General features: G+C 40.0%; 2 protein-coding genes and 1 long non-coding RNA gene across 3 annotated transcripts; 1 reads left to right on the top strand and 2 right to left on the bottom strand.

Annotated features, from left to right (window-relative positions):
* The first annotated feature begins 635 nt into the window (after window positions 1-635).
* Window positions 636-7,348, top strand: zgc:101810 (uncharacterized protein LOC493612 homolog). The gene is made up of 9 exons (XM_044097328.1): window positions 636-823; window positions 1,629-1,739; window positions 2,455-2,613; window positions 2,695-2,824; window positions 2,950-3,086; window positions 3,168-3,317; window positions 6,357-6,502; window positions 6,584-6,716; window positions 7,009-7,348. Exons 1-9 carry the CDS (start codon window positions 776-778, stop codon window positions 7,177-7,179), a joined length of 1,185 nt encoding a protein of 394 aa, XP_043953263.1. The 5' UTR covers window positions 636-775; the 3' UTR covers window positions 7,180-7,348.
* Window positions 7,349-11,091: 3,743 nt separating this feature from the next.
* On the bottom strand, window positions 11,092-48,819 carry rin1b (Ras and Rab interactor 1b). Its single transcript, XM_044097327.1, has 12 exons — window positions 48,663-48,819; window positions 30,407-30,550; window positions 29,917-30,031; window positions 28,587-28,659; window positions 27,031-27,122; window positions 21,064-21,245; window positions 20,670-20,951; window positions 20,024-20,561; window positions 16,757-17,065; window positions 16,361-16,492; window positions 14,652-14,821; window positions 11,092-11,724 (listed from the first exon to the last, which is right to left on the bottom strand). Exons 2-12 carry the CDS (start codon window positions 30,548-30,550, stop codon window positions 11,401-11,403), a joined length of 2,361 nt encoding a protein of 786 aa, XP_043953262.1. The 5' UTR covers window positions 48,663-48,819; the 3' UTR covers window positions 11,092-11,400.
* Window positions 48,820-54,406: 5,587 nt separating this feature from the next.
* On the bottom strand, window positions 54,407-56,644 carry LOC122820142. The gene is made up of 3 exons (XR_006368735.1): window positions 56,478-56,644; window positions 54,882-55,034; window positions 54,407-54,725 (listed from the first exon to the last, which is right to left on the bottom strand). It is a non-coding gene; the product is annotated as an uncharacterized LOC122820142 (long non-coding RNA).
* Between the last annotated feature and the right edge of the window lie 263 nt (window positions 56,645-56,907).

Raw genomic sequence — 56,907 nt, 5'->3', positions numbered from 1 at the left:
ATAAATAACAATGAAATAATAATAAAAGCGAATTATTTAACTCATTTATTGATTTACATTTTTGTTGCACCTCCTCTGGATTTCACGGTAAACTAGAATTTTAATTGAACTGGGTCAAATATTATTATTTTATTTAGTGCCGTCATTGTCATTCTCCCAAAGCAGCAGATAAATTACTACTGCAAGATGAGCCTTTTCTTCCACAATTCTTGTTTTAATTTTCAGCTATGATCAGCTATTTTCTGGTCACATCTGTTTTTCCTGAATAAAGGTTTTAAAATCTTCTGACGACTTCAGCTCCAGCAGGAAGTCAAAAATGGACTAATAAAGCGTCAACAGTTCCAATGTTCACATGCTGATTTACTGTGGAGGTAATAATGTAATAATGTATGACCAAATATTGTAGCTTATGTTCAGATTCGATATCAAAGTTGTTGAGGATCAACACACCTGTACAAATGGTAAATAATAATAATCTACGCAGAGTCTGCACAGTGGACCACAAAATGCTGAACTGATCCAAAAGGTCATTTGTGGAAGTTCAAAATCTTTCCTGCATCAACAAAAAAATTTAAAACTCCACCCTTCCCCATCCTCCTTCGCCATAAAATGGGTGTTTTTACATTGTGCAACCCCACCCACGCTTCAAGAGCAGACTTCTGCCTGTACCTGTCAGCTGTGATCCCAGCTAAACTCATGCATGTTTACCTTAAATATTAAGCTTAATCAGGCTCTCGTCAGACAGGTGGGAGCATCTTGAACTGTTAGCGAAAGCATGGACAGCCAAGGGAGGAAGGTGGTGGTTTGTGACAATGGGACAGGGGTGAGTAAGAGCTTCAAACTCTTTCACACAGTAATCCTCATAACATCACAGATTTTTTTTTGTTTTTTCTTTTTGGCTTGATGCTATATAGCCTTCATATTTACACGTTATCCCAACATTTGTGATATTGTCACTCAAATCAGGTGTGCTGCATCTCCAGCAGCGTTTTGATTTCTGGGTTTTCAGTCAAACAGATGCAGAAATCCTGCAGGGCGTGAAACCCGCATACTGCAGCCTTGTTGCATGAGTCTGGACTTGTCACTCCTGCTTTTACAAACATCCATAAATGGTTGTGGTGGTTTGAAGGTTTCATGCAGTTGGATGAAAAGCAGGAAAAAGTCTGAGGTGTTAAAATGTTCGAAGGGGCACCCTGATATAACATTATAGGATTTGCATGTTTATTTCTAAGAATACTGGCAAATAAAATTCATACCAAGCTGTTGATCTACGTTTATTTTTCTTATTTATTGATTTTATTTTGGGTTTTTTATAGGAATGTGTTGCGTCGCTTCAGGCTAAGGAATGTGTGTTTGACCGAACAGACATGTTGAGACAGTAAAGTGAGAGGTTTAATCTTGATAGACCCTGGGGTTGATTTCAGAGCATTTAAACACTCTGTGACTATTTATCTAAATGCCTTCATAGAGACACCTTTCCAATTGTGTGATTAAAAGAAATCAATTAATCTGAGTCCTGTACTCGCAGCACAAAGTCTGAGTTTCGGTTGTTGAGGAGAAATGTGAGCTTCATTTGCACACACACCCGAAACGTACTTCATGTTTCTTTTTCCACTTCCCCTGCACAGTTTGTCAAGTGTGGCTTTGCTGGGTCCAACTTCCCCGAGCACATTTTCCCAGCCATGGTGGGACGGCCAATGATACGGTCAGCCACCAAAGTGGGCAGCATTGAGATTAAGGTGAGTTTAATTAAATTTTTTTTTAAAAAAGCTGTGATTTCATATTTAATCACATCATAACCTTCAGTGTATTTTATTGGGATTTTGTGAAATTTTGTGAAAAGAATACAAGTTTGCGCCATTTTTAGCAATTAAAATTCTAAGTTTAAAAAAAAAATTATTATTTAATCCTTTTTTCTGTGAAAACCCTAAATAACTATGATCATAATGTGCCAAAATGTAAAAAATAAAAATAAACTTTTGCGTAATTACACACAGATAAAGAGGCACTCATTTTTAGTAATTAATTTCCTGACCCTTTGCTAATCCAGCTCTGAAATGTTTGATGGTTGAAACAATGCACACAGTTCATTTTATACACTAAGGTAACCTGTGACTGTGCAAATCATTAAAGCCTTTAAGCATCCTGATCCTGTCGGGACTGCAAAGGGAATAAATAGATCAAACTGAAGGGCAGATTACGTGTTTGCTTGACACGTCTTCTGGTTTTACGCATTAAATTATATTTTGTGGATGTGAAATTACTCCCTATAGGACAATTGGAATCTATATTAAGAAAAACATCTCTTTAAATAATCCTATCTCCTAATACATCAGTAAAAAAAAGAAAGAAACTGAAACTTTTACATTTTTTTGCAAGGAATACAGTCATCCCTTTACACTAGACAAAAGACATTTCGAGTCTTACTGTCATGACTCTGACCTCTGACCCCAGGACCTGATGGTTGGGGATGAAGCCAGCGAGTGCCGCTCCATGCTGGAGGTGTCCTACCCCATGGAGAACGGTAAGGTGCGATGCTGGGAAGACATGCTGCACCTGTGGGACCACACCTTTGGCCCAGAGCGTCTCAACATCAGCCCATCAGAATGCAAGGTGATGACTACACACAGAGGGCTGGTTACGGTTTTCACAGGACTTCTTTGAGCACGGTTAACGTCATTTGTTGTTTTGAAGATCTTGCTGACTGAGCCACCCATGAATCCCACCAAGAACCGAGAGAAAATCGCCGAGGTCATGTTTGAAAAGTACCAGTTTCATGGGATCTATGTGGCGATTCAGGCTGTGCTCACGCTCTACGCCCAGGGTACGTTTTCATCAAGTTCGCGCTTTTAAGGCCGCATTATAAATCACTATTACCTGAATACTTTATGTTTGGACTCATCCACCAGTGGACAGATTTTCAAGATTTGACACATTGTGTTTGTGCAGGTTTGCTTACTGGGGTGGTTGTAGACTCGGGAGACGGCGTCACCCACATCTGTCCGGTTTACGAAGGCTACTCTCTACCCCACCTCACACGCAGGCTGGACATTGCAGGACGCGACATCACGCGCTACCTCATTAAGGTGAGACAATCAGAAAAGTGTAATTCTTTCTATAGTGCCATTAGTTTTGCTGTTACAAGTGGTGCTTTATCATTCCTTCAGCTCCTGCTGCTGCGTGGCTATGCCTTCAATCACACGGCTGACTTTGAGACGGTGCGGATGTTGAAGGAGAAGCTCTGCTACGTTGGATACGACATTGAACAGGAGCAGCGCCTGGCCCTGGAGACCACCTTCCTGGTAGAGTCCTATATGGTACGTTTTAGGAGCCACAGACAAGAAGACATACTTTCAGGTTTTATGTTAATTGATAAAAATTAGGGTTTCCCCAAGTTTTCTTTTCCCCAAGAAAACTTGCTGAGCCCAGTGTTAAGGATACTACGGCGCTCAATCAGTGGCCAACCCTGTTTTTGAGTTTAAAAAATATTTAAAGTTGACAGAGCATTTGAAAATATCACTATGTAGCTACGTGATACTGGAAGACGTTATGAACAGTGCATAAACACCATCTATAAAGTCTTAAAAAAAAGGCAAACATAAAAAGATACAATTGAAATACATAGAAATTCTTTGTATTTCACCATAATTAATGTGGCCAGAAATTTTTTGACCCTTTATCCAAGGCTTTTCACTTTATTCACTGAAGTTCAGGGCCGTGCAGAGACCTTTGGAGGGGCGGGGGCTCAAAGTTAAAAGGGGCCACATTGAGCAAGATCTTAATACAAAACATAGCAACAACCCATATTAATCAATAATCTAATTGGATCCTACTGTATCATTGCCATCATGAGGGGAAATGCAAATCAAATAAAGTCTATATTTTCCCCAACAGGTATAAAGTTTCTGTTTCTGCTGCTGACAGTCCTGGAGGTCTGAGTTGATCTGAGACTGTAGATGTTAAACAGACCAGAGGAGAAAAGGTCAAAGGTTATAAAGTTATGAAATAAGCTAATTTGCTGCCATTTTACTAGTTAAGCCCTAATAATATCTATTTAACCTCTAGAACAACCTGGATGCAGAATGATTTATAGATCCAAAAAGCTCATAGGGGTTAACTCTTTATAATAGTTTGATGTTAAACCTCTAGATCTAGAATTATAGGACTGGAATAACAAGGCAACGAAAACTCAGTAGCTGCTGGTAGGGGCCATTCAGGGGCCTCCAGACACTCAGGGGCCCCTAGAAATGGTTTAATTGTAACACAGGCCATAGATCTAAACTTGTAGCATCATTTATAGAGAATGACAATGTTACTATATTTTATTTAATGGATTCAGCTGAGAAAAATAAATAGTACATTTAGGATTTAATTAGAACGTTTACTTTGTAAAAGTTTAAAGAATCATCTTGATAGTTTGATGGTTGTGTTACCATGGCTACAATATGATGTAATCTTTGTGCTTGAATTGGGTTTGTTCACAAATACATCACAGCAAATAACCAATAAGAGGCTGGTCCCGACTCAGATCCCGGTCCTGGCTCAACATCTGGTCGACTCTTAAAGCGTTCTTGAGTCTGAACGTCTGAATCGTCTCCTCAGCAGACAGCATGTTGAATCCACTTCCATGCCTTTCTGAGATAATCTTTCTGAAGATTAATTTTCCTAGGACATGCCAGGGTTCTTCTGAAACACAGTGTGAGCTTGTAAAAACAATTGGGTTGTCACTTTTGATCATCTTAAACAGCAATTCTCTAACAACATCGTCATTGCCACAGAGAAGTTGAAAGATGTCTCTGCAGAGTTTTCTTTCCATCTCCTCAAAAAAGACAAAATCTCTGTCCTTTACTCCTTCCCAGATGCAGAGTTGGTCCGTCCGCCACTTTTTCAATGACTTGCCAAAGACGTTCACTGAGAAAATTTCTCTTCCTGTAATCTGGGGTTGTTTGACCAGGATGGACTTTGTTTGAACAAGTCTTCTTTACCTTTTTCCAAAAAGAGACCATAGATCTCTCATAAACTTCACTCTGGGAGCTTTCGTCACTCATCTTTACCGAGTTATCCAAAATGTCCAAATGAATTTTGTGTTAACTGGCCGGAGAATTAACTGTTCAGTTGGTGATGTCATGGACTTTATGGCATCACAAAGGCATCCTTATAAGGGCCTCATGACACAAACATCATCTGATGTCATGCTGATAACAATCATTGTCAGCAGCATGGCAACTGTTGCATGCACTATGAAAAAAAACCCAATCTATGGCACTAAATACATTTTTCCCACAAGTCCGAACTGGAAATGATCTGCACAGCTTCGCCGGAACAGGTTGGGCCAGGGAACCATCGGTCCCTCCACTAGCTGTTCCTCTGTTATTGATTATTTCATACACAAACATCTGTTAAGTACATAAAATACTGATTAGAAAACAAATTCTCCACATCGTTTTTGCGCCCCCTCTAATGCAGCGCCCCCATGCGTTGCATACGGCGCATATCCACTTTTTGCGCCACTGCCTGTAGTGAACCGGGCTTTTAGCAGAATGATTAAGTTAAAGTCAGAAGTTTTCTCCGCAGCTGAAGCATTTCTGTGTTTAGGGGTGAGGCAGGTTTTGTCCCGCTATTGCAAGGACAATTATGAAAATATAAATAGAAACAGTTTTTTCTAACGTCAACATCAGACCTACGTTTTTATTCATGAACCAATGTATAAAAAAATATTCTTGCCCATAATTTGATAGTTAGAGGACACAGATCCGCCCCCTCCTCCTCACCATGGACTCGGTGTGTGAACAACATGGAAGCTCTGAGAGTCATTATTAGACTGAGGGCAGCCAGACTAGTTTATTTTGCTAACTTATATTTAGCTAAATATTATTGCTGAGGGGCACAAACAGGCTTTCTGACATACAGATAAAAAAACAAAAAATTTATTTATTTATTTATTTAGTTGGAAAAAAACAAACAAAAAATCTCAAAAGGGCACTAGGGCATCAAGAATAAAATGGGCAGGGGCTCAAGCCCCCTTTGCCCCCCACTCTCTGCACGTGCCTGCTGAAGTTGTTAACATGCTGGCTGGTAAAGACAGACTATGGTTACTAAAATACATCTGAAACCTCAACCAGACACCTCGGCCTCCCTACATGCTCACATACTGACGATACTGTGTCGCTATTATGTTTCCAACCATTTCACCAAACAGACTCTGTGCCATCACTGTTACTGGTGTGTAAAAAAAGTATAATAAATAAACATAGCGCTTTATAAGCCTGGTGGGCCGCCAGGCTTATAATGCGCTGGGGGAAACCCGGAACGTTTCCCGGCTGTTTAAGTTCTATTGGTCCGTGTGTTTGCTGCAGCTCCCCGATGGCCGGCAGATAAATGTAGGTGGAGAGCGATTTGGGGCTCCAGAAGCTCTTTTCCAGCCTCACCTTATCGACGTGGAAGGAGCTGGCGTGGCTGAGCTGCTCTTCAACACCATCCAGGCTGCAGACATTGATCTCAGGTCTGAGTCTCCCCTCTACAGCTGCCTTTGACAAACTAAAGAACTGATACTGACACATTTCCACTGTGCTTTGCTGGGCAGGGCTGACTTCTACAAGCACATCGTCCTGTCAGGAGGGACCACCATGTATCCCGGCCTTCCCTCCAGGCTGGAAAGAGAGATCAAGCAACTCTATCTGGAGAGGGTGCTTGATGGAGACACCGAGAAGCTATCAGTAAGAATCCGAAGGGTATTAATGGCTGTAGAAAACCGGCGGACATCTTTCTTGAATAATGTAACAAATACCCAGTGGTGCTGGTAGTCAAACTCATTTTCATTTAGGGGCCACATCACGATCAAGAACGTGAAATTCACAAAACTTCCTAACAAACGGCTGAAATATTAATAAATGTCTGTTTCTGCATTCAATAAGTACTTTTTAAAATACTTAAACAAACAGACACCCTGTGTTTTCATGCCCATACCCTGACAGATACCTTTCTTCATTCTACTTTGCCCCTCTGCAGAAATTCAAGATCCGAATCGAGGACCCGCCCAGACGCAAGCACATGGTGTTCCTGGGCGGCGCTGTGCTGGCCAACATCATGAAAGACAAGGACTCCTTCTGGCTCAGCCTGGAGGAGTACAGGGAGAAGGGCGTGGGCGTGCTGCAAAAGCTGGGAGGAGGAATTCGTTGAAACAATTACAACACAAAAGATAGAGAGAAACCAATGTGTGAGCTCATGCTAAATTTGTTATTTCATCAATAAGATTGCCCCATTATTGCCTTTTCCTCTCCTCTGTTCAGAAAAAACAGTGAGCTTTATTCTACTGCTTCTTTTACCATAAACGCTGTAAAGCAAGCAACCAACCGGATTTTGTAAGTTTTATTACTAACACAGACATTTTTGTTTTCTTGGTTTACACAGTATCTTCTATATTTATTGGTCCCCTGTTTTTTGGCCTATTTATAAATGTACAAACAAAAAGTTAAATATGAAAACAGGTATCTTCCTGTAGAGGATAAAAATAACTGGTAAAATCATCACAAACATAAATTTATATGGAAATGAACCAAACGGATTGACTCAGTTACAATGGCCTCCCATTTTTCTGGGACCACTTACCCCATAAAAACAAATAACTGAGTCTGAATTGTGATTCACACATTTTCACTTGTTCTTTGCAAACACTTTGGAAAAATGATGTATTTGTATTGGGAAGTGGATGCCTTCCATGGCCATAAGATGACAAAATGAATAAAAAAAATAAATATTTTTCACATTTCTAAGATGTTAACAGTGATAAAGCCAACTTTGTTTGCCAAAGAGAAATCCAAGATGAATGATTTGGAAAAGATACTCATTTGAAAAAATAATATAAAATATTAAATAATATACAAGGGTTCATTTTAACTTTTTTTTTTCTTCAAAACATCTGCATACAGCTATTTGTTTTAGTGTTATCGCTTCAGCCTCAGCAGCTAGTGTTTTAATGAGATGCTACAAAACAAATTCTATAGGACAAAAATTACATGATGATCTATTAAATTGTTTAATGTAAATTCTCCAAAAGGAAAAAAAAATCCCCCCTAAGATTAGAATAATTAAGGATGAGGTTAAAAGACTGCTGTGACAGACTGGCGACCTGTCCAGGGTGAACCCCGCCTCTCGCCCGGGACGCAGCTGGAGATAGACACCAGCAGCCCTCCCGACCCCATTAGGGACGAAGGGTGTAAAGAAAATGGATGGATGGATGGGTTAAAAGACTGATTGGATTTTGCTGCCACCTAGTGGTGATTGAGATTATTCAAGACAAAATCCTTCCTGGAAGCACATGGCGCTGGTACAGATATTGCAATCTTTATTGCGATACTGCGTTACCTGACAAAATACAGTCATGTGTGTGTTGTTGTTGTTTGTTTTTTTTTTACATCGAAAAGAATCGGTGAGCTCCCACAGTAAACACATGCTTCAAACACACACACACACACACACACACACACGCCCACCCACGCATACACACATAGATCAATCTTCACGTTGAATGAGAAAGCATGCAACAATGTTCACATCGTAGCTCTCAAAAACAAACCTTCTCAGTTGGATTAAAAACTCCAGATGTGTTGAAAATCTTCACTTTCATATCCACACAACAAACTGAACCATTTCAATTTAGCTTTAAATTCACAATATGATAGATAGATATATATATATATTTTTGAAAGTGACACTGAGTCAAACAGTCTGTTGGCATTGATGACTTGCAGCAGGAGTCCCAGAAGCTGGTGACGAGGACGTTTACATTCTTCCAGTCCTCATGAGGTCCTGATTTGTTTGTCAGAACACAATACTTCATCTTACACTTAGGCCAAGAGAAACAACGCAACTCAGAGCAGATTTAAACAAACAAACAAACAAATAATAAATGGAATCAATGCAGGAAAAATATTATTTAATACATTCACAAATAAATTGATCAATTTGTTGCAGGTTGGGGCTTTTTTTCTCCCTGATCAAATTTTGGCCCCAGCTGCATTTACCATTTTCTAACCCATTAACAATGTTGCAATGTCAAGATTGCACCAGCAGGGGGCAGTCATGTTGAAGTAATTATTTGAAAAATCAAAAGGAGATCCTGCGCATGGCTAAAGAAGTGCTAGGCTAAAGGTCTCCGTAAGTGAGACATGATTTATTTGTTCACTTCATAGATTTAGAAAGAAAAATAACAATGTTTACATTTCGTACTTCACAAGACACTGATGTGCAGAAGTCAAGTGTAGTGACTACTGTAAATTTCTGACCAATAGTTGTCTGTCACCAAAGTAGCAAACAAAATTCTGCTCCAATGATTGAGAACAAGCTGTAGGAACTCCAGGGCTGCAGAGAAATAATTGAATTATTGATTTCCTGAAACCCTTGGAGAGGGAACACATTTCTCTGAGCATGTTCAGGCTTTAAGGCTTCTTCTCTAAATTTAGCACTTGGCCAGAAATTTGAAATGGGCATTTTTAATGCAAAGCAACACTTCTGCTGGTGTTGACTCATCAGGTAGTTTGATGAGGATGCAATTTCCAGACCAGAAAGAAAGTTGTTCTTGATCCTGCCATCTTGGGTAAAATTATTTATTTGTTTCCTGTGAAGCGCGACAGAACCCAGAAGTGGCTTCTATCATTTTCCCCCAAAGACTTCAACTGCAGAAGTCCACACTTGGGAGAAGTAGACACATTTACATTTGTCCTTTTCCCAATTAATCATACCCACTTTGAATTTCTGACCAATCACTTAATTGCTATCAGACATTATATGAGACAAGACGTTCGGCCTAGATGATGTGTCAAGAAGAAACTGAGAGCAAAAGAAAGAAGTCCCCTTTTTTGTCTGTGGGAGAGAGAACAAATCTCTTGCCTTTAAGGGTCTCTCAGAAACTATTCCACTGGTTTTAAGCACAGATACCCAAATAGGGACGTGTGCAAAGTGGGCTTCATACACCAGTACACATAGACCAGTTTCTAAAACTCTGCACTTTGATGAGTCACGTTCAAATGCTCTGTTGTTTTCCCAAAATACGATGGGACTAGAAAGGGCTGTTGTCGTGTTTGTTCATTGGTATCAAAGGGAAAAATATATCATGTTGAGAATTGTGATTTAAAACAATGAATGCCAATGTTGGCATACCTCAAAAAGAGACGTGTGCTTCGGATTTCTAACTTTTGCAAGACCACACTTTTCATTGTTGGTTGCATGAGTGTTGATAAATGACAAAACATTAAAATAAATAAATAAATCGTTTAACTCAAGCACTGTGTGGTATTTAATTGCATTGTTGCTTCACTACCCACTGGTGCACTGAATTGGGCAAAAAGCCTGTCAGGAATGTTTAAATGTTTTTAAACTACTTTTATCATCATTGCAGCAATTTTAAGAAATTGTTGCAAAAGATTAGGTCCATATTACCTTTCCCTAGCGAAGAGATGCAAAGGAAGAAGACGAAATATTAGTTTGGCAAAAATATCCAGGAGAGGAGAGGATCTTAAAAAAACAAACAAAAAAAAATAACTGAAGCTTTTCTGCCACCTTCCTCCCACTTTCTTGTTATTCCACCAGCAAAAAACCCATGTGAGAAACTGAAAACAAGGAGGGGAGTCTGTGCCTTCGCTCCAACAGGCAAGCCATAAAGCCACCTCTGTGGGAGACTCTTCTACACAGCTGATTTCAAATCTCATTTCTTTCAAAAACCCTGATGATGCACGTTCTGTCACTTTGGTACTGCAGTTCGGTCTTGGCCGCAGCACGTCTCACTGTTTTATTTCAGGGAACCGCAGAGAAGGTCGCGTCCCCCACCCAAACATCTGTAGGTTTTTGCACAGAAAGTGAAGCAATAATACATCCAAGTGTCTTTAAGACTCAGCCCAGACTTGCAACGTGAAAGGGTTACATCACCACGGTGGACAATTTGCCTCCCTACGTGCGTACAGGAAGTGTTTTTTTGTTTCCAGGCAACAGCAGTCTCACAGAATTTGTGTTCTTTGGATTCGAGCCTCGGCGTCTCTTAATGATGTAATCCCTTCATGGTACAACTCTGGGTTCATGTTGCAGAAAAAAAAACAAAAAAACAATCAAATCCATTTATTACACATTTTCCTTGTCACAAAATAGCACACTCCTTTTAACACAAGCGGCCTCAATGCGTGGCACAACTTTCAGCAAGTTGTCTCTGCTTTTTGCTCTGGTCCGTTCAGGATCAGGACGGAGGATCAGGACCGTCGTTTTTCACGACCCGTGACGAGGCACAGTGCGCCGCGGGAGAGAGGAGACACACAGAGAGAGTAAGAGACAGAGAAAAACACCAACCACCCATCCATCTCCCCCAACCCTTCCTCCTCCTCCTCCTCCTGCTGCTTCCTCTGTGCCTCCCACTCACTCCTCGCACACCGACTCGCTCAGGTCCACGGCACCACCTCTGGTGAGCCGCCGCATCTTGCTGAAGTCGTGGTCGGTCCTCAGGTAGGAGAGCGAGGGCCCCCCCTCGCTGTGGCTGGCCAGGTCCTGGGGCTGGGCCTGGGGCGGCAGGGCCCTCATCTCGCCGCCGCTGCGCCAGAACAGTGTGTATTGCTGCGGGTCGGACACTCCGAAGGTGGAGGCGCACAGCTGCGCCAGGGCCTGGCTGGTCTCGCCGGCTCTCCACTGCAACGTCCGCACGGCGCTCCGCTCCCCGTCCTGGAACAGTATCCGAACGCACCTCTGCAGGTGGAGGGGGGGAGAAGGAGAGGAGAGATGGACAGATAGAGAAAGAGAGAGAGAGAGAGAAACACAAGTGAACGCGTTTTGTGCGTTGATGACAAACAGAGGTCAAGAGGCTTATGGAGCGAGGGCAAAAGAGGGGGAGGAGTGAGGGATGAGAACGGCGAAAGCTGCAGGAAACGAGACGAAATGAGGCTCATAAAAGAAACAACCTCTAAAACAAAGCTCCTGCTTCCCACACACAGTCAGCCGGGTCGAAAAGCTTTATATAAACTTCATCTTTCGTGGAGCTGCTCTTTTACCCGCCGCTAACTCACGCGCATTAATCCTACAAGAGTGCCATCCCAACTTTCCCAAAGTTTCCCTCCGATCCAAACCAATCAAGGCAATCAAAGCACGAAACTAAACAAGCTTCTGCGCAGACAATTGCCACTCATCGAAAAACGCACTTTAGCCATTATATAATGTCCGATACAGCCACCTACAGACGCCCTCACACCTCTCTGAACAGAAGCCCGCACACAAAAGACGTGGCACATAATCCCCTCACCAAACAGCCCAATGTCGAGGAACCAGAGCAAATCCTCTTCTGCTCCACAAACACGCCGACAATCCTGCAAACACTTCCAGGCACGAGAAAACACAAACGCACAAGTGGCTCCAAAAGACAACCCCCCCCCAAAACAGAACCAGGAGAAAACACAGTCAGGAATCGACAGTCAACAGGTCTTTCCGTCATCAAAACTCACAGAGTCACTGAGCTCCTCGCTGTCCGTGTGCATATTGTGTTTGCCTGCTTCGACGGGTAGATGCAGCTCGATAAATTTCATGTTATCTGACCGCCCACCTCTTCATAGCACTTGGCTCACTGATCCTCGCCTGTGTCAGTGGAAAATCTGGCTGCCGGGTGAGTTAGATGGGCTATTTGAAGCCAGGAGAAGCACCACGTGACGAGATCGAAACGTGGATGACAATGAATTCCTTTTTCTTTTTTTTTTCTTCTTCTTTTTCAAATGGCTTCTGGCGGACCTGTTACACCGACAAGAAGAGGTGAAAAAAGGGAGAAGAGGCAAAAAAAAAAAAAAAAAAACGTCAGCAAGAGAGTGCTATAGCTTTAGGGGAAGTCCAGTCGTAAGCTGGCGGCTTCAGATCAAAGGGATTACCTCTGGAAAAAAAATTACATTTCAAAATCTGAAAATCCTGTCTTACTTTTGAAAACCTTCAGGCGTCCGTAAAAATAATTACAACTTGATATAAAATGTCCGTCAAACGTGTGTGACTGCTTCCCTCCCGGCTGCCACCGTCACAGATGTAGGACACTGAGATGATGCCGCCATCAGTGTAATTAATCACTGTGAAGTCTGTGGATGGATTATCTTTTGTTTTTTTTCCTGATGTTGTCCTTTGACCATTCAAAAGATGGCAGAACAGATTTGAAATCGTACGCAATCTCTCTAAGGTTTTCTGTTCATAAAAAGGACACCTGGTTCAAAGGACACCTTCTTCTTTTCTTACAGAGTAAAGGATTCTTGACTGGAGCCACTGGAAGAACTACTGCTACCATTAACTTTCTCTGTTTTTCTGCTTCTGTCATAGAAAGCACAGGATGGAGGATATCACTTCCATTAAATCTGCATTCATTCTCTGTTTCCCCTTCCATAGAAAGTGACACCTGACTCTGTGCTGGTGTGTTTATGTGTGTGTTTGTCTGGATGGACTCAATGATGTCAATGATGTTCTGCTGTTGCTCCTGTTAACTTTTGTGCTGCTTTTTCAAAGAAAGTAGCCCAGGAGGTTCACTGCTGTTGTGTTTTACTAAAAGTCAGTGAAGGTATTAACTTTGCTTTTTATTTTTTATTTTTTATTGAAATAAAATATTTAGCCATGCTTTAGTTTCTGGATGGAGTTGCTGACCTGGCTGTCGATAGAATTAACTTTATGCACTTTCTTTCTCAGCTTTTCTCTTCATCTGCTGTGTTCACCTTTACGGGACGGGTTTGTTCACTGCCATTGAAAATAATCCTGGCTCAGCGACTCGGCGCTAAGCTATATTTATTTTTTATGGTCTGAGTCACTAAAGAAAATCATTATTTTTTGTTTCCATGGCAAAGACATCTCAGACCAGTGCTTCTGTGTGTTTTTTATTCTGTCCCCTTACTGTCCTCCGCCTGTCAATCATGGCAGACGACGGCTCACACTTAACCTAGTTCTTCTGGAGGTTTTCTCCCTGGTTTTTCAGAGTCTTTCCCTCCCACTGCCACCACGTGCTTCCTCAGCTGAAGGATTGCTGCAAAGTCACCGGCTGGCTGCAATCAGTTGTGCTTAATTAGATTAATAACTTTCAATAAACTGGTGGCTGAAAGTTATCGATTCAACTCAACACGCTCTAACTGAATCTGAATTTGAACTTAAAGGAAAGAATTGAATGCATTCTTTCCAACTTAATCAATCGATCAATTTTAGGAGTTATTTGCTTATAAAACTGATGAAAGCTCAAACTAAGACTTGTAGTAATATTAGAGTATGTGGTTTCTGTTTTGGATGCCATCCATCAGTAGCATTAAGAAACACAACCACATAAAGCAAATGAACTTGCTTTTGTTCTGTCTTTATATGGTGATTTTGAGATGTTCTTTTCTTAAATCAACTTAGAATCTGAAGAAGCTGGAAAAAAAATAGCAAGTGCAATTACTAGATGAAATAATTTGGAAACATGATACATAATAGAAACATGTATTAAAGAGAGACAAACCTAAACTGAGAGGCTAGCATCCACACCTTTACTCAAGAACGAGTAAACGCACGTTGCTCTACGAGAGTGGTAAATGGCAGCAGGACAAAGTGTGAAATGGAAGCATGGTGTAATGATAGTAGAAGAAATCCCTCCGCAGCAAATCCACTACAATGAGAAGAGAGCCTGTGCCTACTTGGCTCTGCTGGGTTTCCTTTTGTTTCTGGGCCTCCAGGGTCCGTCTGCAGCTCCACTCCTTCAGAGCTTCCTGCACTTGTGGCGTCAGGCAGCCGGAGAACGGTTGATCCTGCTCCAGGCTCTGGATCAGACACAAGCTAGCATAGACGCTGGTCAGGTAGTACCCACCTGGAGGCAGGAAAAAACAAAAACAAAAAAAAAACAAAACAAAAAAAACAGGTGGTGGGAGGAAGGAAAAGTATTTAGTGTGTATTGCAAGTAAAACAATGACTTTGACGATCAGCTGCAACAGAGCTAAGTTATGACAGGGGTAATTATTCAGTAGCTAATGGTGCAGCAGCTGAAACCAGAAATGTGTGTGCACTGAATAAAAAGACACATCCACCTTCTTATTCTTCAGTCTGAAGTCAAATCAGTCTAAACTTCTCCTGTTTTGGGTTGATATGAATCACCAAAATTACTGTTTATTTACTAAATATCACAAAAATGAAGGAGAAGAGATTTATTTATTAATGTTTACATGCATTTCCTCAGCATTATTTAGTAGCATTGCCTTTGAACTGTTGACTTGGGTCAAACCTTTTTGGTAATGGTTCATTTTCCTTCTGTTTTTTTTCATTTATTATGTTTAGGTTATTATTTTCTTTCTTTTTGTTTAGCCTCTGTTCTGATTGTGCATTGTTGCTTATTCTCCATGTTAGGCTTGTTTATTTAATCTCAGTTTATGTTCTCTGTGTTAATTAGTTCTCCTGCTTAGCATTCCCCCTTCACAGCTGTTCCACATCCCCCTGACTAAGCTCCTTTTAATCCAGTGTTATTCTCTACTATTAGGTGAGAAAATACTTTCTTTTATTCTTTTTAAATATTTTTGGAAATTTAAAGCCTTTTTGACAGTGACTGCGTCAGTCTATAAACTCACTATGTTCCTATCCTCATGCTGTCTGTGCTCCATACTGTGATGTCCTTGGCCACTTTCGGGATTTTTATTTTTTACTTATTTCCTTTATTCAACCTCTGCATACTCAGGAGTAGCCTTCATCTGCATTTTTGTCCTCCTAATTCCCAAAACTTAACAAACGCAACCTCATTTTCCTCAGTTTTAGATCGCTGTTCCTGATTCAGCTACTGTTAAGATCCAAAGCACATCCATGGGAGGGATGTGTTTTGGAAAAATCACAGCTGACCAAAAACAAAATAAAGGTCCATCTCATATTTTGAAAAAGACATCTTGATGATCTCCACGCACGAAAAAACGCAGAACCTTTTGGAACCTTTTGGAACGTGTGCATCCTGTTGCATCTGCCATAAAACTGACCCAATATTTAAGAAAAGGCCCATCGTATCGAGACGAGCGTCTCAGTGTGGTGATACGATCGCTGACGTAACAAACTTACAAATCATGACGTTTTTGTTAGCAGGGAGAAGTTAAATGATTGAATAATTAAATTATTCCATCAAGCACTAAAAACAGAATTTCAGAAAAACAATCACCTTGTAAACGCGATCATTTTAAAGCTTTGTGTAGCGTGACATAGCTAAAATACTGGCCCGAAAAGCCATATTTTATTAAAAGAAAGCTCAGAGGATACATTGCTTAGGGAAAATATGCTCAGTGTTAGCAAAAATAATGTGTGGTTGTGTTTGCGTGTACATTTTATGTTGAGTATACTTTGGTGCCGCAGGTTTTGCTCAGGGTTTGGGTCGTACCTTCTCCACCGAGCCATGAGGGCTCCAGCAGCTCCATCATATACTCCACCTCTATCAGCAGGTGAGGCCTGTTGCATTCAACTATCACATAGGACAGAGCAGGGAGGAAATCATCCCAGCTGACATCCTGTCCTGTAAAACAGGGACATTTCATCAGATATTTACTATTTCAAACGAAATAATTGCGTTTAAATTATGAGTGGAATACAAGATTATTTTTATCAAACACAGCAACACTATCCAGTCACACACTAGTGCTACCTGGTTGGGACATATGAGGTGAATTTGGCGTAGCGGAAAAGTCGATAAAAAATCAGAATTTTGACATTGAAAAATAATATGTGCTACGGTTCACAAGGCTTCGCTGTGACCTCATCGGACGCGCGGCAGCCTCACCGTGTAACGTCCCCATCGCCTTGTGGACGAACTTGCACACTTGGAGCAGCAAGAGCACTTTATCGATGGGCGAGTGGGTCCGCTGCATCAGGATCAGCTTCTGCTTCACCCTCTCCACCTCTCGGGCGTCCGGGACCCCTGTCCGCACGCCGAGCCGCTCCATGGCGCCGTTCCCTCTCAGGCGGAGCAGGTTCTGAGTGAGGCGCTGGGTGGAGCCGTCGCGACTGTGGAAAGAGGTCAGGGCTTTCTGGAGGTGGCACTTCAAAGGCCTGAGGATGCAGGAGAACATGGACCGCTCCAACGCCAGGTCTGCGAAACGAGAAAGAGAGGAGGAAGGAAGCTGAGAATTGATTTGGCGCTGTCGTCTGAGTGGTTTATTTTGATAGAAAAAATACACAGGAACAGGCAATATGCCCAGAGGGATGCACTGACCAGTGATGGTAATTAATAAGAGTATCAACCATAATAATAAGAATAAAATAAACATGTTTTGACAATGCAAAATAAATCATTTATCATTCGTAGGAGCAGTCAACGACTGAAAGGATCTCGGTTTATTTTTGTAAGGAGGTACTGATCCATGCAGTCAGGATTTGGTCAATTACATTTCGGTCGACTTAAAGTCTCCCAGACGTCCATCTGCAGTTGCAGCATACGGGCTGTTTCAATTTTTACACGTCTTTCAGTTGCATGCAAAACACATGAACACACATAAATCTAACTGGCTGCAGATGTTATGAATGTTACATCCATAGTTCAGACATTCGACCTGATTGAACAAAACAAAGGCGATTTTTGGATTCAGCACATCAAAATGAAATCAGTTGGAAAACCCCAGACAATTTTCTTTAGATGTTGACCAGTGTTATAATCACTCCAAAAAAAAAAAAAAAAACCCTTAACTTACCCTTTAATAATTTTGTACATCTTTATCAGGAGTGCCGGAAACATAATACTGATTTGATTTTCACCTCAGGGTCTAATTCTCTCTCAAATATTTCATATTTGCCGCACTGTAGCTCTGAAGACAAATTGGTTTAGTTTAGTTTAGTTTTGTCAGAGAGAAAGCGCATGTGTCCGTAAAAGTAACGTTGTTGTTTTCGGCCTGGCAACAGTAATTAATAATATCCAGCCCCTCTCGGCGTAGTCAGTGGGCAGTCCTGACTCAATATTTTCAACTTCTCATCAATCTCTTTCCCTCCTGTACAATCCCACACATCTCTCCTCCATCCACCTTACTACACTAACCCCATCCCTGTGATCAATCACTCCTCTTCCTCGCTCCTCCCTCCAACACGTTACATGTAACGTGTTTACTGCTCCGTTACAGACGAGCAGCTTCGGCAGAAAGGTGAGTAGATTTTCTTTCTTTTTTTGTTGTTTTTTTTTTAAAGCTGTTACTCATAGACCTGCAACTGATTACACTTGCCAAGTAACCTGTCTATTTCTATGCCTCCCTCCCACCCTCCAGCGAATCGTGTAGCTTTTCAAGTGAGCGTGGGACTCTGATATCTTTTTATGATAAACGAGGGGGAAGAGGGAGAAAAAAAAAATAAAAAATGCAAATGCCTCCCACCGACGCAATGAGAGATAAATCAGAATCGCAGCGCAGAAAGGAAAGAAGGAAGGAAGGAAAGAAGGACGAGAGAATGGGCAGCCGTCATTCGTCATCACACACAAAATAAACACCTGTGAGGCACGTACAAAGAAGTCCAAAAAAAGGGAAAAATCCTACGCATAGTGCTGTGTCAACAGAACCAACCGCTTTCCTCCTGTAATGTCTTTGAATGGGAAGCTTGCGCGCATCAGGCAGGGCTCTTCCGACGCCGTTTGTTAAATATCAGAGACAACATGACCACCCCCTCCAACCAGCACTTTACTATTACACAGCACTGCTGTGTGTTGACGGCTCCTTTCTGCTCAGGCTGGCCAGCCCACCACGTCTGCTTCCACAAAACCTTCTGCCTCTGACACCGGCTGGCCTCAATGCGTTCTCATTTTTCTTTACAAAATTGTGTCTCGTTAATTGAGAGAATTCATTTGTTATTATTTGTTTTTCATAGCTGAGATGGATGAATTCAACCGTTTTAACATTACATTAAGAACAATGATGTCTCAATCCTAATTGAGTCATTGAGTTGTTCAAATACTGTAAAAACGTCCAAGTACAGACAAATCAGGATTTCTCTCAGTGTTTTACAAGCCTGGCGGGCCACCAGGCTGAGCATTGCTTATTTATTTATGTATTAAAAATGTTTGCATTTTTTTAAAGACTTTGTAGTTGGTGTTCTGGTATTAATCTTCCAATCTTTCAGTAATACATAATTACCAAGTGATATTTTCACATTTCCTGTCAACTTTAAACATTTTTAACTGGAAAACACGACGGGCCGCTGGATGAATGACTGGCCTAACAAACACCAAGCGTAGCAAGTTTTCTGGGGGAAACCTTGCGAATAATAGTGAATTTAAAAGGACAACAGTCCTTTTAAACTACACCTTTATAATATCACATATGGCTCACTATTTTCTTTTTTTAACAAAAATATACAACTTGTACAATAACACAGGATGTTAAAAAGAGTTCAACAAAAGACTGTTTTAAAATTAGTATATCCAATTGGGGAAAGCTCTGATTTACTCATTTATTTAAAAAAGAGCCTATAGATCTGTTCGACTGTGTGAGTGACAGAGCAGCCAGCGTTACGCAGCTCTGCAGCTAAAAAGGATCTCATCATTGTTTCCAATCAGACACCAGATTAAACGCATGTAACTTATGAGACTTACAAAATGTCCACTTTGCTCTTTATTCCTGCATCTAAATATGCTACGACACAGATGACATTTTGCTTTAAAGTGGGAGAACGTGCAGACAATGCATGAAAATTGAGAAAATTTGTAGTAACAGCACAACAACCAAAAGAAAAACATTAATAAAGAAGAGAGTAATTGCTAGATAGATACCTAAAATAGTACTGACCATTAAATTGAATTATTTCAACCGCTACTCCTTGTGCTTTCAACGTAGGGCAGGAACATGAGTACCAGAGGAAACTACGTTTTTTCCACATAATAAAATGAAATAATCATTTCAGTGATTATTGCAGAGGAATGAATGTAAAACACTAGAGAATGACTTTCAAGAGGAATTCCTGGTCCTTTTGTACGTTTTGGTGCCTGAATTAAGTTAAACGATGCTAACAAAATGATGTGTACAAAACCCAAACCAAACAAACAATGTCTTTGGTGCATTTCTGGTAGGTTTACCTTTCTCGTTTTCTGGCACGAGGGTTTCAATGGGAGGCTCGAGTTCTCTGCTGTCCAGCAAGCAACACTTTGCCTGCGACAGGAAGAGGCGCAGACTTTGCAGAAGCTGCACCGAAGTTACGGCGAGAGACGGCGAAGCGGAGCTCAGCGTTTTCAGCATCTTCCTCTGTTCCTGGAGGAAGTCCTGAACGATGCCCCCGAACACCGAGCGTCTGTCTCGGGCCAGTTCCTCCACCAGCCGGGTAAGGCGCTTGTCGGGCGCGAAAAAGCACACGAAAGCTTCGCTCATGCGATGCATCCCGCCGCGGCCTCGCGAGCGGACGAGCGGCGGGCGGTGCAAGGTGTTTGTCTGGACCTGGACCAAGCTTTCGGGTTCTGAATCTGAGTCGTGTTCGTCGTCCATACTGCTGAAGGAGCTGCAGCTGTCAAGTTCAGCCAAGGACGGAGCCGGACGGCGCTCCAAGCCCAGAACCGTTCCTTCGATTCCCGCCTCTTGCTGGAACGTGGGTGTCTCGTCAGCAGCAGCAGCAGCAGATGTCTTGAACAGGAAAGAAGTCAGTGGAAATGTTTTCAAAAGCATGTAGAAACTTTAAAACCCAAGAAGGAGGAATCTCCAGTGGACTTGAAGTTGAACCTCAAGACTGACCTGTGGCACATATATGGCCATCATGTCGTCTTCCTCTGCTGAGCCAGGCGACACGGCAGGGGTTCTCCTCAGGACTCCAGCCCCTGCGTGAACTCGTCTCTGTGGATTTGGGCTGGCTTTCTGCAGACCCTCCGATGCTCCGGGCTGCTCTAGTGATGGGGGCGGCGAGTAGGAGCCGACGCCTTCGAGGGACAGGTTCATGGAGGACTCTGAGAGCCGGAGACGCATGCTGCGCTTGAAGCGGTGCCGCTTGTTGGAGGCGCTGTGGTTCGTGTGCTGCGGCTGTTTGGAGTTTGGATAGATTAGATTCAAAGCTAGACGTCATGAAATTCAATTTGTAGTCGTAGTAGGTAGTAGAATTTTTTATTCGTATTTTTTCAGCTTTGAAACTAACCTTGCAAACCTCCAGCTGAAGAAACAGGGGGTTGATGAAGCAGACCTTGCCTTGTTTGCCTCGCGTGAACAGGGAACATCGGTCTTGAGTTCCCGCCATTTGGGCATTGGCGCCGCTGGTGGATGCAACAGACCCCAAAGGACCATTTTGGATGTCAACGGTGCTTGGTGCACTCCAGAAATCTAATGGAAAACAATCCAAGAAGTTCGCATTTAAGGAATTAGTACATAGCTAGATAGAAACTAATGAAGCGCTAACTGTTGGAGCTATTTATTCTTTGTCTCTCTATCCATTTGAATTTTGTTAGGTAATTCTTAAATTGATATTTTTTGTATCATTTACAGATTTTATTTGCAGGTTAATTGTTGATTAAATTTATTTTTTGTTTAATTCATCCATCCATCCATTATCTGAACACCCTTCTTCCCTAATGGGGTCAGGAGGGTTGCTGGTGCCCATCTCCAGCTGCGTCCCGGGCGAGAGGCGGTGTACACCTTGGACAGGTCGCCAGTCTGTCGCAGGGCAACACAAACACATACAAGACAAACAACCATTCACACACACTCACACCTAGGGAGAATTTAGAGAAACCAATTAACCTGACAGTCATGTTTTTGGACTGTGGGAGGAAGCCGGAGAACCCGGAGAGAACCCACGCCTGCACAGGGAGAACATGCAAACTCCATGCAGAAAGACCCCGGGCCAGGAATCGAACCCAGGACCTTCTTGCTGCAAGGCAACAGCTCTACCAACTGCGCCACTGTGCAGCCCCTTTTTGTTTAATTATTTTTCTTATTTTTTTAGTAAAACAGGAAGTATTGTGGGTCAGTCCACTTTCTATAAGTGTAACTACACTTATAGAAAGTGGGTCAGTCCACTTTCTATAAATGTAACTACAAGTAGTGTAGTTACATTGTAGTTACAGTGTAGTTACAACTACTTAGTACACTAAGTAGTGTAGTTACACTACTTAGTGTAACTAAGTAGTGGACTTTCTATAAGTGGACTTATAGAAAGTCCACTTTCTATAAGTGGACTTTTATAGTTCTTTTTTTATAGTTCTTTCTATAAGTCCACTTATAGAAAGTGGACTGACACACTTTCTATAAGTGTGGTTACACTTATAGAAAGTGGACTGACCCACTTTCTATAAGTGTGGTTACACTTATAGAAAGTGGGTCAGTCCACTTTCATAAGTGTAGTTACACTTATAGAAAGTGGACTGACCCACTTTCTATAAGTGTGGTTACACTTATAGAAAGTGGACTGACCCACTTTCTATAAGTGTGGTTACACTTATAGAAAGTGGACTGACCCACTTTCTATAAGTGTGGTTACACTTATAGAAAGTGGACTGACCCACTTTCTATAAGTGTGGTTACACTTATAGAAAGTGGACTGACCCACTTTCTATAAGTGTGGTTACACTTATAGAAAGTGGACTCACTAGAACTCACTAGACCCTCTTCAGAAGGAAATGAATCTGACTATAATGAATCATGTTATCTCAACATGATTAAATTTCATAAACGTGAAGTTGTTGAATTGTTTATCCCACATGATTTTATCACGTTTTCGTTTCAAACATAAAATTATTTAGTTAAAAGTACATGATATTCTTTTGTTAATGTAATCACAGGCAAAGTTAATTTTTTTCAGTGTAGAGATGCATTCCACTTCCCTTCTGCACTGAACTTAATTGCACTTCTTGATTACCCAGAAGGATTCAGTTATTGTGAAAAAATTCAAACGTCACCTGGAGAATCCTGTTCCCCAAGGAAAATGTTTGCCTCTACAAAAAGAAAGATCAGAAAGACTTTTTTTCCTAATGAGGACATGTATTCAGATGAAAATTGCCTGAGTGAGGATTATACTCAGGCAGACATGGATCTTGAACAATTTTTGAGGGACGTGAACAAGATGGGTTTCAAACGTGGAACTGAAGATAAAAGGAGAGACATGGTGGAAAAAATTATTTCGCAATTGATTTATAAATTTAGTCATAGATCTAGATATGCCGCTTACAAAACAAAGCACACCGACCCTGTCCATAAAAAGCTTGCCCCTAAACTCTGGGAATTCTTTTTTGGCGAGATGGAAAGAAAAATCTGCAGACATCTTTCAACTCCTCTGTGGCAATGATGATGTTGTTAGAGAATTGCTGTTTAAGATGATCGAAAGTGACAACCCAGTTGTTTTTTACAAGCTCACACAGTGTTTCAGAAGAACCCTGGCATGTCCTAGGAAAATTAATCTTCAGAAAGCTGCACTAGAGGGGGCGCAAAAACGATGTGGGGAATTTTCTTTCTAATCAGCATTTTATGTACTTAACAGATGTTTGTGTATGAAAGGATCAATAACAGTGGAACAGCACTGATTAGACGCCCCTCCCCTTCTACCAACACCTCTCCCCTCCCATACAAGTAGTTTGGGTAGCGGCCCTTCGAGAACTCGCTGAGGCGCGTTTTTTTCTTTTATATTTGAATTGTAGTACAGTTGTGTTCGAAATAATAGCAGTGCCTCAACAGCAGCAAGAAAATCACTGGTTTTATTAACATTTCAAACTCTATACCCCAGATAAGTTTCTGGGGGGTAAAATAAAGGTATAGAAAACCAACAAACCCAACAGGACAGCCATGCATACTGTGGATTCTGTGAAATTGAATGATTAACTGAAAAGGGTGTGTTCAAAAAAATAGCAGTGGTGAGTTCAATTAGAGAGGGCATCAATTAGGGAGGGTATTCTGGGAAAAAAGGGTGTTAACAGGTGATCCGTATTTAAGGATCAAGACAACTGGCATGCTGGCTGTGCATTTCTCCTGAAAAAACAATGAAAATGGGTCGTTCAAGACACTGTTCTGAAGATGAGCGTTTCCTAATAAAAAAATTGATTAAAGAAGGGAAAACATACAAAGAGGTGCAGAAAATCATTGGCTGTTCAGCTAAAATGATCTCAAATGCCCTGAAATGGGAGCAAAAACTGAAAACGAGGAAGAAAAAGAAAGACAACCCTCGAATGGACAGAAGAATAGCCAAACTGGCGAAGACTCAGCCAATGATGGGATCCAAGAGGATCAAGCAAGACCTTCAGTTGACAGTGAGTACTGTGACAATCAGAAGACGCCTTACTGAGGTTAACCTTCCAGCAAGAAGCCCCGAAAGTCCCACTGCTGAGAAAAAGACATGTGCAGAAGCGTTTACAATTTGCCAAAGAGCACATTGACTGGCCTGAAAAGAAATGGCATAATATCTTGTGGACAGATGAAAGCAAGATTGTTCTTTTGGGTCTAAGGGTCACAGGCAGTATGTCAGACGCCCTGCAAACACAGAATTCAAGCCACAGTACTCACTGAAGACCATTAAGCATGGTGGTGCAAGCATCATGATATGGGGATGTTTTTCATACTAAGGTGTTGGTCCGATTCACATACAAGGGATCATGGATCAGTTCCAGTACATCAGGATCCTGGAAGAGGTCATGCTGCCATATGCTGAGGAGGAAATGCCTTTGAGGTGGACCTTTCAACAGGATAATGACCCCAAACACACCAGCAAGCGAGCAAAAGCATGGTTCCAGATGAACAAGATTCAACTGATGGAGTGGCCAGCACAATCCCCGGACCTTAATCCCATTGAAAACTTGTGGGCTGACATAAAAAGTGCAGTGCATGAGGCAAAACCAAGAAACGCTGAGGAATTGTGGAATACAGTGCAATTATCCTGGGCTGCAATACCTGTGGAACGATGCCAGAAGTTGGTTGACTCCATGCACCACAGATGTGAAGCAGTCATCGGAAACCGTGGTTTTGCAACAAAATATTAGTTTAGGATACTCAGCTAGGTTCACTTATCAAGAATTTCTTTGTTTGTACAGTACATTTTTGAGTTTCCAAGGAAAGATGGCAACACTGCTATTCTTTTGAACATGCCATTTCTTACTTTATTTGAAATATTATTATTATTATTTAAGTTTTGATGACTTTGCGCAATTGTTTTGCTTTGGAATAGAATGTACTGTGTCCCCAATGTATCTGTGTTCATTAAAGTACAATTTCTTTGAAGAATTTTGACATTTACTCATTTTTCTAAAGGCACTGCTATTATTTCGAACACAACTGTATAATTCAATAGGAGGAGGGATGAAGATGTTGGAGAGACGAAGAAAAGCTTTTCAAAGTGGTTGAAAGACAGTAGGTAAGTAATGTCAGTGTATCAACAAGAGAGTTGTAAATATTCAGGTTAGCTTAAGCTAGCCTAAAATGACAGGTGGTTGTTGTTGTCTCCGCCCCGTATTGAACCAATACGTAGTGCTATAAATTTCTGATAGACACACCGATCACACACATCTTAACAATAAGTGTAATAATAATGACCAAAACAAAACACGGGAAATATTAAGGTCATATAAATTGTTGCTGCGGGAACTAAATTGGTTTGGCAAACAATCACCACTACAGCTAACAATGTATAACAGGCTGAAATTCAATACTATAACCAGTTATAAAAGCTCGAATGTTGCTCTGTCATTAATGCTTTATGGTGTGGATGCTGTTACTGAATGAAGAAGCAAATGTCAGAGTAAGACATGACTCGTAAGAAGCTAATGTAATTGAACACCATTTCTCCTATGTCAAGTTCTGATGTATCCGAGATGCTTTGCCTTTTAAAAATTCTCACAATTAATGAAACTACATTCTAATCTTTGTTATGAAATAAATACAAATATTGCTGCTTCTGTAACACCAGCCAAAAATGATCAACTGCTCTTTCACACACCCAGTGTGACGTTGACTCCGGTCCTAGAATAATAATAAAAGACAAAGCTGGCAAGGCTGCAAAAAGATTGGTGTTCTTATATATTCTTATGTTATAGTTCTTAAAAGAAAATCAGATTCAAGTAAAATCAGCAATTTTGCAAAATTTTGATTAGTTTATTTTTCAGGTTTAATGAAATGTTTCTCCACAATACTTAAAAAGAAGGACATTCATATTTTACAGTGCTCATTTCTGGTTTTACAACCCAGAACGATGGCAAAAACTGGTCGGTTCAGTTTTCTAAGTTCTTGGGCATAACTTACAGTATCTATTGCTGCATGTTTGAATTCAATGCTTCAGTTAGAAATTGGTCAACATTAAAGCAACAGCAACAGCTGAATATTTGCTCCTTACGTTCATTACGCGGTGTTTATGCAAAATCAGTTTGGATTTAGGCTTCAGCTAGTCAGCCAATCAGCTTTTCTCATTGTAAATTTTTTCTATTAAATCCCGTCTGAAGTTAAAAAACCCCCAAAAAAACCCTTTACACTAAAGTTATTCAAAGCAGTCTGGTATTTCTGTTTAATTTCAGTTTTATCTGAGGTTTTGCTCATATTAAAAAGGAATATCCAACTAAACAGCATTATATAGCCTGATATACAAACGCAAACTCGCTGACTGGCTCCTTTTAAAAATGTTCTCATGCTTTGATGAAATCCAGGAAGGAAGAACTGAAACAGAAATGATTTCCACATACACAAACTCGTTTTGCAGAGCTACGCTATTCGAGAATCTGCTTATCACTTTCGGCCATCATGAAGTCGCACCTCGCTCTTTGCTGCTGCAGCACAACAGCACATGTTTGTGTTAAAATAGATTCAAACTGGCAGTCACTTCTTCACACAGTTGACTTTCTCACAACTAATATGCAGACATTCCTCACTCTGTTAGCCGTAGTGACAAGGGGAATCTGTCAGATTAAGCCAGCGAGCCGTGAAAACAAACAGTAGCACCGAAAGTGCAGCGCAGTTTACTTGCCTTTGATTTAGAGATGAGGAATGCGTGACTCATTATTTTCTGTTACATGTCATTCTTGTAAACGTACAAGAGCATGTTGCATATTTAACGCAATTCTATTAATATTTCTAAATGCATTTCCAAAAGAAGACATTTTTGATGCACTTCTTCGTGTGGGAATTAGCGATAGGTTACCCTGTCCCATGTGTGAGATGGCTTCCAGCTGCCGGTGTGTTGTGGCTTTGGCGATGGCCTCAGGCAGCTGAAGAGGAAATGGCAATACATCTCTGGAGAAACAAAAAGTAACAACCGATAAACCAAATGGCACTGATTGAAAACAAGCTGCAATATAAGTATGAGAATGGGATGGGGGTTTTCAAATGATGAAGATCAGAGTTTACAATTTCCCAGGCAGCTCCCTAAGCATTAAACTTCTTTGGAGGTAATAAAGCAGGAGCACAATTTTGTAGGTTTTTCTGCACAGGATTAACCAGAACTGCATTGAAATACGTTACTAGCAAAACTATCAATGAGTCTGCTCACCTTTGTGGAAGAAATGCAACATTTCTCTGTGGAATATGCATTTCATTGACATCATCATTAGACAATGTGTGACGAATAAACTGAGGTGGTTATTCAACTGTTTTTTGATCAAACCTATGGAGGAATATGTACATTTTATTCTGATTCTAATGGCAGCGTCAGCAGAGGCCTATGAAAAAACATAGAGCAACTATGCTAGCCTTAAGCTAGCATGTCAGAAAACTACTCCAAAACAAAACAATGTCAGCAGGACTGGAGTTTATTGAAGACACCTGGTGTTCAGTCAGGGTTAAGTCAGATGTAAGAAACAAAGGGTAAAGCTATTTTTGTTTTTAATGATGCTTTATCAGAACATCATTGTAGCTTTTTAAACCAAGCTAACCCTCTGTTGGAGCAGCTTAGTGAGGCTGACCTGCAGAAACTCTGTTTAGGACAAAATGTCTGATCCTGTCTAGAATAATGCCAAATCTTAAATTAACGATGAAGAAAAGAGTAAAAAAATTTGATAAAACTTCTCTGAGAAGATATGATATGTCTTACTAACGCAGCTCAGAATGATCTGCTAGCTTGTAGCGCTGATGCTAACGGTCTGAACGTTAGAGACAAGAGCAGCACTTGATGCTGTTATTTGAAAAAGAGTCCTGAATAACAGCAATATAAGTAAAATGAAGAATTTTTGAGAGCAGTCTTCATTGATAATTATTTGTAGAGAGTGCTGACATTTTATCTTAAAGCCATAAAATATTTAAGTTGACTTGAGACATCCTGGTCAGAAGACAAACAGCTGAACATGTAACCACAATCTGTCATGTCCCCATGCCAGATATTTTTTTTACTGAATTCCTGCCGTTTGGTTTTTTATCTTTCAGCGGAGAGGCAGAGAAGAAATAAAAATAGATTTCACACTTGAATGTAACGTAACATTTTTACTAATTAATTGTTAGTTTGACATTTTTTTCAAATTATTATTATTGCTTGTCGTGTGCTGACTCATTAAAAAGCTGGAAGAAGAAACTGACAAACTCGTCCAGAGAGGTTCAAGAATGTGAAACAAAAATAGAAATTCCCTGAGTGTCACTATTCTGCAGGACACATATGGACATTGCAACCTCGACAAGAAAATACCAAATGAAAATATTCTGGGGCAGAGTTGTCCGCATGCTTGCATCTACACCGTGAATGTTTTCTTTTTTTGCATGAAATATTACCTGCTGATACAGTAGAAGGCCACCAAACGACACAAGTCTGGAAAGCTGAGTGCTGAGCTCTCCAAGGCGAACGCTGCTCACAGAACAGAAAGAGATTGACTGACAGCAGTGAAAGACTAGTTGGTTTCAGGAGAAGCTGTCAAAAATAATATGAAGCAGCCATGACACCTCCTGCAGAGACGAGTCATGCAGGACTGCTCACTTTGTAGACTTGTTGGACTACTGTTCTCAGGATGTTTCGAACTGTCCAACTGACTGACTCTAGAGGCTGCCTCTAGTCCAAGATTTTTAAAAAGGGAGAAATGCTACTGTGTTATTTTTGTTGCTTTTTACAACAAACCTACTCAACTGCCTCCAGTGAAGAGAGAGTTGCCTTGTTTTTCCTTCACCAAAAATGAGCTGGCGTCGGCTGAGAGGATTTGGAAAGCTTTTCTGACAAACCTGGCGCCATCTAAAGCAGGAGTCTCAAACTCCAGTCCCGCAACCTTACGCTCTGTCTTTGCTTTAGCAAACCTGAACCCCATAATTGGGTCACTAGCAGAGCTTTGAAAAATGTCATTGCATTCAGCCATTTGATTCAGTTGTGTTGGACCAGGAACATTCTTTAAAGTCGCAGGATGCAGGACCTCGGGTATTGGAGTTTGAAACCTCTGATTTCATGGGAAATAAGAAGGCTTTTTAGTGTGGTGTAAGATTTATTGCGCATAAAGGCATGTTAATTAAAAAGCAAGACCAAACGACACAAGTCCGGAAAGCTGACTTGAAGTTAATATTTTTTTGATCGTTTTCTTGTTTTTTTTACTCTGCATTTAATAGCTTCCCATAGATACGGAAATTGAGTTTTCATCCTATTGACTATATATTGCCATCATTATTTGAAAACTAGAAAACCTATTCACTTTTCACAACTTTAAACTGTTGATTTTCAAACTTCCTGCAATCAAATAGCTGTGCTACAGTGCTAATGCTAGGCTATATATGAGCAGAACAAAGAGGTGCTGTTTTTTTTTCCTATCACTGTTCACTTCTGTGTGACTGTTAGAGGTAAAAATATTAAATGTTTTTTTGTTCCTGTTGCTTATCAAGTTGCAATACCCTTAGGCGACCACTAGGATTGCCGCATTCATTGATCACAAAGTCAAAGTTGTTTTCTAAATGTCAAAAGACTTAATTGTTTTTGTGCTGAGGGAGTCAAGCGAACTACTTTTGGCCAAAATTGAAGTTTGACTTTGACTTTCTATTTTCAGTCTCTTAAAAAAATTGAAAATCGAACCGGCACTCGCATCCGCGTAACCTTGTGTAGACATCAGAGGCTTGTTTTCCTACTCACTGGAGTCCTCCTCACAGATGAAGCACTCCTTAACAGAGGAGGCACTCCGGTCGGCTGCCACTCTCAAACACAGCACCTTCCTCTGGCTGGAGCTGCACTTGCGCACCAGGAAGGTCTGAAAGCACCGACAACCGTTGAGGACACAAGTGTAAAACAGATTTAGTTTAATCTTTGTGCTTTTTGACAAGGCACATAAGTCGCAAACAGAAGTATTTGACAACAGCTGATGTCTGATTAAATGCTGCCAAAATTGGCTGCCAAATTTGATTTAAAACGGCATTTCCAGCCTTTTTACTTCAGTATGCAGTGCCAAGTCCGGGAAATACTTCCCAACTGGCCTTGACGACTAATAATTCCTGTTTCCATCAGGCAGCTTTCACCAAGAACAATTAGCAGTTACTTTTGACAGCAATAAGATGCAACATGGCATCTATCATTGTAAAGAATTGCTCCAGAGAATGATAAATGTGTCATTAAGGTGAATATTTACCCCAATAGGCTCTCTGAGCAGCATGTACAGGGCGGAGTCTTGGTTGAGCGACAGCTGCAGCCACACAGGGTGAGTGAGCAGCAGGCGGTCCAGGACGCTGAAGGCCCGCTGTGAGCCTGTCTGGGTGCTGTCCTCCTCCTGCATCTACAAGGAACAGTCAGACAAGTCCAAACAAGTAAATACGTTGATTTAGACTTCAAATAATACAAGTCTTCCCACTGAAATGTAAGCATTTGTCTAGACCAGGGGTCTCAAACTCCAGTCCTCGAGGGCCGCAGCCCTGCAACTTTTAGATGTGACTCTGCTGCACCACCTGAATAGAATAATTAAGTCTCTGGAGAACTGGTCTACACAAGATGGAGGTAATTAAGCCATTTCATTCTAGTGTTTTGTACCTGTGGCACATCTAAAAACTGCAGGACTGCGGCCCTCGAGGACTGGAGTTTGAGACCCCTGATCTAGACGGTCTTTTGCTTTTATTTAGGTTTCACTCTACTGCTTCACTACTTTCAGGAGTGAAGAAAGCAGCGCAGCGCACAGTAGCCAGCTTTTCAAAGTAAAGTACATTATAATGAGTCACGACATTTAATCTATAATCATGGTTTATATAAATGCACAAATATAGGCTATGCTTTAACATATAAAAAGAAACCGTCATTCTTTTATTTTGCCATTTCCGTGCATTACTATAGGTTAGAGAAAATCTCTGCAGTGTATAAATTCTGTTTTCAAAATTTGTAATGCTTGCCGTTTCAGTTTCGCCACTGCGTGGTCTGAGCCGGCCACGTCGGTGTTTCTGGTGAGGTTCTTCACTTTGGTGGCGACCTGTTGCATCGGTTCGACAGACATTTTCACCTGCTGTCTGGAAAGTGTTTTCGCTAACCAGTCTTCTGCAGAAATTCATGTTAAAGCTGCAGAATATTTAAAGCGGCTTCGCAACCTTCTGTTCGCTCCTCGCTCTGCCAAAATGCTGTTCTGTGTGCTGAGAGCTGCACACCTCTCCTACGTCTGTCTGTCTTCACTGTAACGGGAAGCGCCATCAAAAGATGCTTGCTCTGGACAAACGCACCTATTCATGTACCGAAAAAAGGAAGCAAAATGAGTGTGAACCGAGCATCTGTTTGCTTATTTTCGGCTCTTTAATGTTAGCGTTCAGTCATAGCTTTACTTTTCCCCCCTCTAAGATCGGCTTGATGCTGGTTGTCAGTGCGTGGGCTGTCTGCAAACTCTTGCAAGCGTAGCAGCAGATGGATGCTATGGCAACCTGGGCCTACACATCCTACCAGGCATTCCCACTCAGTGAAACACCCTTTTCTCCAACAAGTTGGGAGGCGCACGCAGCCACACACACACACACACACACACCCACACACACCCACACACACAACTTCGCCAAAGGGTGACAGGTTTTTCAGAGTGCAGAGGTGTTTTATTTCCAGATTTTTATTTTTTTTTTCTTAAGAAAATTGTCTAAAAATTGTCACAGAAATCAAAGCAAATCAGAGATGAGATGCAGCAACCTGGTTCCTGTAGCATTAGAAAAGCACCATGAGTGTTATTATACCTGTTCAGTATCCTATTGGAAAATCTTTCCCCCACAATGCTTTTCATCACCGCTTCGGCCCCATGACATAACCGTCCCCTTCTTCAGGGGGAAGCTGGTTCTTTTAGCAAGACCACTTACGGTTATTGGAAAACTCCATCCTGGAGGATCCTACAGGAGAAACCTTTGCAATAAGAGTGCTGGTGTTGTGTAACACTTACAGGTTCGTGCTGACGGCAGCCAGATTAAAGCAGAAATAAAATAAATCAGGAGGAACAATTTAATCTACAGGATCAATAAGGAGTGAAACATTATCCCCTCAAGGCGCAGATCATCAGCAATAACTCTGAACTGAAGGTCTTTTGGGCTCTTAGATGGCTTGAAGGATGGAAGTTTTTTTTTTCTTGCGGTTGTTAATAACCAAGCAAAAAAAAAATTCCAGCGTGGAAAGTCCATGTAAATATGGCTGAAACCAAAGTATTGCATAAACCGAATAAAATGAGACATGACTTTTTGTTGCTGTGAGATATTAAATCAGACCAAATGTTTCCTGTTTCAGATAAGCAGCGTTTCCCCCAGTGTATTGTAAGATTGGCGGGCCACCAGGCTAAGCACTGTTTGTTTATTTATTTATTTTTTATGTTTGCATATTAAAAAAAATATATATAGTTGGTGTTCAGGTATTAATCTTCCAATCTTTTAATAACAATATTAATAAGTCCCTCCAGACTTTCACAAACCTGCAAAATTTACACAAATCAACAGATTCCCCCGTTTTTTTTTTCTCGTTTTTTTTCTGATTTTCTTCCTTTTATGAATTTGGAATAAAAACATAGACATGCTGCAAAAGAAAATTCAAAAATGTGTTTACCAAAATTAAATGTGGGTTGTTTTCCTTAAATGTTAATTTAAGAACTGAACTCAGTTTCTCCAGAAAGTCGTGATGTTGTGATAGCACCTACTAATGCAATTTCACTCATCATTGGTAAATCGTGCAGACTTGCAACGCAACATTTCGACAAATATGACCAATAAACTTAACATTTCCTGTATTTCCTTCTTTTCTGACCAATCGCTGCACCTTGTCTAAATTTGCACAGCAACATTTTCAGTAGGGTACCACAAAATCAGAAATGTTGGTCCACAATAATCACAAGAATTACTGGAACATCCTGGAGGAACTGTAAACTGCACTGTCTTCTTCAAATTAAAATCCACATAAGTTTATTAAAAGGTGCGTTTTATAAAACCTTTTCTTCGTATGTGTGTTTGTGATTCTGAGTGGGCAGCCAGAGTCACCTCATTGTATATCAAGCACCACGCAACCACAGCTGATAACCAAACCGCAAACACAACCACAAAAGGCTACAGGACACACAGAAGGAGAGAAAGAAACAAAGCAGGGGGCAAGACCCAAGTGTTTCACTAGCCATTTCCACGTTCGCCTTACATAAAGTGCAACACAGCCCACACGCACACACTGAAAGACTTATGTAATTTCCTCTGAGAAAGAGGGAACCAGTAATGGAGAAATAAGAGAAGAAATATAAAAAAAGATGAGGAAAAAATGCAGCGGTTCAAATTGAAAGTTGACGAGAAAAGCCCACTTTCTGCAGGCCTGCAGCGATGCTCTTCAAAGTGATAGACTGCAAACATAAAATGCTGAAGGAGACATCAACAAAATGTTTTTGTCCCTAAGGGCAGCAGCAGGATAGACCTGCAAGAAAACAGCTGATGCTACTGGACACACTGAGCAGTTCAGGAGAGGAACATGCAGAGCCAAGGTGAGCCAAGACTCTTCTGAGGAGTGACAGAAGGACGGCAGTCACAACCACGTGAAACGTTGCATTAATTAGATACAAAAGGTCAACTTTTAAAACAGAATATTCTACTGACATTCGCTTCAAATGAATTTTAAGTCTTAAAATTAAATGTAGGTAGAATTAATAAAAATAGTTCTACTTTGTTGGGTATTGCCGATGAAATAAATTCCTTCAGCGGGTACAAAGTTTAATAAGGCAAGGCAAGTCATTTCAAGGCAAAGCAAGGCTATGCAAGTCAAGGCAAGGAATGTCAAGGCATGTCAAAGCAAGTCAAGTCAAGACAAGGCGGGCCAAGCATGTTAAGACAAGGCATATCAAGGCATTGCAAAATTAAGCAACGCATGTCAAGGCACAGCAATGTAAGGGATTGCAAGGCACAATTGTCCCACAATTGTTCACAACATGAAAACCGAATGAATAGTGTGTATATTTTTTATATACAACCAGTAGAAAGCCAAACTCAAATGGTAACACGTGTGGCTGCTGACAGCTGGCACACATGTGAGGCCTGTGATAACAAAAGCAGCGCGGTTCTTTGATCCAACTGGGCGTACTATCAAATGATCTTATTTATTCATTAATTTATTTGTTTATTTACCAGGACAAATAAATTGTCAAATAAACCAGGACATTATATTGATTGTAACCATTATATTGGTTACAATATTATTTGTATTAATCTCATTAATAATAATAAGACAGAAGAATTAGTTTACATCTGAAGTCCCTTGGCGAACTGATGTGAAAAACAAAAACAACTGTCCACCAACTACAACAACATGCCAATGCATGCTTTTAAACAGAAGACCTGGAGGATATGAACTGGTTCATTATACTATTATTGTGAATCTTGCATAGAAAGGTGACTGTTTCTAGTTTGAAACCCAGTTATTTCTGCATAATCATGCTAAACATGCTTCCAGGACATAATTGGGGATAAATAATCTGACCTGTGACCTTCAGAACCAACATTAGGCAGGCAGGGATAAAGGGCCTGGACTGCTTTGTTTTCCTGTGATTACTTCATTCAGTATTAAGGATCATAACTTTTGTTCTTTGTTTTTTAAACCTATTGAAATAAGACCTGCTGTTGTGAGGCACATGACGGATTCTGCTTGGAATCAAAAATAAAGTTTGCAGAACTGCAGGTCTTGTTTTACCAGTCGTGGTCGAATGCCCCAGGAAAAGGAAAGTAATCTTGCAGGCTGCAGCAAACCACTCAAAAACAGAGCAAGCTACTGGTTTCCTCAGAAACAAGCGTCTGGTTTTGCCGTCCAAAGATTTGATTGACTGACAGAGAAACCCAGCTAAACCTTTTGGAGATGAGCTGAAACAAAATTGGAAGGAAATCTCGCATGAAATGCCGGGTAGAAGAGCTGACCTACAAGCTGTCTCAGTGAGTGATGGAGAGCTGATGTAATGAGACAAACACTGAACAAAAGACACATTATAACAAGAGCTGGAAAAAAAATAAGAAAAACACAACAGGTGCTGTGATCATCAGTGTTGGTGTGTGTTTTCCAATTTCATGTAGCGTTTGGGGAGAACATCTCTGATTCTGAAGTCAGCCATCACTCATCAGATATATACAATAGGAGCAAAACCTGACCAGACTGAAGAAAGGGCAGCACTCAGGTTCAAAGTGAGTGTAAAGGCAGAGGTCATGAAATATGTTTGACCGGTATAGTAAGCTGCAAGCATGGATTTGTAACTACTATTATACCCAGAGCAGGTGAGCAGTACGTGTTATCCTGAGCTTTGTTTCCAATGTGAACATGGTTGTAGATGTAAACAGAGAAACAAACATTAGACCAGAGATGTAATGAGACTGCAGGGACCAGCCTGAACCGTTAATATAAGGCAGGACGGATCCATCCTTTCATGTTGTTGACGCCAAATTCTGATCCCACCATCCGAATGTCGCAGCAGAAATCGAGACTCATCATACCAGGCAACCTTTTCTTCTATTGTCTGATTTTGGTGAGCCTGCGCGAATTGTAGCCTCAGTTTCCTGTTCTTAGCTGACAGGAGTGGCACCTGGTGTGGTGTTCTGCTGCTGTAGCACATCCAGCTTAAGGTTTGATCTGCATTCAGAGATGCTCTTCTGCATACCTTAGTTGTAACGAGCAGTTATTAGAGTTTCCATTGCCATTCTATCAGCTTGAACCAGTCTGGCCATTCTCTGAGCTCTGACATTAACAAGGCATTTGCGCCCACAAAACCGCAGCTCACTGGATATTTTCTAATTTTTCTAACCATTCTCTGTAAACCCTAGAGATGGTTGTGCGTGAAAATGCCAGTAGATCAGCAGTTTCTGAAATACTCAGAGCAGCCCGTCTGGCACCAACAACAACCATGCCACATTCAAAGTCACTTAAATCAACTTTCTTCCCCATCCTGATGCTCGGTTTGAACTGCAGTAGATCGTCTAGGCCAGTGGTCCCCGCGCGTTGTCAGGATCGAGACCGATGCTGTTGTTTCTTACTCATTCTGCTGCATGATGGCGCGCAAAACGTAACTGACAGCATCCAGTTTAGGATTTTCAAAACAAAAGCTCCTCCGGACTCAATACATAGAATGGACATATCTAGTTATTTCTTGCGCGGCCCGGTACCAATTGGTCCACGGCCCAGTGGTTGGGGACCACTGGTCTAGGCCATGTCTACATGTCTAAATGCAGTGATTTGCTGCCATGTGATTGGCTGATTCGACACTTGTGTTAATGAGCAGTTGGACAGGTGTACCTAATAAAGTGGCCGCTGAGTGTATATATTTTCTCGTAGCTCTTCAGATTGATGGATGTGTCTCCCTGAAGTGACTCGTACTCGTGGAGGTTCAAAAATCCCTTTCCGTTGTGTCGGATGTTTACTTTTGAATTTTCCACAACGATTCGTAAGGAAGCGGCGTGTTGCTTTAAATCACATCCAACCCCTACATATTCAACTGTGGTGAATTATCTGATCACAAGTTTACAAAGCCATGGGGACATGACCTGGAATTTGTTTCAAGGTTTAATAAACTTAGTGCATATCAACTTTTGAATTGAAAGAAAGTAATAAATTGTGCTATAATAAAGTCAACGATTGTTTTCTAACTTAATTATTTTTAAAACAGTTTAGTCTCATTCAAAATCAGAGAGTGAGAAATATTAATTAAAAAAACGTGTGTGTGTTTACATATTTGTTGTAAACATCTGCTTTGGCTGGTTTTCCCGGATCACTTAGCTGTATTACTCCAACAGATTGTTTTCCATCAGCAAATCTGTCAGTGCAGATTTACTTACTAAACAGAGAGTTGGTTTTAAATCTCTGCTTGGCTTCTCAAACTGAGGGAGCAGCTTTTTTCTCTCTATTTTTATTTCTCCACCTGTCACTCCCAGGCTCCATGTGAAGACATGCTTTCCTCTGTGTAAAAAAATGAAATAATAGAAAAAAAAAAAAAAAGATCAGCATTTTGTGGGAGAACTGTGTAGGATGAAAAAGTTTCTGACAGTATGCAGCTTCTCTGTGAAAGCCTTGGTCTCACAAACACATCATGGTGTCCTTATTTGCAGGATGTAGTGGTTTGCCTCTGAAACAGATATGTCTCTCTGGTCACACAGGAATAACGTCCACAGTCAGAAGTTTGTACATTTCCAGGTGTGTCTTTTTCTCCCAAAACAAATGCATGCCTCAGTCTCAAGTTTGGCAGACACTTTTGTTTAGACACACCCTCAAAAAGGCTCCAAGAATTGGGGGCAGAAAAGAGAAAAGGAAGTGAGAGCGGCATGATGCTCCGTACAGGACAGAGAAAAACTGGAACAACCTCTGGAATTATTTTACTGTTGTAGACAAAAAAAAAAAGACATTTCAAAGCATCATGTTAAATACAGAAGCAACGCTGAGCTGCTTTGAACAAATGAAAAACATAAGAATGGATAAATGCAAAAGCAACATGAGAAACAATCCCATCTGTCCTGCTTCAAAACTGATTCACTCTTAGCGGCGTTAAAGTCTTTTCATCTAAATTCATCTGTAACATTGCGCAAAATCTTTAGAGTTTGGCAACGTTTTCTTCTATTGTCCGATTTTGATTTTGAAGGATTAGGAGATGATACTCTTAATACATCTTCCTCAGAAAAAAACTTAACAGTATTTGAATCAGTTTCCTCTGTGACCTCAGACCTCTTCTGTGTTTTTATGGGTTTTCATCAAACAAATATGTGTGAAACAGCACAAAAGTAATATTTATTCTAGCAGCACTTTATAGGAGGAGCGTTAGCTCTGCATCACGTTCCCCATAGCCACTTTTCACTCTTTGTACTTCATTTGTTTCTTTATTTTGTTTTGTGAGCAGAGTATTTCATGCTAGCAGCGTTCCTGGAGAGAAACTCCTCTAACGGGCAGAGCAACACAACTTTAGCTACAATAAATATCTGATCAAAGGCTACATGCGATGTTCCCCAGGACTAAAGGGATTTAATGTTTGTCATGTTTGACTTTGTTGGGATTTAACTTTAGAAACATGCTATTTCAAGCAAAAGATAATAATGTTTATTGTGTTGTAGTATTATAAACATTTCATGTCACTATAATAATGGTAGTGATAAAAAAAATAAAAGCAAATTAGGTTCATATTTAGTATAGATTTGAGAGCAATTAGTAATCTAGCTAAAATTATTCACCAGAAAACACAGAAGTTATCCTCCTGAGGGAGCACAACATTGAACTCAGTGGAGTTTTATGTGTAGGTGGACGTGGCAACAATAGGAAAAGGACAATGGAAAGCATCCTCCAGTTAATAAACCGTTTTACACCGAGCTAAGCAAGTTTCACAACAAGATTAGCTGAATTTTGCCATGTTTACAGATGACAGTGATATCTCTATCCTGCCTGGAAAGAAAAAATAATAATTAAAACACGATATGAAACTTCACCTTTATATGTATATATGTATATATGTATGTATATCTGCAGAAAGAATGGGATGGAAAAGTTAAACACGTCCTGAGACAGCAGGCACTAACTCCCAGACAAGCAGCAAAGGGAGAACAGGGAGGAAACTGAATCCTGGGCAACATCTCCTGCCTCCTCGACACCGAGCTGATTCAGCTGCTAACAATGTCCGGCCCCTGAAACATCATCAGCCCTGCTGCAGAGTCCTCGACATAAACCTGCAGCGACAGTGACAGCATGTTGTGCACTTTGTACCGTGTCACGTCGTGACTGAAGCCAGCAAACTAATTTACGGTCAGAGTTTGAGCTTTTATGTCAGGTTTTGTTTTTGGTAAATTATCACCACGTCCAGATCACCATGTAGATTTGCTCAGGTGATTAAGAAAAAGATTTGGCAAACTGACATTTTGTCAGAAATGTTGACATGTATCTGGGCTAATTGCTTGGAAACTGCAAAGATGGAGTTGGAGTAAAAGTTTTCTGTTATTCTAGTTGGAAGCTCAGAATCTTTGAAAACATGATGAGACGCAGAAATATAATCATACAGCTAAAACCAGATATATATATAAACTGTATAAGAAGACACACAGCCTTCCTTTTACTCATGGTCTGACGCTGAATCAGACTCAACGTTCTGGCTTCAAGGTCAGTTAGAACGATCAAAATTGTTCCTTTGTGCCACAATAATTAAAGGTTATTTTTTATGTAAACATATTATGACTTTTTTCAAAATCTATGAGACCGACAGTTTCTGCCCAGGATTCAGTTTGGGTTCCTCTGGATGTGTGAGAGGAGGAGTTTTTGGATGCCAGCTGGGACCAATTACCAGCATGAAGGAACGGGGATATTTGCCGCGTTCAGCCTCCGGAGGTAAGACAACACAGTCTCTCTGGAGCTGCACAGGAAAATCCGAAGCATTTGCAGAGAAGAAGTTTTCGGTATGTTGCAGACAGACAAAAAGATGAAACCACAACAAAGGCTTTTCAGACACAGCCGATCAGACTGCTGATTGGAGCTGAGCGCCCGCTCGTCGCTCAGTTGCATCAAAGCATAGTTTTTTTTCCGTCCTCTGACATCACGATGAGGTGACCGGCATTAAACGTTGGGCGACCCTTCAGGTCACGGCCCAGTAATCGTTGCAAACCAGCAACGTCAGGACATATTCAGGCAGACGGCAACACTCGGCTAAACCTTTAACAGTTAAAGGACATTTTTGACACAAAGTCTCACAAAGTGGATGTATGTAAATAATTTCCTTACAGCGAAGATAAATGACGCCAAATTTGAGTGTTATTGACACTTATCATAAGTATACGTACTTATGATTTAGATGTTTAAGCCAGTCAGTTCCCAGTTTCTGCTCTTTCTTCTTACGCTGATAGAGAATTATTTATTAATTAAGACTTTAAAGTGTTGCACTACATTTTTTTTGTGCTGCAGGTTTCTGATAAAATGGATGCAGTACTAAAACTAAACTTACTGTAAAGTACTGTCAGTTACAGAAACTTGAATTTTACTATAAACGTGGTTTAACATCTGTATTTATTTTTACAGGATATTACTTCAAAAATTAGTGTTGAAATTGTAACTGGCATGTTACTGGTAAATTACTGGCAGATAAATTCACACATATTTTACAGTTTTTAGAGTATGTGTACTGTGTGTACTTTAAGAGTAAACTATGCTACAGATGATGAAAATATACATTAAAATAAATTACAGGATAAAAAGTTCAGACGTCGCCCAGATATACAGTAATGAAATTATGGTTCTGTATTATAAAAGCGATTTTTTTTTAATTGTACTATAATATTGTTTATTATTGAAATGTAATACATATCAAATTGCACCTCATATTTCAGAAATAATCAAGCCAACTTGATTATTAATCTGGTTTGTTTTTAAAGTTGTCAACATACCTACTGCCTTCATTGATGTACATTAATTTAAAAGCGGCAGCCTGATTGTTTTGCTCTTATTTAACTGGGTGAATTTTAAATGACACAAAAAATAAAAGGTGCTAAAACGTCTCCGCATTTGGTAAAAAATAAACTAACAAAAAAACCAACCCAGAAATAAAACGAGAGCCGTGTGCGTAACACTGTTCTCTACTCATCATGTTTGACGCCAACCACAATTATGTTTGTAAAATCTCTCATTTGCACAGGAGTGACCATGGCGATGGCTAAGTATAGCCAGTGGCCCATCACCACAACGCGTAGGACGACTAATGGAAGAACATAATTGCGGTGGGCTATAAGTATCCACAGGGGGCAGCAGCGGACACGTGGGGGCTGCCGACTGATGACAGGTGTCCGTGTTGATGCCTGCTGCAGTAAAAACCACTGCACATTCACTTAGTGCTGGTAAAAAAGACGTGAGAGCTGCGTGTCAGTATATGTGTGAAGTCATACAAAGGCATCAGTGTGAGTCAGAGGCAACAGTCGGGTTGCAGAACAGAAGAAGGGACTGTTAGCATAACTGTGAATTTGGATAATCATAGAAACAGATCGGTTTGTCTGATGGTGCGGTGGCTCCGGAGAGCTGTCACAAATAGTTCTGTCACACCCAGAACTGTGTGTGTGTGTGTGTGTGTGTGTGTGTGTGTGTGTGTGTGTGTGCGTGTGTGTGTGTGTGTGTGTGTGTACGTTTGTTTATAATACCTTGTGGGGACCATGTTCCTGACACATACTACATTGTGGGGACCCGCTGCTCCTTGTGGGGACTGAAACCTGGTCACCACAAGGGGAAACACTGTTTTTGGGTCAGGGGTTAGATTTAGGACTAAGGTGTGAATTGAGTTTTGTTTAGGGTTAGGGTATGATAACGGTAAGGTTTAGGTTGTAGAAATGAATGGAAGTCAATGGAAAGTCCCCACAAAGACAGCCACACAAACGTGTGTGCGTGTGCATTTTAAAAACTGTAAGAAAAAAACCCTAAAAAATGTGTCACAAAAATTTATGACACATTCACACTCCCTATTTTTCAGATCATTGTTTGTTTTTTTGAGTCCAACATAATCTGATTAAATGCAAATGCCACTTTCTAAAGTATAATTATTTTTATAGAGGAAGAAACAACTATTCAAGCAAACGTTTAAAAAAGTCACTTGCGCTAAATTATTGATGGCAACAGCTGACCAGACATACGTGATGACTGGCTTTGACTGTTTAACATCCACATCGTTTTCGCAGATTCTTTTCATTCAAAACACATTGAAAAGTTGTTTTGAGAATAACTGGCTTGCTTAAAGTCATGCAACAATATTTTGATTAGATTTAAGTTTGACTAGACTAGTGTAGACTTCCTAGCAGTCCCAAACCATTAGTTAGCTTAATTTACACTAAATTGCCTTGGTCAAATTTGTTTGATTATCTGCAGCATTTAACTGCAACAAAAAATGTAAATATCTGCTTTCATTTATTTGTCCTGACTCTTGTTTTGCCACCTAACTACATACAATATTGTTCATGTCAACATAATGCATCATTCTAAATCCAAATAAAGCCAGAGCTTCTTGGCTTTATCAGGGATTGTTCCAAAAAAAAAATAAAAAAAAAAAAAATAAAAACTTAACTTTATAGCTCAAGTTATTTTGGAAAAAAATAGATGTTAATTAAATTCAGTCCTTATATTATACTTAAACAAAAAAATCTTTTAAAATATTCGATTATTTGAGAGAAAACACTTTGGTCTGTTTCCCCAATGGACAAGGGTCTCAATGAAATGAGGCTTTTAGACAATCAATCAATTCGTCAATCAGACATACTACTGGAGAACAAAAATGGTCAAACAATTTACAGGCATTCATTACCTGAAAATTAGACACTTTAATTATGTTGCTTTACTGTTTCACTGCTCTCAACAAAACCCAGAGAAAGTTAATTTTGTGATCTGCGAGCTGAACATGAAACAAGAGACAAATAATGTCTGGGTTCTCTAAAAAAAAACAACCAGCGATACAACAAATCCATAGAATTATAAATAAACTAATCTTCTCAATCCGCTTTGTAAAATATTAACAAAGAGGCAGCTTTACGCCTACAGCAGGTTCAGACTATAATCAGACAGGATTTATGTAAAATAGTTTCCGTTTTGCTAACAAAAGACAACTGTCGCAGTCATGAAGCCACTATCAAAATCCTTGTTTTAGTCAGACAATAACTCGGCAGTAAATCGCCTGAAACTGGTTTCAGCCTGATTTCAGACCCTCAAAAATTAATACAAACATAAATGATCAAATAGTAAATCTCTACATGTGAGAAGCTCTTCTCCCCAAAATAATTTGGAGCAATAACTTCAAGGAAAAGTTGTTCTACGAAGAATTGACTCGTGGGGGTTGAATACAAATACATGCCACACTTTTCAGATCTGACTTTGTAAGAAGACCATGAGAAAAAGATGGTCGTTCACATATACGTACTATATTTTCCCATGTGTGATCAAATGTAGAACACTGCCAAAAAAGGAAAATGCTAGCAAGACTTGCTAGTTGCTAGTTTTTAGCCACTACCAAGTCAACGTTCAAGAAAAATATGTCTCATAAAACTGAAATCTCCCTAGAAATTCTGGGAAATAGCTGGAAAGACATTTTTAAAAAGTTTTTCTTAAATTCCTTTTCTATTTTACGGACCACGTTCTCCCTGTTCCAATCTGACCGGACCTTGATGACTCACTGGTTCAGAGTGAAATGTTGCACGAACATCACCTCTTACAAAACGTTATTTTGGTGAAGGGCTGTTAGGTAAGAACTATTTTTTTTTTTCTTTTTTTTTTTGCCAGAATGCTTTAAATGCTTAACAGAAAAAGGAGCAGTTTGCAAAATGAGTTCCTAAAAAGCATTGTGTGGAATGATATAAGAATATTTTTTGGAACGCTGCGTGTCGGATGTGTGTGGAAAGGAGACCACCGACATGTTGGTGTCTGTCACTTTAAGTGATTTCCACTCAGCCTGGTCTCTCAATACTGACAGACACAAAAGGATCATCTTCCATTTTCAGATTGTGTTAGAGTGACCACAAGAGGACAAAAGCCTGCATTATTATTGTAATCATGCTGCAGAAACATTTGTCATTTTGTTCACCTAATCAAGTGACTTCACGTCATCGTCTGGCCATCAGAACGTTAACTATTTCTGTTTCACCTGAGGTAGGATTACTGAAATTATTTGCATTTGATGAATGACAAAATCCATCCATCCATTTTCTAACTTGTCCCTAGTGGAGTCCGGAGCGGTGCTGGTACCTATCTCCAGTTTCATAAAAAATTCTGATGTTTATGTAAATTTCATTAGTGTTTAGTAGAATTGTCTTGTAAGCGGCATAACTTGGGTCAAACATTTCAAATATCTATAAGAAGCTTTAACTTCCTGGTTGATTTCACCTCAATATTCCAACAACGTTTTGCTCACTGTTCTACCTATTTTGTGAAGTAAATCAGTCATTATAAGAGTAGCAACGACAGTGTGGTCAAACATTTCCGTTTTAGTTTTATCAGACCACAGGAAGAGTCTGCAGAAAAGAAAGTTTTGGTCTTCAAAGACATTTTGAAAATGTAATCTGATTTGTGTTACTTGGACTCTTCCTGTCTGAGTGGCCGTTCAGTAAAATCAGTAAACAACTTTGTCTCTATCGTTTTTGTTCTGTGGTTGATATGCACATTTTGATATGCACATCTTGTTAACAGTTACATCAGTTTCTAGTTGTTAGTTGGCATCACCCAAATTATTTTTCTGGAAACAGTTTCAAACTATTCAAGTGTTGGGAGCAGCTTCTACATCATAATGAGAAAGTTTATTACGAGTAAAATTAAAGCTGCAGTACGTAACTTTTATAACAGCTTCCTTTAAATGTTTTTTTAAATCTATCATTTTGCCATGACAGCACAAGACAGACGATATGTGAAAAAACTGGAGCTCCTTCGCCTTCTCCCAGTGCACCCAGTACTAACTGTTCACCAGTCAGAGCCAGGAGGAGGGTTTTAGCGTCGTCAATCACGCTCGTGTATGCGCCACTCACATCCTCCGCCTCGCTCTCTGCTAGGCTACCGCTGGCTCGCCACAATGGAGCCTGGCCCAAATGCTAAGATTAGTTAGCATGGCCACCGACGCCGCCAGACAAACAGTTTTCCTGTAACCGCATTAGCACATTGAGCAGCACGTACATGAGCCTAATTGACAGCGCTAAGGCACTCCTCCTGGATCTGATTGGTTGTTTTTTGGCTGCATTTTTGCAGACCGTGATCCCAGTAGTGCTGGGAGGAGGTGGAGGAGCTGGATTTTTTTCCTCACAGGTTATGTGTCTCAATTCATTTAAAACACAGGTGGAAAAAACATGTTTTTGTAAGAGTTGCACACTGCAGCTTTAAGCTAAAACATTTCTTCAGGTCGGGTCCTCTGTGGTAACAAGAGGCTGACTCAGGAGGAGCAGCGTAAGCAACAACATCTCCCACTTTTTTCTGCCGAGCTACCTTCAGTCTGTGGCTGGGCAATGTTGTCCCTCAAGAGCAATTTTCCTTTATTGGCTTGGACAACCTCGTTGCGCTCGCCAGACAGTAAAATCAGTGGCACAAAAGTTACAAGGCTGCAAACTGAGTGATAAACAGCAGCAAGTTCAACTGGAAACACAAAAATGTGTTAAACTGAAAGATTTTCTGGAGAAATCAGGGTGAGATCCTCTCTCCTTACTGCTGACATGAGCAGCGTTACGTTTGAAACTGAGTTTGCCCCACAAGAAAAAGTGTCTTCATTACAATATGAGCATGAATGAATCATCAAACTGATTTGACCAGGTGATTAGAAGGTTTTACCAGCACAGGTTTTGGATATTTTATTTTGTTCAGACAGCTCCCTGGTTGCACCAACACTTGACCATGACAGTAACTGTGTATAGTGAACATCTTCTCTGCCTGTATTCATAGGACTGCATGCACTGAAGGTAAAAAAAACCTCCCCAATTCTTTAACTTTAAAGCATAAAATAATTTGAGTTTTGCCAAATTATTTTGTAGAGAATTAGCTGTTGTCCAGACAGAAGTCTAAAATATTTCAGGAATCCCAAGAAAGATTGTTTCTTTGGCACGAGTGCCTTCTTATTAGGTTTTTCGCAACTTAAGATATTCATGTTTATGTGATCATGCTTCACAGCAGTTTATCAGTTAGTTTTGTCATTTTTCTCTGCCTAAACATGCTGCTGCGACCCGGACAGGACCATAACCAAAACTATGGGGGCTCATCTAGATTTTAAGTGATTGATCAACACGAGGTAGGTGTTTCATGACATGGTCTCCTTTTTATATCTTATCTTATCTGTAGTTGTACTGAACAATCTCTCCAGGAAGTTGCGATCGCAGGTTCCGATTTCCACCAGTCGTCGCAACTTTTCCGCCAATCTGACGGATCAACTCAACGTTTTCTGTGTTTCCTGACCAATCACTGCTCTGCTGAGTTTTAGCTAATTACCTTTAGCCCAGAACTAATTTAGCTTCCTGTTTCACAACATCTCTTGAAAGCTGAACCTGTGGCATGCAGGACGCTGCAGTTTTTTTTGCCTACAGTGGACGTACAGTTCATGCTAACGTGAATGAATTCAGGACAATCTTCAGGGTGTTATTTGAAGAAGAAACTGTTATTTATAGTCTATATATTACCTATGTTAAAACCCTTGTCTTGTTTTTTTGGGGGGGGGATTATGTGCTTAAAAGAAATTTGATCGCAATGTTTTGAAAAAGGTGCAGCAAAATCTGTCCATTAATGCAGCAACAATCACCAAAAGACACACATAGCAGCATCCTGGAGGGACTGAGTGACGCCTCCTGAGTACATTGCAGAACCACCAAAAACTCATGTTTTTTTCTGTTCGTTACTTCTGTTATTGTTGCACATGAGCAAAACATTTTTCTTTATTGTAAAGTAGCTCACATCCACCGTTGCTTTATGCTTAAAGGTAGTTGGGGGAAAACCTCGACTCAATCTCAAGTCTTTCACAGCCTCTAGCAGGTTTTCATACGTGACTGGCTTGCATTTTTGCTCTACTTACTAACTGGCTTCCAAGTCCATGGTTAAGAAAATGTTACCATGGGACTCTTGGCTGCTTCTCTAATTAATCATCGCCTGTGAGTTCATTTGGTCCCAGCGGGTTTTTGCGGTTGAGCCACCATCCTCTCTTAGATTTCGTCTGACGGGTCGATCAGATCTCTCTCTGTAAGACAAACTCTTCTACAACCATCAAGTTTTTTTAATCAAATGCCTGTAAACTAACATTGAGCTGTACAGTTGCGTCATCTTAAGGTTTACACTTTTGGCTCCTTGTTGGTGATCCTGGCTGCACAGTGGCACAGTTGGTAGAGCTGTTGCCTTGCAGCAAGAAGGTCCTGGGTTCGATTCCCAGCCGGGGATCTTTCTGCATGGAGTTTGCATGTTCTCCCTGTGCATGGTGGGTTCTCTCCGGGTTCTCCGGCTTCCTCCCACAGTCCAAAAACATGACTGTCAGGTTAATTGGTTTCTCTAAATTCTCCCTAGGTGTGAGTGTGTGTGTGAATGGTTGTTTGCCTTGTATGTCTTTGTGTTGCCCTGTGACAGACTGGCGACCTGTCCAGGGTGAACCCCGCCTCTCGCCCGGGACGCAGCTGGAGATAGGCACCAGCAACCCTCCCGACCCCATTTAGGGAACAAGGGTGTAAAGAAAATGGATGGATGGATGTTGGTGATCCCCAACCTGAAGCCGTCTTCAGGAAGGATGTGTCAGGTTAGCATGTCTGTTTGCGCAACACTTCCAGCGCACAGGAAAGACTGCTCAGCGAAGGGTTGAACTATGTCCAAGCAACCTACGATCACACCTCTCCTACACCCCTCCACCCAACACACACACACACACACACACACACACGCCCACACACACACACACATACCTACACACACACACACCACCCTACTCACCAAAATATATGCACATTTGGTCATCCCACCTTTGGAATTGACATGCAACTCAGCAGACACAGACTTTACGTAGGTAAGCACGCATTATCTAAGCGACCACTTCATCTGCATACTGATGTATAGATAAAATAATAACAATAATAATGATAACAAAAAAGAGGCTTCAACAAAAGCTGCAGCAATCGTAAGAAAAAAACACAACTTACACTAACACTCCTCACTCAATTAACAAGCAAAACAACAGCAAGAAAGTGGGAACATCACATCTACACCCACGCAGGCAGAATGACACTTCGGTTTTAAAGTTATGTAATAGTCCACTGGTATGAGATTACATTTATTCTGCCCTCAGAGGGGAGGTAAGTGATCATGAGCCTGTGAAATAACAGGTCTGAGTGGATGATTGAACGCTGGCCTTCCTCATGAAGGGCCAGCTTGGCTAAAGAAAAGTGGATGATTGGCTCTAAAGACGGAAAATATTCCCCGAAGCTGTTGGATTTGATTAGTGACAAATAATAATAAAAAAAATTACATCTACATCTTTGCCTTCAATATATTTGTAAACTAAAAACAAAGAAAGAAAAAAAAAACTCTGTGAGGGAAATGAAACCTCGACGATCGTATCACATGATGGAGATCATGAATTAGCTAATTGGCAAATTATGTAATAGGAGTGCCATTACGCAGGAATCCAACTGAAACCGCATTGTTTACGAAGACGTCCCCCTGCTGACCGGAAACTACGTTAAACAACAACAACCGCCGCCGACGCGCTTTGAACTTGAGAAGAGAAAAGGGACCCTAAACAGGAGGAGGAAATAAAAAAAAACCCTGAAAACGCGCACCGTGCGGCAGCCTGCAGGCGAGAGGCATGTGCCAACTCTCCACAAACTCATTTTGGATGTTTGTTTTTCTCACTTCTAATCTGGGCAGACAGCCGCACTTGCCTTTTTTTTTTCTTCGTTCAACGAAAAAAAAGAAAAAAGAAAAAGAGTCCAAATCCTGCCTCCCAAGCGTCTTACCTTGTATCTAAAGGTGGGAACAGGTGTTGCTGGCTCGTCTAAGTCGTCCGAGAAAAATGCGGTGCTGAGCTTCCGAGTCCGAGCACCATGCTGCGGGAGAGGAGAGGAAAAAATGCGCACAACACTGGTGACAAGGCGGAGGAGCGCAGATTTTTAATTCTATCTGAGCATCTGAAGTGATACAGAGTCACAGCAGAGACACTGTGTGTGTGTGTGTGTGTGCGTGTGTGTGCGTGTGTGTGTGTGTGTGTGTGTGTGTGCGTGTGTGTGTGTGTGTGTGTGTGCGTGTGTGCGTGCGTGTGCGTGTGTGTGTGTGTGTGTGTGCCCCCTCTCCCGCCTCCATGACTCTGACAAAAAAACCAAAAAAACATAAACCAATCGCATTTACATTATGACACCGAAAGTGTTAAATTTTTTTCATACAGTGAAGAGGGCGTTACCCGTTACTTAAACACAGGACAAATGATCTGTTTTTAAAACAACAACAACAACAACAAAAAAACCAGCAAAGATTATTATCTTAATAAATATGAGTATTTTAGAATCATACATGGTTTTCAATTCCAACTGTATAACATAATAATGAAAAATACTGTTTTATTGTAGAATCCAATTAAGATCACACTAACATCACATCTTCACTTTTAATTGGTTAGTGTTTATGGGGTTTTTACTCAGATTACAGAAATGATAACTGAGCCACATTTAAACGTTTCACACTCCTTTTTAAAACTTGAATGTTACTATATGCGTCATCTAACCGGATATGGACTTTGACGGACGGTGTGCTTTTTTTTTTTTTTTTTAGTGTGTGGGCCATTTATGGATAACTGCACCATGCAGCCATCATTCACGTTTCAGGTGACAACGTATGCGTGAGTCTACGTTTGACCACTTGATGGCGCCAAAGGCCGTGTTTACTGCCACAGTCACCCAAGCGCCACGCAGGATTTAAATGATTTAAATGGGAAGTGCTTTATTTGAAAGTTTGTGGGAAAAAATTACAATGTGCTCTTTGGAGGGAGGGAGTTTTGAATAATAATAAAAAAATGCAGTTATTAAATAATTGAGCCCTTAGCAACAAAAAATATAATCAAGCTGCAGTGCTAACAGTTAGCTTGTACTTAAACAGGATGTTCAAACTTAGCTGTTATTTTAATTTCCAACCATATTGCTACAGTTAACAGCTTTTGTTAGCTTGTTTTTTTCATTGACAAGTTTCTACGTCCTTCAGCTCTCATACTTTGAAATACATTAACAACAATCTTCAGGCCTATACTGAGTCTCTGCTGATTTTAAATGATAGCTATCATAACCACGCAGCTCGCTCTCACACGGATTTGACTGCATTTGTTGTTGGTCATCTGCCAGCTTGTTCGGATTCTGATAACTCAAGTTTATTTGTCTCGGAGCCAAAACAAGTCTCTCAGGCTCACAGTTAAGACTTTAATTTTTTTTCCAACAAAATCTAATTTTGCCAGTTATTTATCCAATAACTCACTCAGCTGCATTAAAGTTTTATCGGAGTTGGAGTCATTTGTGTTAAATGTTCCTCAATTTGATTATGTGAACTCAAACCCACCTGTGTTAGCTTTACATCACTATTATTTTTTTTAGATTGCAGCCAGATTACTCAATTACCTCCAAGAAACTTTCTCGAAGTTAACCACTCATAAAATGAAGTGTGAGTCTGTAACAAAAGATGAAATAGCCTGAGAGTTACAGCTCAACACGGCAAAAGAAGTAAGCGGATCGTGAATTTGGGTAATTTTCTAGCATAATGAGAACTTCAGCTCTGGGAGCTCCACAGAGGACGATCAAATGCCTTTTTATTTTATTTATTTTAAACCATGACTCTAACAGAATTAAGATTCCAGTGATTAAACCCAGTCAGCTCATGTGGACGTTTTTATTTTTTATTTTTGGGACTATAAGAGCTTTAAAGAATCAGTAAAAATACTCGAATCTGATCACTGACTCACTCAGAAGAGACTTTGAGGTTATGATTAAAACTTTAAGAATACAGGAACTAAACAAACCTTTAGTTGTTGTCTTTTTTTCCTTACACAACCCTGGAGGCCTCCAGCTGTTTGCGTCATTTGTCGCAAATCTGTCCTGTTCCCCCTTGAAGATATTTTGCATGTCTGAACAGAATAATCAAAAAATGTAAGCCGGTCTGAACCCGATGCCTGAGTCCGACAATCAGGACAAATCTGCTCCCTGCCTGAGTAATGGCTCTTAAGCCTTAAAAATAAATGTTCTGGTTAAAGCTACTGGATCCTCTGCTACACATAGAAACATTTGGGAATTGTACAGACACACTAACATGGCCAGAACCCTGAACTCAGTCATGATTATTATGTAAAAGAAGGGGGAAAAAAACTTATTGATTTGTCAAAACCTCTTATTGTTACACAAGGTGAACTCTCTAAAGTTGTTTTTTGTTTTTTGAAGAATTAACGTTGTAAGAGTGGAGTTTGAATGCATAATATTACTTTACTCAGGTGATGTTTGTATGCACTAAATGCATGATTGGATTGTGAATCTGAATTTGATTCCGTTGGATTAAACTTGAATTGTTCTTGTTTGTACAGAGCCTGACATTATCTTTGTTTTGAGACCTGATATTTTACAAAATCTATTAAAAGGAAAATTTTTCTCTGACTGACGTTGATTAAGAAGAAATACTTCTGGGTTTTGGTCAGTTAATGCCAAACATTTTATCTATATTTGCTGATATTGATCTTGTGTCTCTCACATTATATATTACTAATGAGTCACATCAGTTTTGTTGATTTTTTTGTTTGTTTGTTTGTTTATGCCGATGCCAGTTTGACCTTTATATCCGCCGCCGTCCCCAAAACGCCTATGTGTGACAAAATTACACCAATTGATTAAATTTTAAACTTTTTCTTCGTGCAGCACCTCAGGATCGTAAGGGGCCCCATCTGGTCACCTGAGCTTATATTTAGAGACACATCTCTGAATTTTGCACTTTAATTGATGTCAACAATGACTTTAAATGTGAGTGTTTGATTCATTTTTTTTGTGCAACCAGTGTAAGCAGAGAATACTTTGCTATATGCTGTAATTGGTTCAACTTGCTTATTTTTAGAAAAAAAACAACAACAAAAAAACGAGCACATCTGCTCTACTAGATGTCTCTACTAGCTGTGTGAACTTCCTATGAACTCAATCTGACCAAAAGAAGAATCTGTATCATCGCAAGGTCAGGATGTGTGATAAGTATCTTCCTTTTTTTTTCTTTTTCCTAAATGTCCCATTTTCTCAAGCTGCGGTCTGCTGAACGCCTTCGGGGGAAAAGCTGTGCTTCAGATGTTGTGCGTCTCAGAGAGTTTCTTGGCCTCAACAGGACGGCCTCGTCTCCGCAGCAGCTTTCACTTGTCACATCTCTGCGGGCCGGCGCCTCCATCCAGTCCGCCCAGCAGAAAAAGCCTCCGGTGTGCCGGTCTGCAAAGCCAATCTCAAAGCGGCAGCGCGCAGCGGGTGCTGATTAATTAGCATAGCACACACTGTGTCTCTTTTTTTTCATTTTATTTCCACCAACTTCCTTGCTGCTCTGCCTCCCCACACGCCGGCGCAGAGCAGGCGAGTTTGTGCTTTGGGAGACGGGAGGAAGACAGGTAGCTGCGTGGTGATGAGCGGCTGTGTGCACAGCACACACTGAAAGAAAAAAGCTGTTCATTTTACTTAATTTTATTGTGTACATCGGTCCCACACAATGCAAATAAGTAGAACCGACATATTTTCCCTCTTTCCCTCAAATACTTAAAGCTCGTCAAATCAACATATTTTATTTACATGAGATTACTTGAAAATATTAAGTTGAAACTACAAACATTTTATCTCTTACCATAATGTAAATATATTATGTATTATCAATAACTTTTTTTATGTCCCAGCAACACTATTGTAATGAATAACACCAGCTTATTTTTCACTGCCAGTATTACTCAATGAAATTGTGTTGGGCGAACACAATTCTATCATGTTAATGGAACACATGTTACAGCTTTAAATCCTACTTAATTTTTTCAAGTTCTCTATATGCTGTTCTACTGTAAAAAATTAAAGACTGATATTTGACAAGAAAAACAAAGAAAGCGAGTGCTACTGAACAAATTAGTTTTATTTGAAAGAAAATTTAAATCTCACCATTTTGTACTTAACATATTTTAAATTGAAGAGACATACATTTTTTTAAATTTAGTAAATACAATTTTTATGAACATGAAGGAAAACCTGAGACATATTTCTATAAAAGATGTACAAGATTATGAAAAGTATGTCAAATTTCTACAAACTGTTTTTGAACATGTATTCAAATGACATTAATTAATGCTGCAGTACATAGATTTACAGACTTTTTTAACATATTTGTTAAAACTATCAGTATGTTATGTCAATATGAGACAAAGCTAAACTTTTTACACCAATTATCTGTCACATGTCTTACTGATTACTATGTAATAACATAGTGATAGTCTAAACAAATGTGTAAAAACAAGAACATTTTTTTACAAGGGAAACACTACATCTTAAAATTTTATCTATAAGATGTTAATATGAAAGACAAAATGATTTAGAAAAGTATGTCAAATTTCTAAAACAATTCTGAACATGTAATTTGCATGACAATAAATCAGTGTAATGTAACTTTTATAGCAAATTTCTATAACATATTTGTAACACTAAGTAGCAGTAGTGTTATAAGTAGCACTACATACTGGAACGTAAAAGCTGCTGAAGCCCAGTCTTTCAGGTGAACGTTCCTCATTAAAAAAATTTATTTGTGTCCTCCAATAAAGAATACAACAAGAAATACAAAAACTGAACATGAGAACATTACCAAATTAAACATGAGAAAATCTCTATTCACTCATAGAGGTGGTTTTTAAGGGACAATACCTTGTTTGACAGTTTACCTCCATCCAGTTCCATTAGTATTTTCTGTAATACCTCGAAAGTGTAGCGGAGGTCAGCAGGGTAGGCGAGGTTCATTGCATATATCAGTCCAAAAAGCATTGCAACAGCTGTTGGCACACTATCCAAATTGGACAACACTTTGATACCTTCAAGAACGACCCCGATGTCTTCATCTGCTGAAGAACAGTCTTTAAGATGAAAAACACAGATGGTGGTGGCTCCAATACCCTCTTCAATATTAGCTTCATCCACACCCTATGTGAAGAAATGACAAATTAATCTCTTTCTCTAGACCTAGCTGTATCTAGTTCTTGATATATAGATATAGTTAACATAACATAGAGAAATAAATAGATATATAGATAGATTTATATAGATCGACAGTTTTAGAGAAATAGATAGTTTTAGATAAATAGATATCTCTAGTCCTTTCTCTACAGATATCTCTAAGTATACCTACATGTAGATATAGACAGATCTATGTGTCTATTCATGTAAAGATAGATCTATCTCTAGATAGCTAGAGACATCTAAGTCTATATAGATACAACTATATGCAGATCTAAATCTATTTCTATATTTAGATTGATTTATCTATCACTAGGTGTAAATACACATTAAGATACATGCCACATATTTATGGATGAGCTTGGCTGGATCTTCTCCCATATATATGCAGACTCCCTTAATGACACACTCCCGTGCAACATCAACTTCTTCACACTGAAGGAAATTCAGTATGAAAAAATTAGAATTTTTTTCAAGCCTTGTGCTTCACAATGAAGTTTAATAATGTACTTTACCCAAATGTTTTTTATGGTGAAGAGATAGAAACTAATAAAGTTAAAAGTAAAGTTTTAAATGAAAATAAGCAAGAGTAAAAGTCCAAGTTGACAACATTTAAAACAAGAAAAATGTAATTTTCTATATTATTAGTTGTGTTATGGCTACATCACTTACATCATCTATTTGTGCAACAATTTGTCTAAGCTTTTGTCCGAGCTGTCCTCCTCTTCTTTTGAAGAGCTTCCTCAGGTTGTCACAGTGGAGATCCAGTTGAGAGAAGAACTTTGAATGAAGCGGTATGGTCGTAATTCTCTTAAACTCAGCATTTATCTGAAAAAATGAGCACAAAGGAATGATTTTCAAATTATAAACATCTGGAAGAAGGCCACAATCACTCGTGTTGCCAAAGTGAACAGTGAAGTAAATGTGCCTAGACATCTTAGATTAACACAGTATCCAAAAAAACATGTATGAGACAGGTCATACCTCTCTGCATGGACAATGCAGGTATGTACATGGGAAGTGGCAATGACGTCCAAAATGTGGATGTTTTAATTTGTAGTGATGCAAAAGCTTGGACCTACTTGACACTTTTTCTGAGCACCCCTTACAACTCCACATTACCAGCACCACCTAAACCTGTAACACACAAAGATAACCTTGAGTGAGATAACTGAAAATCCAGCAGGTAACTTCACATATAAAAAAACAAAAAAAAAATCTAAGCTCTTCACCAGATTACCAAAACTCAATGTCCTGACAAATATCTGCCATCAGCATAAAATTCATGGGTGCTAAAGTTTGGAAGGCACATTTGAAACTTAAATTTGTTTTTTTATACTAAATCATCTTGGCTTACAAAAATGAATTAAAAAAGCAATTCCTATCTGGGAGCCATAATTAATTTACATCTGTTCTACAACCCAAATTTGTAAACACTTTACATTGAGTCTACCCTTAAGCTATTGAAAAAAGGGTGAGCTCTCAGACGCCGCCGCCGCTGGAGGGGCTGACCCTTGCGGAGCGGCGATAGACAGCGAGCCAGAGACGACTGTTGGGCTCACAGTAACAACATCTACATGACAAACATTCTACCTGTCATTAATAAGCATGTCACATTCACAAAACAGTACTGTTCCGATGCAGGTGGTTCATAAATCTGTCAAAAATGTTCCTAGCACACTATTTTTCGAATATTTCTATACATTTTTTTTAAAGAAAAAAAAAATGTGTTACCATATATTGCAGTTATCAGTAGATATTTACAAAGGACACTTTGCATAAGTCTTGAGAATTTGGAAAACATTCGGATTTTACTCATACCGAATACTGTGCTCCAGCACTGCGCTGGACCATTGCGCCCCCAGCGAACTGTGCTGGATGGCCTTGGCATCCATACAGCGGCGCTGATGCAGTCGAACCATTACGTTAGCAAATTGAAATATGAAGATGGAGGGGATCATTAATGTTGCGCAGTGCACCACAGATAAGGGAAAATAACCCAGAAACCCGTCGAAGTATATACTCAAAATCCCTCATATTCTTATTTTGTCGTTCTGTCAGCGACGCTACATGCAGAATTGTTACCATAATAACGAATATCGGTTCTGTTAGTGTATCATGTTTCCACAAGGGTATAATCCCAGAAGAGGTGGCTCATTTGCTTAACAGTGCTAATATGAAAGAACAAAAAACATGCATTTTCTATACGAACAGAACATTGAGAAGCCAGTCGGTTCTAAATCGTCACAGTAGCCATGAGGGAAATAAAGTAACGGACACTTCTCTTGGTGGCATTTCACTGCTTGGAAACTATTGAAACCACCTCGTTGATCTATCCCAAGCACACAAATTAAAAATATGATCGGTAACAACCGTCTTCTGTGGACAACTTTGATGGACTATAGCATACTGTTCTGTACTGCTGTATTTAGCTACAGCTATTAGCTATACTAATAAGAATAGCTAGCAAAATGAAAACCAAAGAACATGCAGATAGTTTAACAATGAGCTATTATACAAGACAATAATCATGTGGAAACATTCTGAACTACAAAAAATATATATATTTAGATCACTTACCTAATCGATATTCCTCTAAAGATTTGTCTTAAACGTTCTTGTCGCTGAGGAGTCGGAAGAAACTGGGCGGCAATCGCGATATCTTTACAAATATCTTGTTTGGCTTCTGATTGGTTAACATTAAAAAGACCGCTCTTATTATTGTCCAATCATATTTGATAGTGTCTTTTGATATATTGCATCATTTCCGGTGATGATAAAACATGATTACAATGGTTTTAGTAATGTAATATAATTACGTTAAACCAACGTAAAGAAAATGTGTAGTTTCATTATTGTTGATAATTAAGTAAATGATTCTTTATTCAATCGTGTAAATACAAGAGACATAATTGTCTTGTGTAGTATTAACTTATTTTGTTTGTGCAAAATGAAAGACCCCTCAATTCTCATTTTTTCAGTGCAGAACGGCTGTGGTTTTGTGTTACTG

This window comes from Gambusia affinis, linkage group LG18 (genome assembly GCF_019740435.1).
Source record: "Gambusia affinis linkage group LG18, SWU_Gaff_1.0, whole genome shotgun sequence".
Lineage (NCBI taxonomy): Eukaryota > Metazoa > Chordata > Actinopteri > Cyprinodontiformes > Poeciliidae > Gambusia > Gambusia affinis.
The sequence above is the reverse complement of the archived record's forward strand: the minus strand, read 5'-3'. Positions and strand labels throughout refer to the sequence as shown.

Coding starts and splice junctions, on each gene's coding strand:
- zgc:101810 (XM_044097328.1), top strand. CDS start 776: ATGGACAGCCAAGGGAGGAAGGTGGTGGTTTGTGACAATGGGACAGGG. Junction 3,087..3,167: donor TCACGCGCTACCTCATTAAG/GTGAGACAATCA, acceptor TCATTCCTTCAG/CTCCTGCTGCTGCGTGGCTA. Junction 3,318..6,356: donor TCCTGGTAGAGTCCTATATG/GTACGTTTTAGG, acceptor TGTTTGCTGCAG/CTCCCCGATGGCCGGCAGAT.
- rin1b (XM_044097327.1), bottom strand. CDS start 30,550: ATGCAGGAGGAGGACAGCACCCAGACAGGCTCACAGCGGGCCTTCAGC. Junction 14,822..16,360: donor CTCATGGCTCGGTGGAGAAG/GTACGACCCAAA, acceptor TCCTGCCTCCAG/GTGGGTACTACCTGACCAGC. Junction 11,725..14,651: donor AGGAAACCCAGCAGAGCCAA/GTAGGCACAGGC, acceptor CTCCACCTGCAG/AGGTGCGTTCGGATACTGTT.